Genomic DNA, 59,646 nt, shown 5'->3' on the forward strand with positions numbered 1-59,646 from the left:
CTAGGTTAGTTAATTGGGTTAACAATTCTAATTGTGTGGGCATCTTATTAGTTGAGCATTACCAAATCTATGTGCCGATTGGATAGTCATTAAGTATTAAGAGTCTTCATTCTACGGGGTACCGCGGGATGGTGGGTATTATCTGGGCTCAGCCAAGCTTTGTGGACAGTGTGGTGGATTGGCTGATCTAGCCACCATGATGGTGTCTCTTGGGTGACAGCACTGGTGCTTCTGGCTGACCTGAGCCTCTGTCTGAGCTGAGCAGCTCTTTGCCTCAGGCCTTTGTCTAGTCCGGAACATGGCAGATGCTTAAAGACAAGCCAGATTGGGTGCAGCCATTTTAAATATTCCCCTCAACAAAAAACATAGCTCCCCTCCCAACACTAAGCACATTCCAATAGTTTCTCCCTAGTATGAGTTCTCTCACATTCTATAAGCTGAGAACTCCCCATGAAGACTTTACTACAGTGAGTGGTTTTTTTTCATTTGTTTGTTTGTTTTTGTTTCTCTGTGTAGCCCTGGCTGTTCTGTTTCTCTGTAGACCAGGCTGGCCTTGATTTCACAGATACCCAACTGCTTCTACTTCTCCAGTGCTGGGATTAAAGGCATGCACCACCACTGCCTAGCCAGTGAGTGTATTGTCAAGACTGACTTCTTCCTTGTATGCTTTTACAAATGTCTACAGAGTTGAATGCTTCAGATGAAGGGCTTTCTATATTGGTTACTCTCATAGTCTTCCATTTGTGTGTCATTTTATATGCAGTGAAGTCAGAACTTTGACGTTTTTCTTAACTTTTATTTTTTATGAGTATGGTTGTTTTGCTTATATGTATGCCTGTGCACCATACGTGTACCTAGTGCACTCAGAAACCAGACAAGGACATCTGATCTCCGGGGTCTGGAGTTTCCTATGGCTGTCAGCTGCCATGTGGATGCTGGGTCCAGGTCCTCTGGAAAAGCAGACAGTGCTCTTAATCACTGAGCCATCTCTCCAGACCCAAAGGACTTTCTACAGTGAGCATCCTTATAAGGTTTCTTTGAAGTATGAACTCTCTGATGTACAATAAGGATAAAATTCCATTAAAGTGTTACCCAGAGCCATAACAATTATCCCACTTTTCTCCTATGTGAGTAGGGCGATGCCTAGTGAGGTTAGATATCTGAGTAAAGGATTTCCCACACTGATCACATTAATAGAACTTCTCTTCAGTATGACTCCTCTGATGTACATACAATAAGATCATAGCTCTGGCCAAAAGATTTCTAGCACCAAAGTATGCTCACAGGGCTCCCCCCAACCCTGTTGCTTGTTCTTTGGTGTACAATAAACTTAGAATGATGGCTGAACGATTTTCCACATTGGCTACACAACTGTGTTGGTGTGTTTTCCAGTTTGAATAGCCGTGGCAAAGACATCAGAGCTCTTGCTCACAGCCAGATAAAACCACTCCAGGGTCACTTCCTTCCATATGTACAAGGTGTGAGCTCTCAGAATGGGCTTCTCCACAAATTCTCTCAAAGGCCTCATTTCATGTTCTCGTAAGATCATCTTATGATTATTGAGGTTTCCATATTCCTCATGGTCATTATTAATCTCCATTGGAAAAATTCTGCCATGAAAAGGAAGGAGGCTTAAGAGTTATCACTGAGGGTGGGGTGGGGAGAGGGAATGGCTCAATGGTTAAGAGCCAGGATACTGTTCCAGAGGACCTGGGTTCAATTCCCAGAACCTATATCATGGCTCACAACAGTCCTAAATTTTTCTTTTGACTCACAACTGTTTTAACCTCAGTTTCAGGGGATTCAAAACTCTCTCTGACCTCCATGGGCACTGCACACACGTGGTTCACAGACATACATACAGGTAAGACACACATACACATAAAATAAAAAATAATTTTTTAAAAAGTCACTACTGGGCTGGGCACTGGTGGTACATGCCTTTAATCCCAGCACTTTGGAGGCTGAGGTAGGTGGATTTCTGTGGGTTCAAGGCCAGCCTGGTGTACAGAGTGAGTTCCAGGACAGCCAGGGCTACACAGAGAAATGCTGTCTTGAAAAACAAAACAAAAAGTCACTACTGATATATGTAGTATATTGATAAAAATAGAAAATTCTCAGCATTTGTAAGTTTATTCAAATGTTAAGGCACTTGGTTCTCACACAGTGGTACTTTTTCACAGGGCTTCAGACCTGTCCAGACTTTGTGATGGTCACTGAAAACAAAAATCTGTTTGGAGTTTTTAAACTTGTGAGTTGAGCTTATGATAATGTGTTTGTCAGGATGGCTTTATCCCAACTCCCCAAACAGGTTGTTACCCCCTGCAAACACACAGACCACTCCTGCCAGGGAAGCAGGTAGGCTGTCTGTAGATATTTCCCTGTCCTTCTGTTCCTCTCTCAACCCCAGCACTATAGTAGACCTTTCAGGATGTCTTTTCTTTACCATCTCTCTATTCCAAGGAGATGAAATAAGCAGACCCTGGTTAAAAACTGTGGTCTCAGCACTCCTGTGAACCCCCCTTCAGTCTCCTAGCCTATCCCTATTCCCACGTGTCAGCCCCAAAAACCCAGAAATACATTGTAGTTAGGACACTCAGTAAACGCAGATATCTGATCTAAAGAGTATTTTCTTCCAGGCAACACACAGACATCACTCTCTTCAAAATCTAGAGAGAAAACAGAAACCAAGGAAAAAATATTCACCCAACATAGACAAATCAAAATCAGCACCTGAACCTATAATCATCTCAATCCCTGATGCCTAGAAGCCAGTGTAAAAACATAATCAACAACAACCAGGTCAATGTATTTTCACTAGAGAGCCCCAGCTATCTCACAACAGCAGACCCTGAATATTTTAACATAGCTGAAGCACAAGAAAAAGACCTTAAACCTTCCCGTATGAAGATGGTAGAGGTCTTTAAAGAGGAAATGAATAAATATGAAATCTATGAGAACACAAACAAACTGTAAGAAAATGAATAAAACTCTCCAGAACCTGAAAATAGAAATAGAATCAATAAAGAAAACCCAAACTGAGGAACTCAGAAAATGAAAAATATAGGAACTTGGAGAGGAACTACAGAGGCAAGCTTCACCAGCAGACTAATGAAGAGAGAATCTCAGGCATTGAAGATATGGTAGGAAAAAATAGAGAATGTTAAATCTGAAATCCCTCTGTCACAAAATACCCAGGAAACCTGGGACACTATGAAAAGACAAAACCCAAGAATATTAGGAATAAAAGAAGGAGAAGAAGCCCAGAGCAAAGGCACAGAAAATGTTTTCAACAAAATCACAGAAGAAAGTTTCCCTAATCTAAAGAAGAAGATGCCTATCAAAGTACAAGAAGCATACAGAACACCAAACAGACTGGACCAGTAAAGAAAGTCTTCTTGGCACACAATTGTTGGGAGCCAAGTTTAAGCAGAAAGCGGCTAGAAAGCGGCTATCAACTCTGCAGCCATCTGGAGCCATATACCCTGATAGAGACTTGTTTTTCAACAGCCTACAACAGCTGAGCACACTCTGACAAACATCTTGTTTATCCCACAGAGCTTGTTTTGCTGTTTAGTGAACCCAGCTGCATGGTGCATGTGGTAAAATGTCTTCACCCGTGTTCTCCTGCTTGTGCTTATAAATACTCAGGATTTTCTTGCAATAGAGTCAATAGGAGACGTCAATAGGAGATGAATACTAGGAGGTGTGGGTATAGTGAATGGGAGACAGTAAACGAGACTTGACCACACACCCTGTCTTGTCTCCATTCTTTGCTTCGATTGCCCCTCCATCCCCACTCTCTCTCTCACTAGACCCTGACCTGCAGACTGAAGCCACACAGAGGTCCAGGACATTTTGGCCCCCAAGCGTGGAGCAGAGAGGGCCGCAACATTTTTGGCCCACAAAGCCAGGCAGAGTGGCCCTCAACATTTTGGCCACCCAAAGTGGGGCAGCTCAGGCCTCAACACACAATGACCAAAACACTAAATCATACAGAACAACAACAAAGAACATTAAATCTGCAAGGGAAAAAAGAACAAGTAACAAATAAAGGCAGATCTATTATAATTATACCTGACTTCTCAATGGAGACAGTAAAAGCCAGAAGGACCTGGACAGATGTACTGCAGACTCTAAGTACCACAGATGCCAGCCCAGACTACTATATCCAGCAAAACTTTCAGTCACCATAGATGGAAAACATATGTCCCAAGACAGAACAGTATTTAAACAATATCTATAAAACCAACCCTATAGAAGGTGATAGAAAAATCCAATCAAAGGAGGTTAATTACACTCCAGAAAACACAAAAAGAAGGGAAACATACACTCCCAACCACAACCATCAACAACAATAAAAACAGGAATCAACAATTATTGGTCAATGATATCTCTCAGTATCAATAGTTTCAATTTCTCAATAAAAAGGCACAAACTAGCTGGGTAGTAGTGGTGCACACCTTTATTCCCAGCACTAGGGAGGCAGAGGAAGGTGGATCTCTGTGAGTTCCAGGCCAGCTGGGTCTATAGAGTAAGTTCCAGGACAGCCATGGACACACAGAAGAACCTTGTTTCAAAAACAAGACAAACAAAAAAGACACAGACAAAATGGTTACAAAAACATCCAAGAAAAACACCTCAACATTAACTATAGACATTGCCTCAGGGTAAAGGGTTGGAAAAAGATATTCCAAGAAAATAGACCTAAGAAATAAGCTAGTGTAGCCATTTTAATATCTAAAAAATAGATTTCAAACCAAACTAATCAGAAGAGATGGGGAAGAACAGTATATATTATACTCATCAAAGGATAATGCACCAATGGGACACTTCAATTCTTAACATCTATTCCCAAACACAAGGGCCCCACTGTCATAAAAGAAATACGATTACAGCTTAAATTACATGATGAGCTTCATGCACTGATAGTGGGAGACTTCAGTGTAGCATTGTCTCCAATGGACAGGTCATCCAGACAAAAACCCAACAGAGAGATGCTGGAGCTAACTGATGTTATAAACCAAATGGACCTTACAAATTTACAGAACATTTCACATACAGACAAAAGAATACTTTCTTCTCTTCATCTCATGGAACTTTCTCCAAAACTGATGACACATACTCAATCACAAAGCAAGTCTCAACAGATACGATATATTGAGATAACTCTCTTCACCCTCTAAGGCCACTCTGGATTAAAACTGGACATCAACAACAGAAACAACACAAAGCTTACAAACTCACGGAAACTGAACAACTCTCTACTGAATGAAAAATGGTTCAAGAAAGAAATGAAAGACTTTTTAGAATTTGATGAAATGAATACCCAAACTTATGGGACACACTAAAGGCAGTTCTAAGAGGAAAGTTCATAGCACTAAGTGCCTATATGAAAAAATAAAACCAAACAAACCACCACCACCAACAAAATCTCCCTTATACTAGAAACTTAGTACACTTGAAAGCTCCGGGACAAAAAGAAGTAATTACACCTAAGAGGAGTAGATGGCAAGAAATAACCAAACTCAGGACTGACATCAGTAAGGTAGAAATGAAGAGAACAATAAAAAGAATCAATGAAACAAAGGTGGTTCTTTGAGAAAATCAAGATGGAGTAAGTAAAAGGTGAAGAGATACTATTCAAATTAACAAACTCAGAATTAAGGGGGGCTATAACGACCGATATGGAGGAAATCCAGAGGAACCCAAAGACTTACTTTAAAAACCTGTACTCCCCTTTCCCCCACACCCAGGAACCCCCTATCCCATAAAAAATAAACTGGGAGGGGGCTTAGGATATAATTCAGCTGGTAACATGCTCTCCAGAACTTGTGTTTACCTAATAGATTGTGGGACAGAGGTACTTACTGTCACAGAGAAGCCTACAAGGTTCCAATCAACAGTTCCAAACCCCGGGGTCACACAGATGATCCTGGTTAAACTCAGTGGGTCACATAATAAAACAAAAATACAAGAACATTGTAAGGAGCTTATAGGAAAGTGGAGGGAGGGATAGACTAGAGGGTAGATAAGAGTTGGGAATGGAATGGGGTAAGGGTAACCAGGATATGTTATATACTTGTATGAAGTTGTCTAAGAAAACACTTAACAAAAATCGTAATTAAGGATCTAGAGGACAGCTCAAAGGTTAAGAACACTTGCTGCTCATGCAGTGGACCTAGATTCTGTTTCCAGATGGCTCGAAACCATCTATAACTCCAGTTCCAGGAAAACCAATGCTCTTTTCTGTTCACCTCAAGTATCTGGCATGTACCAGTATACATACATATAAGCAAGCAAACACTTACATACATTATATTAAAAAACAACTAAATTTTCTTAATTATACTTAAAAAATAAAGCTAGGTGGCCAGACCACTATCTCAATAACAATGAGTGCAGAGTATTCCTGGTGCTCCAACCTAACCTGCTTCATGAATTTTATATCAATGAGAGTTCCTGTCTCAAGCCTTACCAACCTAAGATGGAAATGTATTGCTTTTGATAATGCATATTCCACAATGGGGAAGGAAGGAATTCTTGATAGAATGACCTAAGACAGGCTCAATCTTATTTATGAAATAAAAAAGGGTAGAGGCAGAGAGCTTTAGGGCTTGCTTGGCAAGAATCTGTCATTGGCCAAGGACAAGGAAGTGGGCTTCAGGCAGGAATCTGACATTAGGCTAGAACAAGGAAGTAGGCTTCAGACATGAAAATGACTTTGAGCTAGGACAGGGAAGTAGGCTCAAATATTTTGGTCATCCTGATAAATCCTTAGAAACAGTGATCATGGGAGTGTGCATGGAACTTTGTGTATTACCTTGATTGTTCTTTGACTATTTATATTTATTGTCTTGCTTGTTCCTTGATTATTTGCATCTATTGTATTGCTAGTTCCTCAACCTAGAACTGACCTTAATACTTGCATGTAGTTAAAATGGTATAAAAGCAAAAAAGGAGGAAGAGGGATGGGATAGGGGTTTTTTAAGGAGGGGAAATGGGGAAAAGGGATGGCAACTGAAATGTAAATAAATAAAATATCCCCTCCCCCCCAAAAAAGAAAGAAAGAAAAGAAGAGGAAAAAAAAAAAAACCCCTGTACTCCTAAGTTGGAAAATCTAAAATAAATGGATAATTTTCTTGGTACATGCTACTTACCAAAGTTAAATCTAGGTAAGATAAGCAATTCATATAGACTCGCACTATTCCATTTGTATTTATCTCTCATTATTACCTAAGTGTATACTCAAATTTAATATTAAAAATTTCAGGGGCTGGAGAGATGGCTCAGCGGTTAAGAGCACTGACTCATCTTCCAGAGGTCCTGAGTTCAAATCCCAGCAACCACATAGTGGCTCACAACCATCTGTAATGTGATTCGATGCCCTCTTCTGGTGTGTCTGAAGACAGAGAAAGTGTACTCATATACATAAAATAAATAAAATCTTAAAAAAATTCATAGCTGGCTGTGGTAGTGCAGGCTTTCAATCTAAGCACTTGGGAGGTACAGGCAGGTTGAACTCTGAGTATGAGGCAAGCCGAGTATATATAGTAAGTTCCAGGACAGCTAGAGCTACATAGTGAGACTTTGTCTCAAACAAGACCCACCCTGGACCAAAAAAAAAAAAATGTCTGGGCATGGTGGCTTATACCTTTAATCTCAGAACTTGGGAAGCTGAGGCAGGTTGTTACTCATCAACTCAAAGCCAGCCTGGTCAATATAGCTAGTTTGAGGTCAGCCAGGGCTACATAAGTGTCTCTTTTTTTCCAAATATATATTTTACATTCATCTTTCTCATCAGCTACTTTTGGTAGATTTTTCATTTTTCTCTGACCAATCTCTTCTATTTCTTGTAAAGTAAAACGCAAGATTTATCTTCCACTCTTCCATCTCTAAACATGACAAACGTGGTAAATCTCATACGTCCATAAAAAGTGCCTTCATTTTTATTGTCAGAGTTCCAGAAGTGGGATTCCATGTGTAAGTAAGAATATGCAGAGTTTAATTTCCACTGGTTCTTGCTACATTGCCCTTCCAAAATGGTGCTTAACAGTTTGAGGATGTAGACAGCATTATCACAACTGTTTTAAGTGTGGGACAGGCTCAATGAGAATTTTCTACTTGACATTACTTTCCACCTGAGAGCTTGAAAGGCAACCACACACACAAAGCCAAGTGTTCATATACATCCGACCTGTATTAAAACGGCTCCAGGTGTTCCACTTACAATTCTTTGTCGTCCTTGTTGATCCCAGAAACCAATGGTCAGGAACCATCTGTATGGTCTCCAAATTTACCCACAGGTCATCAAATAACAAAATGGCTGTTTTCTGCCAGTAATTTGTAATTGCTCATTATATACAATATATAGCCAAAACGTATTTCCAAAGCCGTAGGCTGCACCTTCTGGCCCAAAGTTTCCTATAGCCCTCCATTGCTGCGCTTAGCTCATATTACTGTTAGGGATCCAGAAAAAGAGATTCTTGAGTTTTGCTTTCTAGTCCAATCATTTGTTTCATACCTGATAGGCAATAATGTGGAGTAATTTACCAGCAAACACACATTTTGGGCCAACTTAAGTCCCATTTCAAAAATGATTAAAACAGCACTATGTCTGATATATGCCTCCTAGTGGCCCTTTTTCTACACATTTGACCTTATAACATGCAATGTACCCTCTGGTCCTGTCTCTAAGTCCTATTTGTTTCAGAGAAAGGTGAGGTATTCACCCAAGAGGGCATATTTACACCTGCTCTATAGGATAAATCCCAATGGATCTGGTGTGTATGCTGGAGTTGAACCCAGGGCTTCATATATGCAATGCGCATGCTCACCCACTGTGCCACACCCTCAGCTCTAGAATGTTTTCAAATGTTATAAAGAACATTGTGGGGTGTGTATGACCTGGGGATGAAAAACATTATGTGTGCCTGTGGGTATATATGAGTGCAGGTGCCAAGAGTCCAGAAGAAGGTGCTAGATCCCTTGGAGCTGGAGTTACAAGTGGTTTTTGAGCCGTCAAATGTGGATGCCACAAATCAAACTGGGTCCTCTACAAGAGCAGCAAGAATTCTTAACCATGGAGCCATCTCTTCAACTCCGAAGAATTCTAGTTTTATTTTGTGTGACTGCACACCATGGCACACATGCGGATGTCAGTGGACAACTTGCAAGAATCAGTTCTCTTCCCACTGTATTTGTCCTAGGGATTAAAATCAGGTCATCAAGTTTGGTGGCAGGCCCCTTTACCAGCTGAGCCATATTGCTAGTCCGTTGCTTTCCTTTTTTTTGTTGACCTGGATATCTATGTATGTATGTATGTATGTATGTATGTATGTAATGGAATTTGAAAGTGAGTATCAAACACATGCCCTGGCATTGCCAGTGTTTTGTTGCTTAACGGTGATGAACTTCTCCCGTAACTGGTCCTTTAGGGACGATGGTAATGTAAAGCCAGAGGATATTCTCATGTGACCCTGGATTCACTACAGACTTCTAGACCTCTGGGCCTCCAATGATTCCTGAAGATATCCTGCCCCCTGTACAATGATCTGCTAGTACTGGTCGAGATCACGACATAAAAGATAGTTAATTGCCAGGTGCCTCACACTTTTAATCCCAGAACTTAGGAGGCAGAGGCAGGTGGATCCCTGAGTTTGAGGTCAGCCTGGTCTATAGAGTGAATTGTAAGACAGCCAGTCCTACCCAGAAAAACCCTGTCTCAAAAATAAAAAAACAAACAAATGATGCTTAATTAAGCAGATATTATTCAAGGTACCCTAGTGTAGTGGGTCTGATAGTATGAATTTCTCTTCTCATGTGTATATATAAACATACATACACACATGCTAATTAGAATGACTTACAGGCTGTAGTTCAGGTAGTACAATGGCTGTTTATCAATGGAAGATGGAAGGTCTACGAATCCAGTAGTTTTTCAGTTCGTGAGGCAGGATGTCTCAGGTGGTACATGCCAGAACCTCTAAGTAAGCTCTAATGCCAGTGAGGGGATAGACTAGCTAGTGAGAGCAAGCAGGCAAAGATGGCAAGCTTCCTTCTTCTGTGTCCTTTATATAGGTTGCCAGTTGAAGGTGCAACTCAGATTAAAAGTGTGTTTGCCCATTTTAAATGATCTAGTTAAGAAAAAAAATTCCTCAATGGTATACTCAGCTGCTAGTGTTTAGGTTAATTCCAGATGTAGTCAAATTGATAATGAAAAACAGCTATTAGAGCAGAAAAAAAGTTCCACACAAATATAATAGTTTATCTGCATACGTTTAGTTTTTGTCATTCACACACTACCCTGTATGGAAATCAGTGCAATTGTTGGTCCTTGGCTTTTTAAACTTAAAAGCATTTTCAGATCTTTTATTTCCTTTTGAGGATAAATGAAGCAATTAAGAACTCCCAGATGCTTTCACTCAGTGCTTGCTGGGTGGTGTCCTTAGCTGTCCTTAAGGTGACAGCTTAAGGTATCCTTAAGGCTCTCCTTATTCAAATTCTATCTATCATACTAAGTGTTTACATAGCACATTTCATGGCTAAAAAAATAGTGCTTTGAAAGCTTTGAAAGGCACAAAGGCTACAATTTGGGCTGCTTCTTGAACTTTATCCCGTGTGTTTTCTGATGCCCAATAAGGTGTGAGCTCTGTGTGAAGGCCTTCCCACAACTGGTGCACACATATGGGCGCTCCCCAGTATGAGTTCTCTCATGCCTGGTAAGGTGGGAACTCTGACGGAAAGCTTTCCCACAGTGCTGACAGTGGTAGGGCTTAGCTCCTGTATGAGTTCTCAGGTGCTGAGAGATGGCTGAGCGGTCATTGAAGGTCCTCCCACACTCTGAACACTCAAATGGTCTCTCCCCACTATGAATTCTAATATGCTGTGTGAGGGAGGAGCTCTGAACAAATGCTTTCCCGCAGGCCATACACATGTAAGGCCGCTCTCCTGTGTGGATCTTCTTGTGGACAGAGAAATACCTAGCATTTCGGAACATTTTGCCACATTCACTGCATCGGCAAACTTGGCTTCCTTTGTGAATTTTTATAAAGAATATCTGCTGAGCATGCCGGTTGATGCCTTTCCCACAATTGTTTGCTCTCCTGAGCTTTCTCACTTCGGAACCCTTATAGTAAGTTTTTATATAGGGACCACAGTTTATGGAAGCATTGATTTCCCTGCCTTTTCCTCTTTCAGAGGTCTTGAGGTGATTTTTTATATAGGGAACATGTTTTTCAGAAGTGCTAACTTCCCTGACCTTTTGCCTTTTAGAACCCTTCTGGTGAGGTTTTCCATGTTTCAAGGAATTCCTATTTCCTTGGACTTTACCTCCTTCATAGCCTTTCTGGTGAAGTTTTACAGGTAAAGCATGTGTCAAGATACTGTTATCCCTGGCTGTTCCTGCCACAGACCCCATCTGGTGATTTTGTACAGATGAACCTTGTGACATGGAATTGTTACTTTTCCCAACTTTATGCAATTCAGGGCCTTTCTGGTCAATGTTTGTAGGTGCATCAGGTACCATGGCATTGCTACTGTCCTTGAATTTAATCTCTTCAGAGCCAGTGTTTTTCTGGTAAAAATTTGCAGGCACAGTAAGTGTAATGGGATCTCTGCTGGCTGCAGCTTCTCCCTGCTCAGAACCCTGTTGGTGTTTTGCTATAGAGGACTCATGTGTCACAGGATTGCTGCTACTCTTGTCTTGCCACTCCACAGAGTCCTTTTGCTTATTTCTTATGCGTAAACCTCGTGTCATGGAAATGGTGGTTTTCCTGCATTTCCCCTTTCTTGTGCCCTTCCGTTTAACTTTTACATGCTTGCTGGGAAGAACTTCATTGAGTGAGCCCTGGCTTTTGTTAAGAGTAGTTCCGTCCTGAGCCTTGGAGCTTTCAGAGAACTTCTCCTGAGGTTGGCCTTTTTCCTGTAGAAGCCCCACTTGATTTGATTCTATGGTGTGCATTTCTGGGACTCCATTTTGTGAGATAGTTTCAAAGACAGTGGACTGGGTACCATTCCTTGAGAGATCTTTTGGGGTTGGGTCATGAATTGGTTTTACCACAGGAATATGAGAGTCTAAAGTTAACTCTTTGTTTCCCAGTGTAGGCTCCCACCCTGAAAGAAATCAAAAGATATACATATTGTAGTTATAAGTGACAGTATTAAAAAATAAAGTTACATCTTCTTAAACAGTTATTCAGTCTAGGGAGTGACAAGCTGTGAAGCAGCAAAACCAGGAGCTTTCTCACTCCCCTAGACAAACCAGACATGAGGCTGCCTCTGTGCACTTAAGGCTCCTTACCAATGCAGGGTCACAGTTTTAGAAAAAGATCCTGGACAGACAAGAGATTCTTGAGAGCACAGCCAGTTCTGACACTGGGTAGAGAAAAACTGAGAGATCTGGGGGAATTTCTAAATGTAGGAATAGCCTTACCCACAGAGACCAAGTTGCCCAAGGTCTCTAGCATCACATCATGATACTCGGTCCTCTGCATCGGACCTAGTAGCCGCCACTCCTCCTGACTGAAGTCCACAGCCACATCCTGGAAAGTCACCGGCTCCTGTAATGTTATAAAAGCTCCATGTTTGCCAGTGTGGGCAGAAGAAAGGTCACTGGGACATGATACCACACAGAAGGACTTTTCTGCTTTGGTGGTTTACTTAGAGACAATTACTTTTCTGACCCCAAAAGAGATCCACAAGGTATTTCTCCAAACTAAAGCCTGGGTCCCAAGTTGGTAGGCAGAGCTCCTGATTGACAAAGAGCTACAAGTACAGTAAGCATGCTACACTGATCATACTAGCACCTGTATTAAGCCTGCATTGTAAGGACAACACCCTCCAAAGGACTGTCCCCCTCTGGAGACAGCCTTGTCCTGTAATATACAACCTACAATGAAGACCAATCCTTGCTGTTAATGGACAGGTCTGACCTATGTATAATAGTCACCTATGCCATGTCAGTTTCTTATGAGTGACTAAGGATTCGGAAAGGAAGACTCTTCCTTCTCATCACCTTGCCCGGATCTGGGAGGTATTCTGCCCAGATGCAGCAGAGCCTATCTTAGAAGGAACAGTATACACAGCAATGAGTCTGGGATCAGTTTCTTCCCATTCCCAGGGAGCAGCCTTGCCTGAAGCCTAACCCACATTGCCCATTACATGAGACCCAACAATTCCGTCACACACCCGAGCCAATATAAACCACTTGTAGGGAAGAGTCATATACACACTAATGTCACTAATACCATATACATAATACACACTAATGCCATATACATACCATTTTCCTGGCCGACAGGGCTAATCCTATTGCATGCCCATCACCTACTTCTGAGACTGATCTGAGCCCATGCTGTTTCATTTCTAATTCCCCAATTAAGTGTCTCCAAAGGACAAGGGCTCACTCATTTCTAATTCTCTAAAGGATAAGGGCTCACTCATTCTAACTAGGGTACAATGTAGTTCTTACAAACTACCTGTGATTCTTCTGGTTCTTATGTTTCTCAGTCTTGGTTCTTGAACACCTACTGTTTGCTTTCACTATGCCCATCACAACGTCAGGAGGGTTACTCTTCACACTTGGGTTTTTAAGAATTCCACTTAGGCCCAAGAACTCAGAAAGTTAAAATGGCTTCTATCTTCTGTGAAGTCTTGGCAAGGCTTAGTGTAGAAGGGACATTTTAGGGGTGGTCCCTTAAAGGAAGCTGTGACCAAAGGAACAAAAAATTCTTGCTTACCTCAGGTGGTACAGTAACCGGTAAGGTGGCCACATCCTCCCTTTTCTCCTTTAGTTGATCAGTGGCCTCACTAGAGCAGGCAAGCAGAGCTGGAGAAGATGCCATATGAAGAGTTAGTGAGGCGGTGGCCCTCAGGCCGAAAGAACCGCCAGGTCTGCAACCCATGGCCTATGCACACCTATGCCCCTTGATGGTCTATGTTGACCTCTTCACCACAGTAAACAATTCCTGTAACTGGATGGCCCAGTGTGTTACTCTGCATGAACCAGAGACTGGTATTTCTACTATAGAAACCTTTTATTTTCTCCCCATTCCAGCATCTGTCTCAGGCTCTGATTTCTGAAACAATGGCCTTTCCTTAGTGGTAAAGTCTGTTTCTAGTCTCCAAGCCCTTATGGTGCTTGTATGGTTCCCCCTTTGCTGCCTTGGAGAAGAGAAGGATCTTCCTTTGGTCACAGAATGTGTCCCCATTTTGTGCTACTGGTCATATTAAACATCCCTGGCCAGTACTAACAGCCCTTCCAAGGATTCTTCCAGGTCCAGTCTTCCTCATGTGTCTCCACATACTCTATGGGCTTTGACCATGCTGATTCTACTCCAGCTAGGATGGGGACAAATGACATCACCCAGCCTGCTCCACCATACCATCCCTTCACCTTCATGGACTCTGGGAGACACGGGAGACCATACACTTTTAAAGCAAATGAAGCTTTTGCTGGAACATTTAGGAAAGAGAAATTCTGTGTTTGGAAGCCTTAATGGCAATGACACCAGCTGAAAGCAGGCAAGTGTGATGGATGAGGGGATGAGTGGAGGCTCTTATTGAACCTCCTAGGTAGAGGTGTGCCTAGAGTTAGAGAGAGCATCCTGGAACTCTTCCAGTAAGGATTCCCTTCTTCCTAAAGCCACTTTACAGCTTTTTTGGTATTTGTAAGTACAGTTTATGTGCATGTGTGTTTGGGTGCATTCAGAGGATAGATGAGGATGTCTGGTGTCTTAATCTATCTTTCTTTACCATGTCCATTTGAGACAGAGTCTTTCACTGAACTTGTAACCAGGCTGGAGGACAGGAAACCCGAGTGACTTTCCTGTCTCCATCCACTGTAATAGTGTGGTTACGCATGCATGACCATACCCATGTTTTTTCAACATGTAGCTTCTGGGGGGAGTTGAACTCCAGTTAACTGTCATAAACTGCTTCACTTCCTAAATCCTGGGTATTAAAGCCAGAATGCTGTGCTACTCCTGGGTGATAGCCCCAGTCCTTTTCTATTTTGAGACAGGGTCATGATAAACTGGTCACACTGACTTGAACTCATTTGTAGCTCAGGCAGGCCTTGAACTGGCCTCTTGAGTATCTTAGATTATAAGCCTACATCATCAGGTCTGGTAAAATACATTAAGGTTTCAGAGACCAGAGCTCTGGCATCAGCCTCACTGGCTTAAAATCAACATGTTCTTCTTGGATATAGGGAAGAACTCATTCTTTGCCTTTTCACTTCTACAGGCTATACAAGATTCCTGGAAAATGTTTCATTGGGATACATTCTGGGATACTGTTTCTTTTCTTCACTGTTCTTGTCACAGCAGGTTTCAGCAACAGAAGCAGCCGCCACAAACTCCACCTGTATCCTGACCTCTTCACCATCTTAGTACTATCATATGTGTATTCACTTGTCACATCCCATCTTTTCTGAAGGCCCGCAGGCTCAGTCAACTCTCGAGTCTCCCCTTAGTTGGACTTCATTTATAGCCCCTTCAAAGAACTGGAAGGCTGGCTATGTATTAGGGACCACAACAGGATAAAGGAAAAAAAAAAAAAAAAAAAAAAAAAAAAAAAAAAAAAACATTGCATCTGTAAGCGTTCATGAAGCCCATGGAAGGTTTTTGTTTGGGAAAATAGGGATGAATACCAAACACTTCAGATTTCCATTAATTCTAACTGGGAACATGGGAGATCCGGATGTTTGTGGTCTGAAATGGGAACATCCTCAGTCACCTCAGCACTCCTCATTCCCTCACAAAGCCTTCACAGAGATGTTTGTCACATCACCCTTTCAGGACACTCACCATCATCCTTAGACACCGAGGCCATATTCTCCAACAAAGACACCGCTGCTTTGCAATCTTCTGGGTGATGGGATTCTACCCACACCCGCAACTTCTCAGGCAGTGCACTCAGGAACTGCTCGAGCACCAGCAACTCTAGGATCTGCTTCTTTGAACGTGTATTAGGCTGCAGCCACTGGTGACACAACTTATGAAGCCGGGACACAGCCTTCTGGGGACCAGCTGACTCTTCATACTGGAATTGTCGGAACTTCTTTCGAGAAGCTTCAGTGTCATTCAAACGCTTGCTTGGTTGTTTAGCTGGCTTGCGGTTACCTGGGTTCAAATCTTCTCCACTTTCTGGATAGAGAGATTGAATCAGGGCATTCCGGGGACCAGCCACATCCTTATTCAATGTAAGGACCTCAACAACCTTGATCTTCATCAGAGGACTCTCGGCAGGAAAGGAATTCATTCCAGGGTATGGAGAAGGCCCAGAACATTCTAAAAGTCAAAACCAGAGCAAACGCTAGGTAATGTGGCACATTCCTATAATCATTGTTCTTGGGAGGCAGGGGAAAGAGGGCAAGAGGGGATCACTGTTAAGAGTCTAGTCAGATCTACATATTGAGTTATAGGCCAACTAGAGTCACAAAGACAGACTCATCCAAAAAACATACACAAAAACAGGCTGAGTATGTAGCTCGGTTGTTAGAGAATGATGTAGCATATCCCCAGAAATTCATTAAAGCCACTCACAGTGATCCGTGCCTGTAACCCCAGCACAGAGAGACAAGAGGATCAGATGTTCAAGGTCCAGCCTGGCTACATAGTAAGGTTAAGGCTAACCTAAGATACAAGAAACCCAGTTTCATTTGCATGTTTTAAGAAACACAAATACTGGGGTTGGAGACATGGCCCAGCGGTTAAGAGCACTGACTTCTCTTCCAGAGGTCCTGAGTTCAATTCCCAGCAACCACATGATGGCTCACAACCATCTGTAATGGGATCTTAAGACAGCTATAGTGCACTCATATAAATAAAGTAAAAATAAAACAAACAAACACACAAAAAGAAACACAAACACTGTTTTGTTAAGTACATAAGGAACTGGCTCATTCTTTTATCAACAAGTACTATCATCAAGTTACGTGCATTATAGAGTATCTATCTGTATGGATTTCCTCCCTTACCCTCCTTCTTTTGTATAGTTTTTTAAAACTTGTCTTTTATTTTGCACATCATTGGTTGTTTGTATTTTGTCTAAAAAGAAATAAAATTCATGCAGATTTTTTTTCCTTTCCTTTTTGATTTTTCATTTTTTGCCTAGGTCCTAGCCCTAAGGGATTGCTCAATCACTGAGGTGTATCAACTAGGACACGCACTCTTTTGAGATAGGGGAGCTGACCCAGGTGGCCTTGAGCTCTACGTAGCAGAAGAAGACTTTTTGAGGTTCTTCTTAGCTACTGAGCACAGGAACCCATGATCATATGTGGTTTATGTGGTGCTGGGATTCAATTCAAGGCCTTGTGGATACTGGGCAAACACTTTGCCAACTATATCTGCAGCCCCTCTTTTTGCTTTTTATTTGAGGACAAGTAATTCCCCAGACTGGCCTTGAACCTGTCTTAGCTTTCCAAGTAGCTGGCATTTTTGGCCTATAACACCAGGCCTATTTGTTTCTTGCTTTAAAAAAATTTTTAAAACTTCTTCAGAGGGATGTCTCCCCTTCATCACCCATAATGTTTGCTTGAAAGCTCTGTTCATTGGTTTTAACAATGTATTGCAAGCCTTCCAGTGACCCTAGAATTTAAGTGTGGGTGCTAGAAAATGCTATCTATTTAAGAGAATCATGATACATATATCTGAGACAGACAGATGGACAGACAGACTGCACACAAAGATCCCAGAGAACAAACACATGAAAGAGAAAATGTATTCTTGAACACAAATCAACATACATGAAAATATGCTACTGGATTAGACTCTAGTAGAGCAGTCCTCAACCTGTGAGCCATGACCCCTTTGAGGGCTGAATGACCCTTTCACGGGAGTTCATAACAATAACAAAATTACAGTTATGAGGTAGCAACAAAAATAATTTTATGGTTGAGGGTCACCATAAAATGAGGAGCTGTATTAAAGGGTCACAGCATTAGGAAGGTTGAGATCCCCTGGTCTACCCAAAATACATGGCCATTCTATAGATGCTGGACTCTCAAACAAATCTGTAAATCTGAGCCCTCAGATGTCTCTGTAACACTGTCTGCCTCACGACTTCCTTTATTCTCTCAAAGTTTGGACCCATACTGAAATACCCTTTGAAGATACACTCTTGTTTCTTGGGGTTTCTTCAGGTATTCATTCAGTCTGTGGTACCTTCTTACTAAGGGCCAAGCAATTCAGTCATATTGCTAACCAATTGGAGTTTATAGAATAATTTGTTTTTTTTAAGGCTCGTGACATTTCACTTTTCCTATTCACTGTAATCCTTTATAACTGTGTATTTTCTCATTTTCAGACAATGTAGGAGTTAAAGCTGATGATTTCCCTAGAGAAACTTCCAAAGGGTCCTTGCCCATATGAGTCCTCTGATACAGGATCCAATGAGGACTCCTACTGAGGCCTTCCACATTGTCATATCCACAGGGATCCTGGTCAGGGATTTCTTTAATACTCAGTGGCTTCCTAATAGCAATTACATTCTTAAGACTATCCCTAGTACAACTGTGATACCAAATAAGAGAGCTACACATGAAAGTGCTTCTATATCATGCACGTTCTCATGGCTTTAGAGATCTCAGATGCTATTATTTATTTTTACTAAATTGTATTTTTATGGGGTGGGGGTGGGGCTCTAGTGCAAGTTCTCTCAAGATAAAACTAACTTAGGTCAGAAGTTGTTCCTGCTCAAATTATACTTCTGAGATTTCTTCCCTTGGAGGAGTTCTCAGATATTGAAAACTTCACAAAAGAGTCCTGTTTATGTCTTTACAGATTAATATCCTGTTTTAGTCATCCAACAGTTAAGGTGGTCCAAGCTGAGCTGAAACTGAGCTTTCTCACACTAAACATATTTACTGCACCCTGTTTTGATATCAGACCCCCCACCCTAAATATCTCAGAGAAAAATTTGTAAAAGACAAGAGAAAATGTGTTCTTGAACAAAAACCAACAGTAGTGGACTAGGCTCTATCCCAAACACATGATCACTCTAGATTCTAGACAGCCAACAAATTGATAAGGCCCTGAGCCCTCAGAGGTCTGTAGTGAAATTCCTTCATTTTCCATATATATGTATTCTAACATTTTGTATGAGTATTTCTTTCATTCTCTATATGTTTGCGTGAGCATGTGGACATCCTCAGGCTATATAAAGAATATCTGCCTCTCTTCCTCAAACAAAAGGGAAATGACTCCTATAAGGTTCATTTCCTGCTTCAGTTCTTACTTTGACAATTTTCAAATTTGGGGCTGGAGAGATGGCTCAGCTATTAATAGTTTTTTCCAGAGGACCTGGGTTCCATTCCCACCACACATATGATGACTCAAAACCATGTGTCACTCCAGTCCCAGGGACTTAGATGCCCTCCTTTGGCCTCAGAGGGAACTGCATGCAGAGAGTGCACAGAAAAACACACAGGCAAAACCACACATACACAAAGGGGCAAAAAAGCATTTTTTGGAGGTTCTCCTGTGATTACGACTTATTCATCTACTAGTTAATCTCTTTTTCCCTTATTTATTGACAGGGTCTCACTATGCTACCTTAGTATTCTAGAATTCCTAAGAGACCAGCCTTCTGCCTCTCAAGTGCTTTGATTTAGCTATGTGACACCCATGCCTGACCAACAGTGTCTTTTATGCATTGCTTCTAATGATTAAGTCTAGTTAGCTTTCAAGTGCCCCACTTTAGGAATATACATGTGGCTATGTTTTTTGAATGGCCACAGAATGACAAGTGAATACATGAGCACAACCTAATTTATTTTCCCATGTTGCCATCACAGGATCTTATTCAACTCAAAGCTTTCTTGAGGATGAATGACATTTGTCTTAGAATTTATCCATTTTCTCATATTATCTCACCAATCACATTCCATGCTGTCATTCTAGCTGGAGAGGCTTGTAAACTCAGTTGTAAGAAAGGATTTGAACTTTGGATTCAATCTCAATTTTGGGCATTAATAGTAATGTATGACATTCTAAAATCTCATATTTTTATTTGCTACCTGGACCTCTTGAACTTCAAAAAAGCAATTGGCGCAGGAAACCTCCTTGGATGTGTCACTGGTCCCTTTTCATCTATGATCGATTGACAGGATAAGTAGAGACTTGGCACAGTTTAAATCCAACTTTCAAGGTAAACACTACTAGGTAGTTCTTCATGATTAGTGTAAAGTTTTTACCTAACATTATGTCATTATGGAGAGAAAAAGAAAACCATAGTTCCACTCTTTAAAATAGTTTATGCCTTTAACACCTTTAAAACAAGTGAATTCCAAAAATTCAGGCTGTTTCCCTTGCAATCCACGTCTGGGGATGTACGGAGCTCAGTGGCAGGTGCTTGCATAGCACATACAAGGCCCTGGGATCAGTCTCCAGCACCACAAAGCGTTCTTGTAGTAAATATCCAAATTATGAACTATGGCCATAGAAAATCCCTTCAAGGCTTCCTTCACCCATAGGAATCCTCGGCATTGTTTTGGTCCAGTTTATCTAATGATGTGGATCCACTGAGTCTACCTGTGAGTCAAACTCTTTAATTCTCCCCAAACCTGATACTACTCTCCCAGAGCAGGCATTACCATTTCAACCCTGAACACTACTGGTGCTTGCTTCCTTTCTCCATCTGTGTCCTGCCACAGCTCTTTCTTTACAAACCAACCAGAGTGAGCTGTGAAAATCCATGTCACACCATTCCTCAACAATAAAAGTCAAGCTTTCCCCAAAGCTGATGCGGCCAGGTGCTTTCTGCTAACTTAACCGGCATGGTCTTGTATCTTGGTTTCCTACTCCCAGCTTCAAAAATTTCCCATTTCCATCATATAGGAATGATTTTTCATTCATTAGAAAACACTAGATGAATATCTACTCATTCAGATGAATGTTGATGTGAAACTAAACATCATCACCAAAGATGGCAGCAGGTAGAGATCTGACAGGTGAACAGGGTCAGAAAGTGTTCTGATGCTACTTCACCAGAGCATAAAAACACAAAGAGAAGCATCCGGTGGCACATGGTGTGCTTTATAGCCAAAATATAAATAAAAAAAATTTGAAGATAGCAAAAACAGTGAAAACTACTATGTCTTTCATGAATATTAAGACAAAGATACAACCTTACAGCAAGGCATTTCTTATATCTACTATGTTATCACTTTAACTGTTCAAAGGAAAAAAAATCACTATAACCACCTTGGAATATTCTGCAATGGAAATAGATATTTTCCTATTTATCATATAGTAATGATTTTCCATTCATTAGAAAGCACTAGATGAACATCGATGTGGAACAAAGCAGAATCTAGCGTCATCCTCATCAAAACCTACACATTTCCCTGTACGATAAGCCAGATACCCACTCTTTATTTTCAGAATCGTGTTTTGGATATGATGATGAAACTATTGTCCAAAGGAAAGAAAAAGTTAACAACACCCATAGACTCATGTTTGAATACTTGGTCCCAGTTGGTTGAACTCCTTGGTAGGATTAGAAGTTGTGGCCTTGCTGGACAAGGTGTGTCCACTGGGGGTGTTTCCAAAGCTCATGCCAGCCCCAGTTAGCTCTCTCCCTCTGCCTTCTGCTTGTGAGTCAGATGTATACTCTCAGTTACTGCTGCAGTGCCATGCTACCCACTATGATGGTCATGGACTAACCCTTTGAAACTGTAAGCCCTCCGTTACATGAACCTACAGGATTTGGAGTTTGCCTTGCTTAATTCTGACTAGGTCCAGTATTTCCTCACTTTCCCTCTTCTGGAATAGAAATATATATTCTGTGCCACTGTATGTTAGAAGAATGTAACTTGCTTTTTGCATTTTAATGAGGGGGGCTACAATTAAAAAGATTGCTTTGAGTCTCAGAAGAGACTTTGAACTTGTGTGAGTACAGTGCTCTCAGAGGACAGAACAGGGCATCATGGAACTTCTGAGACTGGAGTTACAGATGGTTCTGAGCTGCCATGTGACTGCCAGGGCTCTGCAAGCATAGCCAATGCTCTAACCACTGAGCAATCTCTCCAGCCCCTAGTCTATGAACTTTTAAAGTGTTGACACTGTGAAAGGCCATGGGGACTTTTGAAGTCGGACTAAATGCATACTGCCATGGGCCTATGGGGCCAGCAAGTAGACTGTGGTGATTTGAATGAAAATGGCCCTCTAGGCTAATATATTTGAATGTTTGGTTCCAGGTTGGTGGCACTGTTTAGAAAAGATTAGGTGTTGTCTTGTTGGAGGAGCTGTGTCACTGGGGTTGACTTTTGAGGTTTGAAAGTCCATGCCATTCCCAGTTGGCTTGAGCTCTCTAGCTGCTTCTGGTTTGTGAATTAGGAAGTGAGCTCTTAGCTATGCTTCAGCACCACGCCCGCCTGTCTGCCTGACACCATGTACCTCACCATGATGCTTCATGGACTTACCCAGTGAACCATGCCCGCCTGTCTGCCTGACACCATGCACCTCACCATGATGCTTCATGGACTTACCCAGTGAACCATGCCCGCCTGTCTGCCTGACACCATGCACCTCACCATGATGCTTCATGGACTTACCCAGTGAACCATGCCCGCCTGTCTGCCTGACACCATGCACCTCACCATGATGCTTCATGGACTTACCCAGTGAACTCCATGGGAACCCTCAATCAAATGTTTTTTCTCATATCCTGGTCATGGTATATCTTCACAGCAATAGAAAAGGAATTAAAACCTCAATGTTAAGAGGATGTAGCAGCATGCAGGCTCGTATGAACAACCATGCTGGGATTAACCAGAACAGGTAATAGCGACAATTAAGTCCAATCAAATTTCATGTATATTCTAATAGCTTTTCTCAACTAATCCAGGAAAACTGGAGTTTATCTGGAAGATTAAAAGACATCCAAGATTTCTTTGTTTTGTTTTTTTTTAAGATGGTTTCTCTTTGTAGGCCTGGCTGTCCTGGAACTTGCTCTGTACACCAGCTGGCCTTAAAATTACAGAGATCCAACTGCCTCTGTTTCCCAAGTGCTGGGATTAAAGGTGTGTGCTACCACTACCTAGCTAAGATTTTTTTTTTTTTAAACTACAAGGGGTATAGAAATTTATTAAAGTTCATCAATATACAATAAAATGTGTCACATTATGGCATGCACCCAGAAAGGGGAAAAAAGAAACCAACAAAGCACAAGAACACAGAAGAGGCTTCTGTACTATGACAGTAGTAATTTAGTCTACAGAAAGATGCTGTTTCCAACAAACAGAAGAAGAATGAATCTGAACTTTTGAGGGGCTCAAAGATTTTATGCCCATCATACATAAAGTGAAACCAGATAAACAGAACAACAACAAAAAAGGTTAAAAATGCTTGGGTTCAAAAAAAAAACTACTCAGACAATATGCCTATGTGCTTAAAAACAACAAGAAAAAAAAAAAAACTCAGAAAAGAAATAAAAACAGGAGCCAGTGTGGTAGCACATATTTGTAATTCCAGAACACCTAAGACAGAGGGATGGTCAGGAATTCATATCCTTAGTTAATTGATAGGTTGGAGGCTAGCCTCAACTACCTAAGACCTTATCTCAAAACAAAACAAAAATCCAAAACAACAAAACTCCCAACACAAACACCACCACCACTATACACAAACCCCAAATACCACAACCCCAAACCTAAATAAAGACTGAAGCTGGGGATGTTAGTTCAAATGGTAACATGTCAGCTCTGCTTATGTGAAAGGCCCTGGGCTTAGTCACCAGCATCAAGAAAAACTGACTGCATATTAGAAAATAACCTATACTTATTACAACATGCTACCTGAGTTCTCATACTGCTCAGAAGACGTCAGTCTCAGAATAACCAGAAGGTCCATCCCTTTTGGAAACCCCCACATGCCTGGCTCTTACCTGGAAGATTATCTTGAGGAGTCTGTCTCTGCATTGGCCAACAGTCCTCTGCTTCTTCTAACTGAGATATCACATGTGGCTTGGAAAAGTGACGCTCTGCTCAATTGAAAAGAGACAGGGCTTGGAGGTGGGCTTAGGGAAGATGCCAGCCTGCTGCAGCATCTATTCCCTCCTTCTCCCATGCTGTGACAAGATAACATCGGGTCTTGGGCAATGACAACTACATATCCATTCCTTTGGTTCAATTTCTTGGGTTTCCTTGGCAGCAAAGGTACCATAAAGGAAAAAGGGAGGTTGTTTAACTGAGGGACATTCAGGGAAAGCTTTTGTTTCCCTGCTAAATTTGACAGTTGAGAAAGAACTGGTCAGGACTATCAACTTTTGTTTCTGCTTTAACATAGACATAAAGCTTGGAGCTAAAGCTATGAAATAACTAGAGAGGCCAGAAGACTTCCTAAGAACAGCAAAGAAATCACAATCTTTGATGATACCTCTGAGCTGCTGGACACTGGCATCTCATATGTTTGATGTGCCATAAAAATTACAGGCAACTGTTACTAGAGCTACAAACATCCCTTATAGGCTCTGCCCAGTATTCAGGGGCTCTGATGTATTGATTGGATGAAACTTCTGAAGTCATACTGAAAAGCTGCCTTTTCCCTCTCTACCAGGTTCTACATTCCCTTAACACTTCTCCTCGGGTCCCTCTAGCCTAAGCCCAAGCACAAACAGTTCAGAGAGAGGTACCACACATTCAGAGTTGGGGGCAGGTAGAGTCAAGCAAGACTGGCATTGAACTTCCAATCCTCCTCCACCTCCGAAGTGCTGGAAATAAAAGCATGCTCCACCCACCCTAACAGGCTTTATTAAAGTGGAGGCTGCCTTACCCACTGAAATCACGTTACTGTAGTTCTCCATCATGATCTCCCTGTACAGGCACTTCTGTTGGAGGTCTAGCTGTGCCCACTCTTCCTTGGTAAATGTCAGTGATACATCTTCAAACTTCACAGATTCCTAAAAGCCACAAGACGGAGTTCAGCCACGGGTTTTTCTCTTCCACAGTGAGAGAAAAATAGAAAAGTTGGGCAAGATGACCCAGTTACATTTGACTTGTCTCCAGTTCCTTTGTCTAAATCCTTGAGCAAATCTGTCTGACACTAATCAGGGGACAAGTGAGACCTGTGGGCTATGAAAACCTGTTCTTTTCTCACTAACCAAGGGATAGGACTGTTGGTTCCCACCTGCACCTCTTTTCCTGGTTTTGAATTGTCATTTCCTTAAAGTAGCTGCTGCAAACTAACCGTGAGCCTCTTATTTTCTTACACCTGTCAGTTTCTTCACCAGACCCCCAGCTTAAAAAAAAAAAAAGTTGGAAAGGTCTGGTGAAATGGCTCAGTCGGTAAAGGTGCCTGCTACCAAGCCTGAGTTTGATTGATCTCCAGGACTCATATGTTGGAAGAAGGGTAACGATCCGGAAAGGTGTCCTCTGTCCTCCACAAGCAGGCAGTGGCACACACGTGCACACCCACACACAAAATAATTGTAATAGAAATGGTTTTTTGCTTTTAAATTGAAAAGCCTCAATCTGGCTTGCCAGTTCCCGGTTCAGAAATCAGTTTGTTTGTTTCTTCTATTCTAACCACCCTCTCCGGCAGTCTTTCAACTCCTCCCGGAACTCTAGGGTATCTGAGAACAAGATTCGCACCCCTAGCAGGCCCCTGGACGGGTTCACAAGCTGAAAAGAAGCCTTTACTCACCTGGGGCCAGGTTGTTGGAAGCGTGGAAGCCATACTGTCCTCAAAGGTCTCAGGAGAGTAGGCAGAACACTGGGGAAACTGAAGGCGGAAGAGGGGGGCACTAAGGAATGCGCTCCGTGGCTCCCCCACCTCTGCCCATATCCCACTCTTTAGCAGGACGTGAGCAGTCCTCCCCAAAATTGCAAAGTGCCCAATGAGTCCTCTCCCCGACTCACATAAGCCTACAAGACAGGTTCCCGTCTAACCGATAGGGGGAAGCTGATGTTCTGTAATCCAGAATGCGGTTGGTTTTCTTAAAATGTGTTCTCCATCTAGAACGCAAAGTTTTCCTCAGGATCCGGAGCCACGACTACACACCTTCTCCCGGGTCTGTAGAAGTGGAGCCACTAACGAAGCCTCCAGTGGGCTCCAGAGGTTGCAAATAAAACAGAAGATGGGCGCTGTCCCCGACGGGGTTTCCCGCGGTGTTTCGCTAGAAGTGCCTGCGAAACACACAATGGCGCTCGCCCGTCGGTCTGGTTCTGAAGTGCGTCAGCTCACTGGTCGGGACTACAACTCCCAGACGCCCCCGCGGGCGTCGAGCGGCAACAATTAGGCGGCGTCCGTCCTGTTGGCGGGTGAAGTCAAAGTCCGCAGGAGTGCGCTATTGGCTGCTAAAGAACTAGGACGAAGCCTTTGAAGGAGGATACTAAGACGCTGAGCACCAGCACCTCTATGGACAGAGACCGAGGCTAAGGAGAGTCGAACCCACTGACCGGAGCAAATGAACTTGGACAAGACGGAAGCTGAGGCTGGCAAGGGGTGGGCCGGAAGTGCTGGTGTTAGATCTGCTGCGGGTTGCAGGCTGTGTAGCCGAGTAAGGAAGGTGGGATGAGGGGACGGACGGAACGTACAGCGACCCTAGCGTAGAGGGGAGGGATCCGGATGCGGCTGGCTGTAGGTCGGAGGCAAGAGAAGACAAAGTCATTTAAGTGAGTTTCCTGAGGGGAAGGAGAACAAATGCAATCGTGCTGAGGTTTTACCGGTGCCCTTAAAGGGAGAGGAAGAAAGGACTAAACTGTAGAAACAGAAAGTCATTAGGCATTGGAATTAAACGTTTACTCAAGTTTCTATGAGAGGACAGGACTTTGCCTCCAGATTTGTAGAGTGGGCAGGGTTGTAGGTCTTACAACGTTTAGGTGGGAAGTGTGGAGACCTGGTGGACCTGAAGTATACGGTAGGATACGCTAAATGTCTTCTCCAGTTTTCCCCAGCAGAGGAAGCGGTGTAGTGAGAATTCTGGAAATTTGGTATATATATATATATATGAAGGTGCTTTTGTTTTGATTCCAGGCGTAGGGATGTGGGGCTGCTTCGGACTGCCTGCAGCAACTGACTATGATTTGTCTTGTGCTCTAGCAGAATCGTGGTTCTGTCTGCGGCAGATAGTTTTTGTGATTGTGTTATATTTGGAATTCTGGGGACTTTTCAGAGAGTGTATAAATGTTAGGGCCCGATAGGCTGGGAGCTGGGGTGGGCCAGTTGTTGGTTATATAGGTAGGAGGTTGTTTGTGGTTTGTTAGTAGCTGAGGTCAAAGGAGAAGCAACAGAAAAGAAATCAGATTCAGGAATTTTCCTGATTCCTCTCTCCACTCTATTCTTGTTTCTTTCCTGTCTAGTGTTAGGGGGTAAAAAGGAGGAAAGGACAGTGGTGGGAAGGAAAAGAGGACCCACAAAGTCGCAAAGACCAGCTACAAAGGGACATGGAGGACCAGAGATGTGTAAGGGGAACTAAAATTACCCTCAGTCCCAGGGACGCTAACTGTAAATATTCCTACATGTGGAGCGCTCTTGGGGCCGGTGCTAGGAATTTGGCAGGAATTTGACATTAGATTAGGACGCAGAGGTAGGCTCAAGCAAGAATTTGACTTTAGACTAGGACAAGAAAGTAGGCTCAGGTAGGAGTTTGACTTTGGGCCAGGACAAGAAAATAGGCTCAAGACCTTGATCATCTTGTAAGTCCATGAATACCATGGGACTTTGTTTATTGTCTTGTTTGTTCCTTGACCTAAAACTGACTAGTACTAGGTACTAGTACTAGTACTTTGCATGTCCTTAGAATGGCATAAAAACAGACTGGAGAAAAATAAGCCAGCTTCAGCCTCAGCACAGGCTTGAGTCATGTTATAATGTTGACTGATTGTCTTTTTCTTTTCAATCCTCGCTCCCTCCCTTGAGACCCTGTTGACTGACTGAGCTGGCTTGGTCACACACAGGGACTGATTTGTATGCTACACATCGAGAGGATGTGGGTTCTGGTAATCCCAATTATTAGGTAACCTGTGTTTAGGTTTGTTCCTAATGGCAGATTGGAGCAGGGAAAACCTGAAGTCTGCCCGACCATAATTTGGTATGTTTGTGATTCTCTAGACAGCTCAGAACAACAAAGAATTCTGTTGTGTTCCTTATACTGTCTAGTGTTCTATTCCTAGGGTCTGGTCCTTTATACTCTGTTCTGATTGGTGTAGGCTTGTCTTACTTGGAGTTCAGACATTCTGACATTCTCATAATGCCTAGAGCCTACTGACCCATCCTTCTCAACCCACCATTTGTGTATTCCTGTGAGGTTTCTAAATAGAGTCTCGGCAACACATGGTCATGCTTCTTATGGCTAAAATAGACTACATATTGTTCTCAATTTTTACTGCAATTAATTTTTATATTTAGCATTGACTCAGATTATTATGCTACTTTTAGACTGATAGGATTTCCTTGTAATTTTTTCACTCACTCACTCACTCACTCACTCACTCACTCATTCATTCCATTTCATCCTGGATCACATATATCCCAGACTATCCTTGAACTTTGTAGCTGAGGTTATCCTTGAATTTCTAATCTTCTTGCTTCCACCTCCCTAGTGCAAGGAATACAGACGAGGACCACAATGCCCATCTTTCTGTGGTGCTGGTGTTGGAGCTCAGAGCTTTGTGGCATATCAGGCAAACACTGATGATTGAGGTAAATCGGTAGCCGTCCTTGGAGTTTCTTAGCTTTCAAAAGGACCATCCTGTGAATAAGTAATTGATCCCTTTATTAATATTTTAAATTAAATAACCCTGGCTGTTTGTCAGACTATGATTGTGTGACGCAGCCGTGGAAACAAGCCACTGACTGATGGTTTTGTTTTAGATGTCAGCGTGTGTTTGTTTATGGGGCTCATCCAGTGGTTCAGTAGAGAGCTTTATTATCTTAAGGGAGCAAGTTCTCTTTCCAGCTAAAAGTTGGTTCTTATTTTTAAAAGTTAAAGTTGGGTTGTGGTGATGTACACCTTTAGTCCTAGGACTTTGGGAGGCAGAGGCAGGTGGATCTCTGTAAGTTTGAGACCAGCCTAGCCTACGGGGTGAGTTCCAGGACATCCAGGGCTGCACAGAGAAACTCTGTCTTGAAAAACAAACAAACCAAAAAAGTTAATTAATTTTTTGTTTGATTGTGTGCGTGTTTGTTTGTGCGTGGGTTCGTTCAGTGTACATGTGAAGTCAGAGGAAAGCTTTCAGGAATTGGTTCTGTCCTTTTTTCATGTAGGTTACAGGAATAGAACCTAGGTGGTCAGATTTAGTAGGAGATGGTTTTACTCAAAGAGCCATCTCAGTGGCCTGAAAATTGATTTTTTAGAAAGTTTACATTTATTTATTGTACGTGTTTGTATTTCTGTACCACAACATATCTATAGAGGTTAGGAAATAACTTGAGTTTGGTTCTGTCCTTTATCTGTGGGTTCTGGAGATTGTGTCCACGTTTCTAGAGTGTGCAGGGTTACTGGTCTACAAGGTTAAGGTGTGCTCTTAGTGGTGGTGGTGGACTGGATTGTATCCAGTAGGGCAAACCTAAAGACGGCCTTTCATGGATCAAACTTTGCGTTCTAGTTTCTGGATTTTTTTTCCTGTTTACTTACATATTACACACCTGTCAATAGTTATACATATCCAAAACAAAAGGAAACACTAGCAATTTTGATTTAAAAATTTTAGATGTTCTTGTTTTATAAATAGATTAAATAGATGTATGTGCTAAAACTATTGGGGAAAAGGTAAAAGAAATAAAATCTAATATGATTTCTTGGTTTTCTCTTTCTTTCTTTCTTTCTTTCTTTCTTTCTTTCTTTCTTTCTTGTCTCAGTATGTAGCCTTGGCTGGCCTGGAACTTACTCTATGTGTCAGGCTGGCTTTGAACTCACAGTGATCTATTCACCTCTGCCTCCGAATGCTGGAATAAAAGTTTTGTGCCACCATGTCCAGCCCAGTGGAAAACTTTTCAAAGTCAGTAAAATCCAAGTAAAGCAGGCATAATAAGAACAAAAGATTCATAAATTAATTTTCACATATGTATGCACAAACTGCAATAACAAACAATATTGGGGCAAAGGGTCCTTTAATAGTAGAATCATAAAAATAAAATGTTAATTTGTTAGGACATGCAGAGAACCTCTTGATCTATTGAGAATAACTTTTAAGATGCATGAGTAAACTTACATAGTTGAAAATGCTTGTGTTCCAGAGCTAGAAGCCAGTGTATGTCATTTATTCTCTTCCTCATTAAAGTCACTAAAATTTCAAGTATTAATACAATAGGGCTTTGGAGAGGCTGGGCATCTTGAGCTTTGTTTTGTCCTTCTAAAAATGTGAGGGAAAGAATCTATTCTTCTCTAGATGATATGGATTAGATCCAAACTAAGGAGAAATGTCCACAAAAATTACTTGTTGAAAAGTGTTCTTTTGTGGATATGTGAACTATCTTGACAGCCCCAGCACGGACTCTTTTGATGACTCTATTAGTCAGGGTTCTCTAGAGAAACAACTGAATGGACAAATGAATCTACCTATGTATCTATGCATCTATGTATCTATGTATCTATGTATCTATGTATCTATCTATCTATCTATCTATCTATCTATCTATCTATCTATCCATCCATCCTATCTATAATCCATCCACCCATTGATAGAGGGGATTTATTAAAATGGCTTACAGGCTATGGTTCAACTAGGCCAACAGTGGCTACCAATGGAAGGTCCAAAAACTTCAGTACTTGTTGAGTCTAGATGGCTAGATGTCCAAGGCTTTGATCCCTGGAACCTGTGACTCTTATTTTCATGAAGACTTTGCATGTGTATTAAATGGGTTTTTCTTGGGAAGATTATCCTGGATTACCCATGCAGCCATGTGCCTTTATAAGAGGCAAGCAGAGAAATTTGAATACACACATATACATACACAAAAGAAGGTCTTGTTACTACAGAGGTAAAGGTTGTAGTTATATATTCATAAACCAAGGAATGAGAGCAACCACCAGGAGCTGGTAGAGGCATGGAATTAGTTCTCTCCTGAAGCCTCTATGTGGAGCTTAACCCTGCCAACTCCTTAATTTCAGACAGTGATACTGATTTTATACTTATGGCTTCCAGAATATAAGAGAAAAAATCTTTATTAATCTTTATTAATCTCTTGTTTTAAGATACTAAGTTTGTAGTAATAAAGTTAAAGTAGTCATAGGAATGCAAAAGAAGTCCATTGTGCCTATGCTGGCAGCTATGATGTAATTGGGAGCTAATACAAGAACAGCTAATATGGGGCTAGAGAGATGTACTGGTGGCTAAGAACACTTGCTGCTCTTCCACTGGACCCAGGTTCAGTTCCCAGCACATACACTGTGGCTCGCACTTGTTTGTAACTCTAGTTCCAGGGTGATCGGACAACCTCGTTTGGTCTTCTTGGGGAGTCAAGTGTGAAAGTGGGCAAAACAGCCATACACATTAACAAAAAAAGATAACCGATATGAAGACAGCCTAAGGGAAAGATGGAAATTAGTGTTTGGAGTGATTGCTGGACTGCTAGATCATACTGATGTTATAGCTGTATTTTTGATCTAACTCTCCAAGCATATGAGTGACAAATTCTCTGATGGTGTTAGTCTGAGGTGAGCTAACTATTAATAGTTACAGAATCTCACTTATAAAACAAGATCCATGTTTGCATTTGCTTTTTGTTTGGGTTTGTTTAAAATTGAAGCATGAATCTCTGTGTCTCATCAATTGGCATTTAGTTTTAAGTATTTTATTATTTTAAAATCATGTGTATGTATGAGTGTGACTGCACAGATGAGTGCGGGTGCCTGCAGAGTCCAGAGGAGCATACCTTCTGGAAGTGGAGACACAGGTAATTGTAATGTTTCCTGATATGGGTGCTGGGAAGTGTACTTGAGTCCTTTACAAAAACAGTATGCACTGCTAACTATTGAGCCATCTCTCCAGCTCTTAAAGATTTATTTTTATGTGTATTTGTTTGTGTGTACGTGTGTGTGTGTGTGTGTGTGTGTGTGTGTGTGTGTGTGTGTAGGTGCCCTTCGAGTCCAGAAGCAGATGTTAGATCCCCTGGAACAGGAATTTGTGAACAGCACAAAGTAGGTGGTGGGATCTGCACTCCAGCTCTCTGATAGGGCAGTAAATGCTCTTAATTGTTCAGCCAACTGTTCCACCCTGGCACCTAGTTTTAAAATGGTAGTTCACTCTTGTAATGCCAGCATGTGGATCCTGAGGTAGAAGGGTGGCAAATTCAATGTCAGCCTGCGCTTTATATGGTATTTTAAGCTAGCCTGTGATACACAGTAAACCCTGATCTCAAAAAAAAAAAAAAAAAAAAAAAAAAACCAAAGCAAACTAAAACTGTTTTTAAATGAATATATGTGAATATATGTGGGCTTGAAGATTGCTCAGTGGTTAAGAGCTGGTCTTCCAGAGGACTTGGGTTCCATTTCCAGCACCCACATGGTGGCTCACAACTGTCTGTAATTCCAGTCTCAGGTTATCTGACATCCTGTTCTGGCTTCTGAGGGCACCAGGCATGCATGTGGTACACAGGCATACGTGCAGGCAAAATACAAATTTTTTTGGATATATGATACATATACATGCATACATATGATATGTCGATATATCAACAAATACAGAGTTCTCATCTTTGCAACTCAGTGATACTGTTTTTTTTGGGGGGGGGGCAGTGGGAACAATATTTCATGTAGCCTAAGTTGACTTCAAATTACTGTATAGCTCAGATGACCATGCCTTCATCCTTATCCCCTTTGTGCTGAGATTAGAAAACTCTACCATAATACCCGGCTTCAATGGATTTTCTAAAAAGCTATTTTTACTTATGTGTATGTGTCTGTGCCGGTGTGTGTTTGTGTGCGGTATGAGCAAATGGATATCCATGGAAGCCAGAAGAAGTTATCAGGTCCCCTGCAAGTGAAGTTACAGGGAGTCAGGAACCACCAAGCATGGGTGTTGAAAATTAACACAGATCATCTTGAAGAGTAGCAGGTGCTATTATGTGCTAAGTCATCCTTCCAAACTCCTCAGTGGATTTAGTATATAGAAATACGTATGTGTCCATCACATAGATCCCAACTGTGCAACTTTCAAAAACCCTGTACAGTAGAAAGGTAACCACTATGTTGATTATTCCCCATTAACTAGATCTTCATTTTCTTGCATCTGGCTTTTTTACTCAACAATGTTTTAAGTTTAGGCTAGTTACCGTATCAGTAGTTCACTAACTTCTGAGTACCTGTACCATATTTTGTCCCTTAGTATTGAAGGGCTGCTAACGTCCTTACAGTTTCCTCTTAGGACTAACATGTCTATAGAGAGCACCTCTGTTACGTGTCTTTTGGGACATGGCTCACATATCATTGTGAGTTATTACTGTTATGTCCTCTTGGGGAAGTTCTTCTTGAAAGAGATAGTTTTTGAAACTTTGCCAGTTTGAAAATGTTACTCTCATGTATGAATGCTGTATTTGATGAGGATAATATTCTACAGCTGCTGTCCTTTTGTTACTGGAAGGAATCTTTTCTTGTCCTCAAGTACTTAGGATTTCTGAACAGAAACCAATGCTGTGTCTACTCTCCATTTTTCTGTAAGGGCCTTTGGTTGAGCTTATCATTATTTTTGGCATCTGAACACACAGAACTAAAGACATTTAATTTAATTATTTAATGTCTTTAATTCTGCCTAGATATTGGTTTGCTATTAGAACTAAGAAATTACACTCTGAAGTAAATACTGTAATGCTACTTACAACAGACACATTGATAAGTTATTATACACGGTCTGATTTGTTTGTAATGAAAACAGAATATGCAGCAGAAATTGATGCTATATGCTTCAGCTTTCTTTGACTATGTTAAAATCACATACACACTGATCCTGAAGAGTATGCTAAGAGATGTGTGATCTCTGTGAATCTTCAAGGTTGATTGTGTTTTGATTATCTATGATGAAGAAAGATATGTTTTTGTTGCAATTGATAATGCAAATTGATTATCCATTGCAATGATTTTTATCAGACATTGATCATTAGACAATCATCAAACCCTGAGTCCCATTAGTTGAGGTTTTTTTTTTTTTTTTTTTTTTTTGAGGCAAAACCAAGGAGCTTATAGTAAAGAACTGCTTGTCTGTGACTGAAGGAAGCCGAGTTGACAGTCTTCATACATTTAGGTAATTTAGTTGTTTATGGCCCCCAAATCACTTCAACTTCCCCCACCTTTATAGTTTATCTCTAATGATAAATAAAATAGAATTTCAACTCTACTTTCATATTAATTATGTGTGACGATATTTCTCTAACATATCTGAATTTCCTGGTTTAAAAGAAAAAGCTATGTCTTTAAAGTACTCAGGAGGCAGAGGTAGCAAGGTGAGCAGTTCAGCTCTAGCCCCTGTTACATACTGAGTTTGAAGCCAGCTTGGGATACATGAGACCTTGTCTTAAAAAAAAAAAAGTAAAGCTGTTGTTGAAAGATTACTTTCCCCAAAGAAAGTTCTCCAGTATGAATTCTCTTACACTGAATACCCAGAGTGCAGCAAGTGTACCTAGAGGCTTTTGTACATTAGGTACACAGTACAGTTCTCTCAGTATGAGTTCTCTGATGTTGTCTCTGAAGGCTGAGTGTGGCAGAAAGCCTTTTCCCTCACTGCCCGCTGCCAGCATCTATTTTATGATAGGAAGAGAAGGTCAGCATATCAAGGATCCCACTTCTGTCATTTTTCTCCTATGTGATTTTTAAAATGCACTGAGAGAAACCTTTCCTGAGAAAGACTCTTATACTCTTGGCACACTTAGAAAGAATATCTCTTGAGAGTCTTGAGGTCTAAAGGGATGCTCCTTATATAAAGACCATTTTACATTTATGTGAACTCCATCCAGTAGAGTATGACTTCTGCCAAAGCAGACACTCTGAAGAGATGCAGGCTTGGCCTGGAGCTGAGAAGGGTTCAAAGCGTGCCCCAAATACTGTATTTTCTCATCCTGAGAGTGACAGGAGTTTGGCTGTTCCCCCACACCCTCCCTCTGGTACTAAGAGACCCCAGCAACTAGGCTTCCTAGGCCCAGATTGCCCTGGTGCTTGAGCAACCGATAAGTTCATTTGTCTCCAGGGTTACAAGGGCTAGTTGCCATTTATCTGAGTGCTGGACCTGAGACATTCAGAGCTTGACTTCTTCTGCATATGACCTTATAAGGTTCTTTCGCCTGGTCCCTGCTGTACTGAAGTATGCAAATGAAGTACCCTCTAATGTTCTTGCCCCTGCCAATAACATACCACAACATGGGCCCATCTGGCCATTAGGGTAAAAATATTCCTTTCACCCTTCTAACAAGTGAGCTATCCTCCAATAGTCTCCAGGGTATTCTTTCCTGTTGTACTCAGTGCTGCTCAGGATACCTGTCCCTGTGCCCCCACCCCCCGCCATTGGGCTAGTGCAATAGTCCGATCATGATCATACCAGGACAAAGTGTGACTTATACATGAGATGTCTATATTGTCTGCCACAGGCCCATTCTGTTGAGTCAAATACAGTAAGGAGACTTGCATAGCTGTTATTCATATTTTAGCCATAATTCATATGTTTAAAGGTGAAGGGTTACCAGATAGTTCAGCAGGTAAGAGCACTTCGTGCTTTTCTAGGAGACCCAACTTAGGGTCATCATATTATCATATTTCATTTCTTACATTTAAATGGGTTCCTCCTCCAGGAATTATTCTGCATATACTGAGCCTATGATTTCATTTGTTTTTTTTTTTTTTTTTCTTTTTGTTGTTTTGAGACAGGGTTTCTCTGTATAGCCTTGGCTGTCCTGGAACTGACTCTGTAGACCAGGCTGGCCTCGAACTCAAAAATCCACCTGCCTCTGCCTCCCAAGTGCTGGGATTAAAGGCTTGCGCCACCACCGCCCGGCCATGATTTCTAAAAAGAAAAAAAAAAAAAAAAAAAAAGACATTTGAGATGGAGCATACCAGCACTCAGGAGGGAGAGGCAGAGAGATCAGAAGTTGAAAGTCATCCTCTATAACTTATTTTTAAAAAATTCAATATATTAGTGATGAGTATTCCAGTATTCCCTACTCCCCTGCAGTATATGCAACACACAGTTATTCTGTATAAAATAAAATCTAGGATGCCACATTTTTCCTGTTGTAACATTCTGAAACTTGGAGAGTATATGGCATCTGGGTTGTTTTCTCCCCACTACCCACGCCTGATAGTGTTCTAATAGAATCTTGAATGTTTATACTCCAGTGGATTAACTTTTACAGCTAGTGGGCCTGGGAGAAGTGTGTGTGTAATTAAATTTTTTGTTGAAGATTTTTTTTTAGTTTTGTGTATGTATCTGTGAATAGCTACTTGCATGTGAGTCCAGGTGTCAGAAGAGGCCGAGAAAATATCAGATCCTCTGGAGCTGGAGCTGCCGGCAGTTGTGAGCTGGAAGATGTGGATGCTGGAAACCTAAGTTAGGTCTCCTAGTAAAGCAGCAAGTGCCCTTATCTGCTAAACTGTCTGCTGGCCCTAACCTTTTAAAGATATTGCCAGATTATACCTTTCTGAGGTAACCAATTTACTTTCCCATTAATAGGCATGAGAAAATTATGTTAGTTTTCCTTTTCATTTTGCTAGTCTGATGACTGAGAAAGTATTTATTTTTGTTATTTTAGATTAGATTTTTATTTGTTTTTATTTGTTTTCTCACCCTACCTATTTAATATAGTACTGGAAGTCCTAGCTAGAGCAATTAGACAACAAAAGGAAGTCAAAGGGATACAGATAGGAAAAGAAGAAATCAAAATTTCACTATTTACAGATGATATGATAGTATACTTAAGTGAACCTAAAACTTCCACCAGAGAACTCCTAAACCTGATAAACAACTTTAGCAATGTGGCTGGATATAAAATCAACTCAAACAAATCAGTAGCCTTCCTCTATTCAAAGGATAAACAGGCAGAGAAAGAAATCAGGGAAATGACACCCTTCACAATAGCCACGGATAAAATAAATTATCTTGGAGTGAATCTAACAAAGCAAGTGAAAGATCTGTATGACAAGAACTTCAAGTCTCTGAAGAAAGAAATTGAAGTAGATTTTTGTTAATGGTGTGTATGTGTGTGTATGCGGAAGTCAGTACAGTTTTACTTAATTTATTTTATTATTATTTTTATTTTTACTTATTCACTTTACATCCCACTCACTGGTCCCCCTCCTAGTCACCTCCTTCTACAATTCTTCCCCCTTCCCCTTCTCCTCTGAGCGAGTTGGGGCTCTACTGGGTATCTCCCACCTTCACATATCAAGTGTCTGTGAGGCTGAGGGCTTCCTCTCTCACTGAGGCCAGACAAGGCAGCCCAGCTAGATGAACCTATCCTGTGTACACGCAACAGCTTTTGGGATAGCCCCTGCTCCAGTTATTTGAGCACAGGGTTGGGGTGTATTTTAGTGGTAGAGTCATTAGTTCAAGGCCCTAGATTCAATCCCTAGCATGTGAGTGAAACAACTTCAACATTCACTGGAAGCAGTTAAAAAAAAAAAACTGCTTTTTTTTTTTTTTTACATTATTGATCTGTACATTTTTTTTATTGGTTGGTAGTAAAAAAATAACTATATTTGGATTTATTGTTTTTGTTGTGTTTATTCCTATTTATTATTTCAATATCAAATCAAATCTATGTTGAGGAGGATCCCTGCAGATATCCAAACAGGGAAGCAAACCTAAGGAGGGATGCAAATGGAAACTTGGTTCAGATTGATTTTAGCAACCTGGATCAGACTTCGGGGACTCTCATGCCAGGCAGTTCATTGTCATCATATTTAAAACAGTTTCCAGGCCATAATCAGTCTAGTGAATCTAGTTCCAGGTGCATAATAAAAGCTTAAGGTGTGACTACATAGAAACTCTTTTATAAAAACACATGACCATGAGGGTAGGTTCTATAGCCAAAAGGCTAGAATCTAGTGTGGTCTCTGACCAATAGCATAGAGGTCATCAGGCTATCAAGTAAGTGTGACATCTCCTCTAAGAATAGGTAATGGTCTAGGGAGGGAAGAGTCTGAAATAAGCATTCTGGGGAATTTGGTGAGGTATGCCTCAATAGCAAAAGGTCAGTGAGGTTTGCCTCCACAGATAGCAAAAGGTCATCAGGTCATTTCTAGAAGATTGGAGTTCAATTCACAGGGACCCACTTGGCAGCCTATAACCCTGTAACTCCAGCTCTCGAGGATATAACACCTTTTTCTGGTAATTTTCTGTTTTTTTTCTGGTCATTGTAGGTACGTGATACAGACATACATGCAGGCAAAACACTCATACAGATACGGGGGGTGTGTGTGGGGGGAATAAGCATAGCTTATTTCCACTAATTATTGTCAAGAAAAGAGGTGTATTTGGCTGAATATTAGTACTTTCACTTATAATCATATTTTTGTTAAATTATATAGTAAATAAAAATAAGGCTCTAGAACAAAATTATAACATCGGAAGAGTCCTGGAGATGCTGAGGTAGGAGACTCGTACCCAGAGCCAACCCTCTCAAAAGACAGAATCATGGTAGAAAATGAATATCCGTGAGTCATCAATAACTTAGTTATAACTCCGTAAATAAAGATGAGGAGACATTTCTTCCTGACCACAATGCCTTGCGCCTACCTCTGCAGCAATCAGGGACCAGTGCAAGAATCTCAGAGCGGCGCATACTGATCAGAGGTCCAGGACGCATGCGCATCGTAGGAGCTAGGGGAGGGAGGATCTGCGCATGCGTAGTCGCGGCGACTATGGCCACCGCCAGCTGCCTGCAGTGAGTCCCTCCGCGCCTCGGCGCCTTCTGTTCCTTAGCTTCCCCTCTGAGTGTCTTGCAGGAGGGAGTCGAGGGGTATTGGAGGGGGTGGCGTGCAGAGCGTCTGCGTCGGGTTTCACGCGGGCCGTGGGAGGGTGTGAGCGGGGTCGCCGGAGTCCTCGCAGTGTGCACGCCCCCGTGTCGGAGGGGTTCCTGGCTGCTGTGCTCGCTGCTCCGCGCTGCTACCGGGTGAGGCGTTACTTATGGCGTCCTCGTCTCGAGCCCCGCCGTTCTCGGAGCTTTTGCCGAGATCCTTTGGGCGCCTGGGCCCCTCGGATCTGCCGGTTTCGGGCTGAGTTGGCTGCCAGGCTCCAGCGAGCGGCGGGGCTGTTTTCTGTGGAAATCTATTAGGTGGTTCCCCTTTCACTCTGCTGGTACTGCAAAATCCATCCGTCCATGCGTCCATCCATCTATCCATTGTCTGTCTGTCTGTCTGTCTATCATCTGTCTATCCCTCTCTCCCCAGGGAGGTTCATATGTCTGTTCCTCCTCTGCTTTCTGCTCAGTTTGCTATTTCTTCCTTGGTTTTCAATGGTTTTATTTCCCCGGAAAAACATGCTTTTGTCCATCCTCCTCCAACAACTTTTCCCTCCATTCTCCCCCTGCCTTCTTCTCTTACTCTAATTTGAAAGATTTCACAGCAACAGCTAAATTGCAGGCATAATTTAATAGATAATGACAAAACCATCTAGATTATCACGTATTAACATTCTGCTACATTAGTTTTCCTTGTCTTTGAAACACGTGCCCACTATATTTCACACACATAATGAGTGTAGCACAGACACACGTGATAGTGTGTGTGGGGAGTGGATTACTAGAAGTAATACTGTGAATATTCTGACACTACACTTGGAAATGCTTTAGTGAATAATCTCTTTAAAATATGAATCTAGATTTTTTTTTTTCTTCTCCTTGAGCAAAGGAGAATGAGTAACTTACCAACCTCCCAGTAGCTACACCACTGAAAATGTTAATCTTGTGGGGTCGGGAGAGACTTGGTGATTAAGAGCACTCACTGCTCTTCAGAGGACTTGAGTTTGGTTTCCAGCACCCAAGCTTTGTGGCATATAACACCTGTAATTCCAGCTCCAAAGGATTCACCCAGGTATCCAATGCACTATTCTAGCTTCAGAGAGTGTCAAAACTAAGTGGCATTCACTCATATGGACACACATATACACAGAATAAAAATAAATCTTATATAAAAAAGAAATGTCTCTGCCTGTAACAACCTTAACTGCCTGCTTAATCCTCGAGGAGGCATGGAATTCGATACCCCCACCCTGATCTATGATAGAATGTTGTTGGGACCAATCATTGTATAATTTATATATAATTACAAGTTTTAAAAAAAATTTTAAAAAGTGGCTTGTTTGAAGGTTCATTCCAGGACCATGTGTGGCATTAAGTTTGTCTTTTCAGTCACTTTCAACTGTTAATTCTATTTCTCTTTGATAATTTTGTAATGTGTTGATGGATTTTTTTTTAAGATACAGGATGTTATCTTGTGGGGTGTGCCTTTGTTTAATTCATACTGACATTGACATCCTTTTTTTGCCTTGCAGATAATTACATAAGTAAAACACGTAAAGTTGGTAGTGGTTAGTTTTTGATCATGTGGTTAAAGTGCTTGCTGTTATTAGTAAATTATTCTTGGGGATGCTACTTTAAATTCTTTGTTATTTTTTGATTTTTAAATGAGCAACATTGTTTTTTCTTCATGGTAGTTTTTTTTTTTTGTTTTTTGTTTTTTTGTTTTTTTTGTTTTTTGTTTTTTGAGACAGGGTTTCTCTGTGTAGCCTTGGCTGTCCTGGAACTCACTCTGTAGACCAGGCTGGCCTTGAACTCAGAAATCCGCCTGCCTCCGCCTCCCAAGTGCTGGGATTAAAGGTGTGCACCACTACTGCCCAGCCCTCGTTTTTATATAGTTGGATCTTTCTTCCTTCCTTTTTTTCCTTCCTTCCTCCCTCCCTCCCTCCCTCCCTCCCTCCCTTCCTTCTTTCCTTCCTTCCTTTGTTTTTCCTTCTTTTCCTCCTCCTCCTTTTTCTTTTTTTGATATGTTTTATACCTTCTGTCTTTTAGAGAAGTTCTTTACCCTGGTATCTTAGATACTCCTTAGCTCTGTATTTTGTTTTAGATCTTTTCTTTTTTCATATTTTACCTTAAGATCTCTGTCTCCCTCTATCCCCTGACCCCTGCCACTGTGTGTGTGTGTGTGTGTGTGTGTGTGTGGTTGGTTTTGAACTAAGCAAGTTGTATATGCTAGGCTGTCACTGTCATCGAGCTACATTATTTTAGGCATCCTAAGGTTTATGGAGATCCCTGTCCCATAAGTCTTTTCTGCATCATTTTATAAATGTGAGTGTGAGAATGTGTGTGAACTAGGAATTAGAATATCTTTCTCATCTGAAAAAGCAGTAAGAGAAATATGCACCATGTCTTGTTAGACATGGTGACGGGTGCCTACAATCCCAGCACTTGGGAGATGAACAGTTTCTACACAAGCTCAGCACAGCCTTGTTAATTTATGAGTGTACCATCAGTGTCAGCTGGTGAGGAGGTAAATAGATCTGATCCTGGTGGGTCAACACTCATACAACGATAACAGAAACCTGGCTATGTGGGTATACCACATAGTTTATCTGAGCGTATATAGTTCAGTTTCTTTCTCTTTTTCTTGAGACAGGGTCTCGCCATTTAACCTTGGGTGGACTGGAACTTGCAATGTGGACCAGGCTGGCTTGAACTCAGAGATCCACCTATCTCTGCCTCCTGGGTGCTGGGATTTAAGGCCAATGTCACCATGCCTGTCAAGTTTAGAACCTTTTCATTAATCCCTTTAAAAGAAAACTCATTAACTATCATTTTTTTCTTCTCCTTTTTTGGTCTGTTTTGGACATTTTGTATACCTGGTTGTAGATTCTGTAGTTCTTTGTGTCTGGTTTCTTTGACTTAGAAAACATCTTCAAGATTCATCCATGTTATAGGATATATATGTATTTTATAGCTTTGTAATACTTTATTTTTAATACTTTTGTAATACTTTATTCAGTATATTTTCTTGTTTTAGATGTCACAATTTTTCTGTCTTGGAGAATAGCTACATGAACATGGAAGTGGTTACTGAATCTTCGTGGATGCTGCTTTAATTTGCATTTTTCTCATGACTAGTGATGTTGAGCTTTTTTTTTTTTTTTTTTTTGTAAGCTAGCAAGTGAGCCCTTACCCAAACCTGACCATCCTTTTGGACTTCTCAGACTCCAGGACTGTGAGGTATAAATTTCTGTAATTGAGGTCATGAGCATTTAAATTTAGAAAGCAATCTAAAGTAAGACAAGATCTTTGCTTTGTTTGTTTAAAAAAAAAAGAGAGGTTTGTTGTTGTCATACTCTGTTTGTCTGTCTGTCTATTAGGGTTGGGTAGGCAGACAAAAGGTCTCTTATAGCCCAGACTGACCTCTAATTCTTTTTGTTTGTTTGTTTGTTTTTTGTTATTGTTTTTGAGACAGGGTTTCTCTTATGTAGCTCTGGCTGTCCTGGAACTCACTCTGTAGACCAGGCTGGCCTCGAACTCGGAAATCCGCCTGCCTCTGCCTCCCAAGTGCTGGGATTAAAGGCGTGCGCCACCATTGCCAGGCTGGCCTCTAACTCTAGATTCACCTACCGGGATTATAAGTGTGCACCCACCGTGCCTATCTTCTGTTACTGGCTTCTAAGTTTTATATAGTCTAGATACATGTATATAGTATTGTCTCCCATCTGGTAGTGTCTTTTGACCCTGTTGGTTGTGTTACGTTTTAGGCTTTGATAAAATAAGTATCCGTTACAAGTGAAATGAACTTTTTTTTTAATTCTCAAGATTAGTTACCCATCCTATTCACAAGACAGTCGCTATCTGAGCTTAGGTAGAACTTGTCAAACCTTAAATTTTTTATTTTATTTTAATTTTATGTGTATGGGTGTTTTATTAGTGTGTATATATGTAAACCAGATGCAGTGCTCACTGAGACCAGAAGGAAATACATGGTTCTTTGGGACTGGAGTTAAGAGATGGTTCTGAGCCTTCATGAGGGTGCTTGGAATCGTACATGGATCCTCTGCAAGTCCTACAATATTTCTTAGGATTTTCTTTCCTTTTAAAAATACGTGTTTTTCGTTTAGTTGGCACATGGGACTGTGTATAAATGGAGTATAGTGTGAGAAGTGAACTTACTAGTGTTCTCTCTTGCTCTTATTTTAGTCAAGTTAAAAGTAGGTGGTAAAAGTACGATTACATAAAAAGCCTCACATTTTACATGTCCAAACATTTTTTCCCCCTCCCTTTGTCTTATAAGGTGGCAAAGGTAGTGCCCAAGCTTGAGTTCTTTTTAGTGGAAGAACAAAGTGCATATTATGTTGTTCTGGAGCACCACTCAATGGAAATTTATGGTTTATCCAAATGAATTTAGAAGTAGTAGATGATTGTGTTGTTGTAGCCAACAGAGGCATTCTGGGAACACCATGCTTTACCCACAGCTGCAGATGTGGCTTCGCTATTCACATTAATAGTATATATAATCCATCAGTTGTGACAACTCGGAGAAAAATCCATAGAGGTCATGGAGGTCCCCATGGCTATTAAGGAATTTGTCATTGTCACTGTGTTTGATGCTGGGGCCGGAACACAGGGTGTGAGACATACTAGCTTGGTAGGCACTCTTCCAAACTGCACTCCTAGCTCTGTGGTTGTCCTTTTTCACTGTAAGTGTTAAATGCTAATACTTTGTGTCCAAGAACTAAGTTTACTTCAGCCTGAGTTCTCATGTTTTGTGACACAACATTATTTTCATTCTTCCTTAACTTACAGGTATTTTCTGATTTTTATCAAGTTTTTGTTATGTCACTGAGAAATAGGTTATTACGTGTTTGCTTTTCCAAAGAAGTACAAGTTTGTTTTCCCTACTGCTTTTGTTTTCATTGTTATTTGCTTTGTATTTGGTATTCTTCTGTTGATTGGCTGTTAGCTTGACTGCACTGTATCCAGTAGCCTGGTCTCTTCTGTTGTTGTCTGGCCTTTGTTCAGTGTGTTCTTTGGTCTGGCTTATGGTCATGTTAAGGGAATGTTTCACACGTGCTTAGAAAACACTTGGCTTTCAATATACATGGATTTTCATCTGGCTCATAAGGCTGGTTGCTGAATATTTTTGCTGTTTGTCTCTGTCCAGCAGTTTTTGTTGAATTTCCATTTCAGAAAGGAACTAAGCCTTCCGTTCTGTTTGTCCATACTGATTTCTTCTTCCAGCTGTAGAAGCCTTTCCTCTGTTTGGATGCACAGTACTGCTGTTGTAGTGCACTGTTTTCTTATCTGGTCAGCACTGGTGTTTTTCTTTTCAGCATTGCATTGGATGTATCCATTTATCATTTTTTTTCTTCCTGTTCCCTCCTTTCTTCAGTCCTCCCTCCTTTGAGGAATTGTTTTTGCTTTTTCTGAATTTGTTTTTATTTTATTCTCACTTCCAAATCTTGACAAACCTGTTAGGTTTTCTCTTCAGTATGCGGAAAGAAACTTTCCATCATTCTTGGCTTTCTACTTTGGTATTCAGTAATCATGACCAGTTGTGTTAAATTTCATCTTTACCTATTACTGGTCTGTTTTTTTTCCTTCCTTTTTAAATTTTAAGATCATTCATAAGGGGTTAGAGAGATGGCTCAGTGGTTAAGAGCACTGGCTGCTCTTCCAGAGGTCCTGGGTTCAATTCCCAGTCCTTACATGGTGGCTCACAACCATCTGTAACTCTAGTTTCAGGGATCCCACAGGTTCTGGTTCTTCTGGCCTCTGCAGGCACCATACATGCATGTGGTACACAGACATACATGCAGAAAAAACACCTATACACATAAAATAAAAAAAAATAGGAAACAAAAAAGGTCATTTCATAGGTGTGTATTGATTATTCACTTGTCCTGATTAAGACTTATGTTTCTGAGGTAACCATGATTATATTTTCATGATAGAAGGGAAACAGTTTTATGTTTTAACAGCTGCTACCAAATTATCCAACCATGCGCATTGAATAGACACAGCTTTAGCTGACATTGTGTGCCAGCTGAGCTTTAAGTATGTTTTCAAACTTGAATTTATTCATTTAATTAGTTTATTTATAGACAGGTGTTTACTCTGTAACCTTGGTTGATCCAGGACTGCTATGTAGAATAGACTAGCCACATACTTGTGGTGATCCTCCTGCGTCTGCCTCCCAAGTGCTGCATGTACAGCACGAGTTTATAATTTTGGATTTCCTTTTTCATTTTATTCATATCATACATACACATCTGGTACTGGGTTTTTTGTGTGTTTGCCTGTATGTTTGGTTGTTTGTGACAGGGTTCATGTAGCTTAGGTTGCCTCAAACTTACTTTGTGGCACAGGGTGATTCCCTGACTATTCCCCAGTCATCCAGATTCAGCTTTGCACATGCTGGGAGGATAAGCAGAGGCCACTCCACCCATTTTGTTTTTAGAGTTACAGTGTATGAGTCATATGATGGGGAAGATGGGACAGAAAGATCACTTGATCCCAGGACATTTGAGATGAATCTGGGCAACATAGTGAGACCCTGTTTCAAAAACTAAAACAGAACAAGGATCAAACCAAGCCAAAGGAAAATAAAACACAAAACAACAAAATGATGTAATTGAATGACTGATAGAACGAGAAGATGGTTGTTTTCAGGATTTCTGTTTTCTTATTAGGATAAAATGCATTTTTTGTCTTTTTGTGCATTTCTATATGAGTTCTTTGTTGATATCGGGTGATAATCTTTATCACTATTTAGTATTTGTCTCCACCTTCCACTTATATATTATTTTTTATTGTATTTTGTTTTATTGAAAATTTTAGTGTTGATGTTGAATTTGTTAGTCTGTCTATATGGCTCTTGCTTCTTAAGCTTTGTTGCTCAAGGTCTGTCCTATCTGTGAAAGCATCTTTTGTACTTTAATCTTTGGTTTTATGTGAAAAACTTTAATCATCTTAAGATACATGTTCTGAGTTAAGTGTCTAATTTTACTTTAAAGAGAGCCAGTTGTCTTTCTTTTAATTTTGTCTCATATTGATTGATTGGTTGATTGAGGGCCTGGGCATGTGTGCCATGGCACATGTGGAGGTCAGAGAACAACTTTGCAGGTTTGTTCTTTCCTTTCACTGTGTGTGACCTGGAGATTGAACTCAGGTTGTCAGTTTGACAAGTGACTTTACCCACTGAGCCATCTCATTGGACCCCAGTTGTTTTAATATTATGAAGTATAAAGAGTAAGAAAGGTAGTATGAAAAAGATGAACAGTGGTGCAGAGCTCTGGAGCCACTTTCCAAATATTTTTCATTCTGTATTCCTGGACCTTGCCTTAGACATGATCGAAGTTTTACAGCTTTGCAGGATAGTCTATAATGAATTTAGATCATAGACCCAGATCTTTCAGGTTTGCTAGCCTATGCTGTCTTCTCATCCGTGAAAGCAAAACTCTGATCATAGATGTGGGGCAAGAACTCCTCATTCTATGTTTTTGTAGATAACTCTGTGAAGTTGGGGTTGGGAGAATGTGTGTTGACTTCTGGTGAGGGGCATTGGTGATGGGGACAAGAAAGCAGTGGCCAAGATGGTATTTCAGAGTGAGCAGAGATGGCTGACTCCTCGTCTCCCATGTACCTTACACAGTATTCCTTTGACCTATTCTCTGAGACTATTACAATGTAATGTCACTTCTTTTGAATCTGTTCTTGGCATTGAACTCACTTGAACTCGCTATTTTATAGATACCAGTTTGAAAAAGAAAACAAGTGAAATATACTCACCCCATTATTATTTTCTGCCTGATATATCTGTATTTATTTAATGCATCTTTTTCTTTCTTTTCAGTATGGAACATGAGACTGAAAATAATAACTCAGAATGTTCCTGAAGAAGAAAGTGTTTCCTTTGAGGTAGAAATGGAAGGATTTACAAGAGAGGGTCCCTGCTTCCCCACTGTAGGTGACAATTGGGACTGTGAGAACCAGGAAAGAAATGTGAGGCAATCTCCTTTAATTGATGAAAAAACAGAGGCTCAGGAAGCAAATTGTGACCATCTTAATTTGGGGGAACATTTGAGTACAAACTCAGCCCTTCTACCATCTCAGAGGGTTCCTTCGACAAATGGCTTCCATGTTCATAACTCAGATATTAAAACTTTTGATCGTGACCAAAGCTTGCAATGTCCTCAGAGTTATACAGTTAAGGGAACTGGTGATACCGACGCTTGTGAAAAAGCTGCCCAACCTTCTGTGGAAGTCACTCAACTTGTAAGAAACCAAACGAGAGATAAGCCCTATAAATATGCAGAAAGTATTAAATCTTTAAACCACTTTACCACTGCCCTTTGTGATAAGAAAATTAGGAAAAGAAGCAAGAAATTTTACAAAGGTAAGGACTTTGGGGACATCTTAGCCCTAAGCTCATCTCTTAATGAAAAAAGAAGTCACTCTACTGAGAAACCCTATAAATGTGCTGACTGTGGCAAATGCTTCAAACGGAACTCTTCTCTTGTTTTACACCACCGAACTCACACTGGTGAGAAACCTTATACCTGTAATGATTGTGGAAAATCATTCTCCAAAAACTATAACTTGATTGTACATCGAAGGATTCATACAGGAGAGAAGCCCTATAAATGCAGTAAGTGTGGGAAAGCTTTCAGTGATGGATCAGCTCTGACGCAACACCAGAGGATTCACACAGGTGAGAAGCCTTATGCATGTCTAGATTGTGGAAAAACTTTCAACAGAAATTCATCCCTGATTTTGCATCAAAGAACTCATACAGGGGAAAAACCATATAGATGTAATGAATGTGGGAAACCCTTCACTGACATCTCTCACCTTACTGTGCATCTCAGAATCCACACCGGTGAGAAGCCCTACGAGTGTAGCAGATGTGGAAAGGCTTTCCGAGATGGCTCATACCTCACTCAGCATGAGAGGACACACACTGGAGAGAAGCCTTTTGAATGTGTAGAGTGTGGGAAATCCTTCAGTCGCAACTCTCACCTCATTGTGCATCAGAAAATTCATTCTGGGGAGAAACCCTATGAATGTAAAGAGTGTGGGAAAACTTTCATTGAAAGTGCCTATCTTATCAGGCATCAGAGGATTCACACTGGTGAGAAGCCTTATGGTTGTAACCAGTGTCGTAAACTCTTCAGGAACATTGCTGGACTTATCCGGCACCAGAGAATTCATACTGGTGAAAGGCCTTATGAGTGTAATCAGTGTGGTAAAGCTTTTAGGGATAGCTCCTGTCTGACCAAGCACCAGAGGATTCACACTAAGGAGACTCCGTACCAGTGCCTGAAGTGTGGAAAGTCCTTCAGGCAGAACACTCACCTGGTAGTACATCAGAGACTTCATAACAGAGAGGGTCCCAGCCAGTGTCCTCACTGTGGGAAAGTATTTAGAAGGAGCTGGTGTCTTGCCCGACATCAGAGAACACACCTTGAAGAGCAGCCCGTGGAAACATAATGGACATGGGCCCTACGTTTCCTGAGTGAACAAAGGATTTGTCTTCAGATGTGACTTCCCTTGCTAACAGAAAAGAATTCTTTATAAAAAAAAAAATTGAATACGAGATATTCTAGAATTGTGTTTATACTGTTATTAGGGAACTCCTGAAGAGAGGATTGAATGGTAATCAGTGTAGTAAAGGCTTCAGGGATGATTCAGCCTATACCAAACATGTAGTGCATACACTGAGGTAAAGCACCTGTCAGTAAGGAAGGCATTTTCCAGAGATACCTATTTACCTTTACGTCAGGCTCCTGAAATTGGAAAGAACCTGTGAATTCATTCAGTGGGTAGTCAGTAGGAGACATCTTTAATAGTATTACCTTATTATATACAAGCAAATGCTTATTAGAGTCAGAGCTTGTAAATGTTATTTGGAAGCGATACTTTTGTCAGGAGTTTTTACTGTCCTGCTTCTGCAAAGGCACAGTGGTGGGATGTCTCACACAGAGCCCTACAAACTACCACAGGACATGACTGGGTTTGCTGTTTGAATGCAGATCTGTTTTATGGTCCGGCCAGAACACAGATGACTCATTTAATGAGGTGAAACTGGATATAGGAGTTGCTTGTGATTGAAATGAAGTTGCCCCTCTTAAGACTAAAATACTCTCCATGATGGAAAGGGCTGCTTCTATTGAAATAGAATCCATTGCTTTAGGTGTTGAACAAGAAAATACTGAATTGTATTTCAGTTATCACCTGCCTTCACCATTGTTGATCATTTCTGATATTAATTTGTGTAGAGTTCAGGTCCTTTGAAGCAAAATCCAAAGGTTTCATTACCATCCTAAAAATACGTAGATCATTGAAATAGAAGGCATAAAAGTAGGTTTATCGTTATTACAATCGTGTAAGCATGTTCATCTTTGGTTATAGGATAGCATTGGATGATGGAATTAAGTGGCTTCTTAGGAGACTACAATTGTTCTTTTCCTTTTTATTTATACATTTTTATATAATAATTTGTTAATGTATATAAAAGTGAAGCTAAAAGGAAACAGATGTGGAGTTTTCTTGGATCTTTGCCAGTGGCTAGAGGCCAAAGATACTGGTAGACACTCTACGAAGGCTAGGTATGGCTACAGGAAGCCATACGCATCTCCAGGTGTATACTGACAGATGCTTCTTTGGAATCAGAGCATCTCGAAGCCCAGAATCATTTCTTTAGGAATTTTGGATATAAAGATTATGGTATTGTGGAGGGAGAGGTGTAAGAGTCTAAGGATAGGTTACAGAAAGTTACAGAAAAATCTGGAATAATCTTAGCATGTCCTTTCTCAGTACAGTGTTAGGACTGAAAGCTAGACAGTTTGGTTGAGAGCTTCTAAGCTCTCTGATTCCTCCTGGAAATTTTATCTTTTGGTTCCTGTGGAGAGAGAATCATAAGTCTACTTTGAGATGATTAAGGCTGTTGAGTAGATTCATAAGGAAGTTAGACAGCTCAGTCTTCTGTATGCATGCCCTTGACAGCAAGATGGTTCTCATATGACGGGGATGGGGAGATAGTGGCAGAGAGCGCTTGTTATTCTTCCAGAGGACCTGGGTTCAGTTCCCAGCACCTGGTGCTTAGTGTCTAGAGGCCAAAGATATTGTCAGACATCCTACAAAAATTGCCCTTGGAATAGTTATCTCAGAATAGTAAGAGTACTGTGATTGGGATCCACACACACACACACACACACACACACCCTGCACACAATCATTTGTAACTTACAGATTGCCTCTATAAAGTTATGTGTATGAATAAGGCATTAGGAAACACCTAGTGGACCGTCTATACCACTCAAGGGTGGAACACTTTAGTGTTTGTTACTCTCAAGTAAAACATGCGAGTACCATTAGTGTTAGTAGTGTCCCTGCTTCTTGATACATTTCAGAACAGGAAATCGTCACTGGGCAGCTACGGCCTGAGGGAAGCACCTCAAGGAAGAGGTGTCAACTCTGAAATTGTAGTGAGTCCACATGGGGTTTGTGTGAATGTGAATTTTTTCCCCTTGCTCTTCTCTAAAATTAGTTTTCTCAGATGATCAGGAAAAACTGCTGTAGTGAAAATAACTACTGTATAGAAGATGGACACTTTTGACTAAAGAGGGAACGATGCGGTTTGATTGGGAGAGTTTCAGATGACTTCCAGTGCAACCTGGGCAATTTTCGGTGGTAGGCCTGAATGATTTGGGAATAAGACAGGAGAGTATACTGTAATATCAGGATGAAAACAATGTAATCACACAGCCCTTAAATAGGTAGAGAACTTGGTCTAGAATCAGATGGAGATATTGAAGGTAGAGTATTTCAAAGGAACATCTATTTTACTTTTCCTGACTTTGAGGAGCATTTGACTTACTGTTCCTGGCTTTAAGACTGGAGAATCCACAATATGAGTGGCTTCTGAAAGCCGGAGAGGCAAGAAAATGGATTCTCCCCAGTCTCCCCAAAAGGAACTATCCCTGTTCTTATTAGTCTATTGAGATTGAGTGGATTCAAGTCCTAAACTGTGGTAACTGATGTGTGGTTTGTGGTTTTAAGCCACTTTTTTTTTTGTGGTAATTTGTTATAGTATCTATAGGTGATAGACTTCCCTTAATAGTTCTTTTTAGGCTTCTGCCTGAAGTGTGTTCTCTTACTGAGCAAGTTAAGTAAACCAACCCTTTCTACTCCATACCTGTAAAAACATTTTTAAGGAAAAAAAGACTTCTCTTGGCTCTTTTGGCCTCTATGCACTCCCCATTCTAACAGCCCTGAATTCTATTACTAGTTTAGAGATTTAAATACTGTGGGTGTTCATGGCCGTGCTGGCATATACCAGTAATGCCAGAACTCAGGAGGCAGAAGCAGGTGGATCTCTTAAGTTTGAGGTCAGCCTGGTCAACAAAGTGAATCCCAGGACAGCTAGGGGCTACCCAAACAATAAGAAATAATAGTAAAATAAGTTCTGTTAGTAAGTAGCCATTTGTGAAAAGAAGTCTCTGAAAAGATAGAGTAACTTTCTCATAACTTTAATCCCCTCCCCTCCCAGTTGGTTGGCGTATTTCAGCATCATAAAGCCTGTCCAGAGCCCAAGGATGTGACAGTGCCAGAGCAGGGTTTCACATCCAACATGAAGGTAGGGAACATTTATAACTACGGTCAGTGTCTAAACTAGTTACCGTTAACCCACATCCTTTTGATTTTCAAGTTATCAGTACTCAAGTATGCCTGCCTGCAGATTGTTCACTGGACTGGTCCACTTTCATGTCTTTCTTTGTTCAGCAACTGTATAGAATACTTGGAGTAAGAGTTGGTGCTGTAGCAGAAGGCAGAAACAAGGTGTTTACAGTTCAGCAGGGGAGAAAGAACTGCACAGCCTGTACCAGATGACGGTTGATGCCTGGGAGAAAAATAAAGCCAAGAAAGGGGATGGGTTGTCTATGTTGGATAGATGTGATTATAGTTTTAAAAAGCTTGATCATTCATTTCCTTTCCCAATGAAAGGCAATTACATGTGTGACATTCGAGGGGTGTAATGTCATGCAACAAAGGTTAGGATTTAGGGAGGAGAAACCTAACCATGTGAGTTACAGAGTGGAGTAATTAAGTTCATAGATGGAGCTTCTTCATGAGTAGCAGTTAAAGAAATGGCTTCATTGCAGAGGCAGGTGTGGAGAACAAAACTTTGCAGAAGGGTAAGTTCATTAATAGGACAACATCTATGATTCTGAAGATAAATGATTTCAGAATATGAACAGTGAAAGTCCTATCAGAAGAAAACAAGTACATAAGTATATGCTTATATGTAGACTTGATAACCAAAGGTATTTAGCATTTCTAGTCATTTCTGATAAAAATAGACTAGTGTTCAGGTTTTAAAAGTTAAGGGGACTATGCAGTAGTTGGTGTTCTCACCAGGTTGTTGAGTCACTTCCATTCTGTAATTTCAGGACATTTTTCATTATCCATACAAAGGCCCTTTATACCTATTAGCATCCTCCATTCCTCTGACCCTGGCAGTCGCCATCTCTTTTCACTTTGTATTTGCCAACAAATTCTTTACATTGCACATCCAAGGAAAAATAAGACATGTGGCTCTTTGTAACTTCATTTAGCATAATGTTTTCAAGGTTCATGTTGTATGTTCAAGGGCCTTTTTGTGGCTGAAAAATATTTTGCACATATGATTAAAGCCGTATTTTGCTTATTGGTTGATGGACATTTCAGCTTCCACTTTTTTTTTTGGCTACTAAGAATTATGTTCTGAACACATACAAACCCATGTGCCAATAAATTTTCAGTGCTCTTCGGTGGGTACTTAGTGGAATTGCTGAGTCTTTGTTTACTTTTTGAGGAACTGATGTCCATTTTACACTTGACTGATGTATGACTACTTTGACTTCTTCATGTCCTTATATATATATATATATATATATATATATATATATATATACACATATATATGTGTGTGTGATATATATATGCCCTAGTGGTATGAAGTGTTATCTTGTGGTTTGGGGAAAATAATTTATATAGTTGAAAATCTATACCTTATCCCTTTTTTTTTTTTTTTTTTTTGTCAAGGGATAGTATTTTAAACTGTACCATATCATTTCTGCTGCAACTACTCAGCTCAGATGACTGTAATGTGGAGGTAGCTGTAGATGATTCATAAGCAACTGTGTTTGGATGTGTCCAATAAAATTTTACATATGGACTCTGATTTTTTAAAATTATATTTCACAGTAAAAAATTACAGAAAATTCAAGTTTTATTTAGCAGAGTAAGCCAGGCCTGGTGGTGCTCACTTGTAAATCTCAGCACTTAGAGGCAGTAACAGAATGATTGCCACAAGTTCCAGGCCAGCATGGACTACATAGACTCAGTCTAACAAACCAAAAGACAGAACTATAATGAAATATTCTTTGTCCAGACTAAGTTGTAGGCAAACGATTTAAATGGAAAGACGATTTGAAGCTTGTTTTTTTTTTTTTTTTTTTGTCATTTGGCCTAAGCAAACATTTTAAAGTGAAATGAGTATCAAGAGAAAAGGTTATAGTAAATTTAAGAATTCATGTGCATCAGAAAATCCATATTATATAAGTGAAAAAAACAAGCAATAGAAAAAAAAAGACCATTGTAGCTCATAGAGTGGATATAGGAATGTTATTTAAATATGTTAAGGATCCAGCATCTCAAAGATAAAATTCATTGAAAATGGCGGCAAACGCTGTGGTTCTGTGCCATTTTGAATGAGGAAATCCAAATATCCAATAAATTCACGGTAGTGTCAATTCATTACATGTTATAGGATAGGATACTGTATCTGGATGAATAATATGGTAAGTGTTGACAGGTAACTAGTTGACAAGCATCTCTGCATTTTGCTTTTGACTCGGGACGAAGTCTTGTATATTTCTCAGGAACAGTTACAGTTCTAGGCACTGCCTGGCCAAGAAACCGTGGATAGGCACAGTAGTTCTAGTTAAAAAGAGGTTGGGTAGGGTGGGGGTCTTACTGTATCTCAGGCAGAAGTGCAACTATTTGCCGGGCTGGCAGAGAGCTCACTTGAGATCCTCCTCTCTGAGTCTCCCAAGTAGGGAGGTTGAGAATGCTGGTGTTTCAGGTGTGAGCCATTAAGCCTGACAACCATTCCCTCCAACAATTCTGGAAACAGTAGTAATGTCCTTTTATGTGCCATGGAAAAGTATACCACTACATAAAAGTGAAGCTGGCGACCCTCAGAGGAAACAGCTGTAAACAGATTGCCTTAGGCAGTTCCTTCCTGTACTTTTTGTTTTTGAGACAGGGTTTCTCTGTATAGCCTGGGCTGTCCTGGAACTCACTCTGTAGACCAGGCTGGCCTACGAACTCAGAAATCCACCTGCCTCAGCCTCCCAAGTGCTGGGATTAAAGGCCACCACTGCCCAGCGCTGTCCTGTACTCTTGAGCACTGGTAATCCATAGTTTGAGGGGCTGACCAGGAGGAGACATGGTTTTAAAGTACCAAGTACTGCACATGTAGTTGATGTCGGGGACTAGAAGTCACTTCCTGTTGGGAGCCGACTTTTAGCAGAAAGCGGCTATCAGCTTTGCAGCCATCTTGAGCCATATACCCTGACATGAGACTTGGATTACAGTAGCCTACAAATCACACTCTGTCTGGTCTCCATTCTTTGAGTCCATCCTCACTCTCTCTCTCGCTGAACCCTGACCCGCGGACCAGAGAGGCAGCTTGGGCGGGAAACAGTGGCCGCCAAGTGTGGGGCAGCTCGGGCCTCAACAACTTCCTGATAGGCAGGCAGCTAGGGAGAGGGGATTCGAACTGTAAACTTGGCTGCCATTTTCCTCTCCTTTCTTACCTGAGACAAAAGCCTGGCAGCTTAAACAAAGGCCTTGTGGGTTTTTTCTCTGACAGCAGGGTCTTTGCTGATGGACTGGCTGAACAAGTTCAAGGCCGGATGTTTAAACAGGTTTAAACAACAGATGTAGGTCAATCACCTATCCTGTCTGTGTTCAAACAGAACTCTCCAAAATTAGGGGAAGAAGACCCTTCGAAAGACAAAAAACTGTCTTGGAGGAGAAGCTGGGTTGCTTTGTAGAGGGTCTTTTCTGTGTTCTTCCTCACCCCCTAATAAAAGCCATTCTTGATGGGTTGATTTCTGTCTACTCCTGCGTGCTGCATTTCAGTTTCCTTGCTGCTGTCACTTTAGAGATTTTCCCTGCTTTTTAATTCTTTAATTAGGCAACCCCCTAGGGATTACCTAGGGGTAACAAATGGAAGGGCACTGGGTGTCCAGGGTCATATCCCGCAGAGGGTGGGAGGGGGCGTCCACAGGAGTAGGTAGGTACTACTGCAAAAGTTTGACCTCACGTAGGAGGTTTGTGCAGTCTAGACAGGTGGCTCTAGGTTTCTGTTTCATTAAGCCTCAGCAGTCTGCCGGGACTAAAAGCCTCAGACAGAGCTCGAGACCGCCACGGAAAAGGAAGCGTCCGCTCTTGGGGGTTTGGATCTGGTTCTCTAGGACATCCACGCTCAGCTTTTGGTGACGTGTAAGGCAACTCAGGAACACCTCATCCGGTAGCCTAGGGCGCACACGTGCAGACCTCTAGCATCCCACGTGGGGGTTGTGCCCTTGGAGGTGAGTGAGCGTCTCCCTGGGTCTTAGGTGAGGTCTTTGTCCTTTGTTGTCCTCCCGTCCCCTCTTCCTTCCCCCCCGCCCCTCCTCCCCGACTTCCACAGAGGCGGAGCAGAGCCCTAGACCTGCCTGTCTGGACATCTTGGGATCTGAAGCTAGGCTGGTGGCCATTTGCTGTGCGTACTGTCACGAGTGCTTGAAACCCGCAGGACATGGAGAATAGTTCTTCCTTCCTTTGGGTCAGACTCCCTGAGGTTAGCACTCCCCCGCTAGTATGGATCTTGCTGCTTTCCTTCCAAGTGCACATGCAGACTCAGCTCCTCCTCCCTTCCTCCTCTCCATCTCAGGGTTAAGGACTGAAATACCTACTGTTTTCTGTGTCCACTCCCAAGCTTTCTTTGTGCTTTTCTGTCCACCAGCCCTTTTTCTGCCTCCCCTCAATCCGTGTCCTCATAGAGACAGCGTCCCTGCCCTGCACCTGTGTGTTTGGTTTCTCTTCCTAGAGGCTGTGAAGTCTCCCAACCTTCCTTCTCTCCCTGAGAGTTGCCTTTCCCTTATCCACTATTCCAGGCATGGACTGGGTTGCCTTTACCCATAAGCCCCTGATGTCCACTCCTTTCTGAGGTCAGACATCCCAGACTTAAGTGAGTTCTCAACTCAGCATCTAGTGTAGTCTCTGTAAATGGCTTCTTTCTCTCCATTCCTCAGTGTTCACCTCGATGTTTTGTTTTCCTTTTTCTATTAGCCACACCCTTCCCCGCCCATTGTGTCTTCAAAACCCCATTGCCTTTACCTCCAAGAAATTCCCAGAATCTAACCACCTCCTGGCTTGTGTTCTCACCAGACACCAGGGGAACTCTCGTGACCTTCCATCACTTAAACTATGACTCCTTTAGCTCAGTAACTGCCTAGAGCCCTAGATGTAGATCAAAACGAAGTCAGAGCGCAAGCCTGCCCTACTGGGCAGTGCAGTCTCTGAGTTATGCTTGGCTTTATGAGCAGTGGTAAGAGAATGGAACAGGTATCCCTAACCCAGAAAACAAATACAGATCCGACCCTAAGTTTGTAGAGTGGGTATTTGATGGTAAGAGTGGTGTATTTTGTTCTTCGATTTCTCTTCCATTACAGTGCAAATCAGATCCCCTCCTTAAATATCGTTGCCCAGAAGAGAATCTGGCATACAGTAGTTGTTCAGTAGACTTTTTTGTGAATGACAAAAGGCTGGCTCTGTAACTACAAGATCACAGAGTGGGTGTGCAATACATCCAGCATTTTTTTTTCCAGCGTCCCCTGGCCACTGTAGAGCTTTCTCTTTTAGAATACATGTTGCTTCGAGCAGCATGGCGTGTGGTTTGTGAGGGTTTGGAGGTGATATGCTTGATGTAGTTTGAACTTTGCCACTTGCTTTTCTCACCAATTGTGTGGTACTCGGCGCTTTCAGCACGACTGTTTTCCCTGCCGGGAAGTAGTCACTGTTAGGTTGTTTCTTTGCCCTCCCCCGTAAAATGAGCCAATTCAAGCCATATTAAATTATATTAAAGATAGGCTTCTTACGAGGCTGCTCTTGGGCAAGTCCACTTGCCCCAAAGATTAAAGCCAGGGGAGTCGCTATGGGGAGAAAGGGGGGAGGGGGGAGAGGGAAGAAAAAGAGAGAAAGGGCACCGAAGAGACAAGGGAAGGAGGAGAAGAGGAGGAGGAGAGCGGGGGGGGGGGAGGGTGGTGGGCAAAATGCAAAATGTCTGGAATATATAGGGAGGAGGCTCTGGGGGAAGGGCAGGCCCAGCCCCTGGGCTGTAAAGCTCAAGGTTGGTGGCAGGATATGCCAGGTAGGGACAAGGGATGCTGGGGGAAACTTGGAGGCCAGGTCTGCTTTGATATGTAAAATAAGCATCTTAGTCCCTTGTCTAGGGTCTGAAACCAGTCACCTTATGGAGATGTTGAGTTGACATGGTTTTTTTTTTTTTTTTTGTTCTCCTCTCCCTATTGTGAACATACAAGTTTTCAGGTTTTGTTTTTCTCTGAAATGAGTTTGTTGTGTAGCACAGGTTAGCATACAACTGTTTGTGTAGCTTAGGCTAGCCTTGAGCTCATAGTCCTGCCTCAGCCTTCTGAGTACCAGGACTATAATTTACATCATCACAACACACACACACGCTTTAGTGTTTTTCCCTCATTTGTAGCAGTTCTTTTGGAGACACTTGACCGTTGTTCTTGTGAAACACATTTTTATTGCCTGACGGTTTTCCGACCTGCTTGACCCCTTGCCCATCATCTAAGTTCACCACATGTAATATGTAACAGTTATGTACTAGGTTGTTACATGTATGCTTAAGTCTGTATTTGTGTATATGACATATATTTTATTTGTGGGTCTATATGGAATTTTGTGTGTACATGTGTGTATCACACACATATTTACATGAATGTTCACACATATATATGTATGAGTGTGGAATCTTTATGCATCTGTATATCATGTTATATATATAATTTATGCATTTGAAGCAAACACAATTACATAGTGAGCTGAATAGCTGCATAATAGAGTTAATGTGTGATGAGATTGTATTTACTAGATAGAAGCTCCTTTGATGGTACTTTCGAATTTCATTTTGTGTCATTGTAAAATGAAGGCTGTTAACCCATCACATAACCTTTCATTTAGGCTTTTTTTTTTTTTTTTTTTTTTTTTTAACTTCATCATAGTACTTTGGAATCATGTGAATCAGTTTCTAAAGAGAATTCTCCATTTTTTATGCTAAGCAAAAGATGTTAATGATATAGGAACTACTTGTACTGTGATGTGGAGTGTGGTACACATCCAAATTGAATAAGTAATTTGACTCAAACTGTGTTAAATGACCCTCTGGGAAGGGGATCAGAATTTAATGTAATGTACATGATACTGACATTATGGATGGTTTTTGTGCTTTCTAACATTTTGTATATTTTTCAGATTCCCTGCAACGAGTACATAGTACGTTATTTTACAGTGAGGTGGTGTTTTGTTTTTATTTTATTTTTTTTAGTATTGGGGATTGCACACTGGGCCTCCCATTTGTTAAACAAGTGCTTTTACCATTGATATACTGTGAGAGCCAAACCTGGCAAGTTATTGGGAGCCCAAAACAGGAACGATGTGCCTTGCAGGCTAAGAGGTTAGAACTATTAACAGTTAACACAGTTAAAAAGAATTTCCTTGCAAGTTAAGATTTCTAATTGCACTTAAGTTTCTGTTTGTCCTGTGTTATGTGTTTGCAAAATAAGGTTTCTATTTATAATTAAGAAGAAGTTTCTGTTAATCTATGTTAAAAGTCCTAGTTTAGGGATAAGTCCCTGTTTGCTCTATGTTACTTCCTCACTAAATAAGGTTTCTTTTTGTAATTCTGAGTAAGATCCTGTTTCTTAGGTCTGATGTAAACTGCTTATAACCCCGTTCCCTGGATCTATATTCTCGCCTTCCCCTCTTCCATTTTTCTTGTATCCTTCTAACAATGTGTAACAGCCAACCCTCTCATTGCTGAGAACTCCTTATCTCTCCTGTAAGAGGGACTTCAAGAGGCCAGCAGGGGCTGCTGTCTCAAATCCCAACTTAGGGTGAGACAGCCTGCTGACCAGTCTGGGGTGCACCCCTAAATGCAGCTTGCTTTAATTGTTGAGTTGTACACTTGGTCTTTTCTCCTCCAAAATCTCAGGTTTAGCAATACCCCTGAAGCCTGTAATAAATTTTAATAGTAAAATATTGGATAGATGCCCTTTAAAAAAATTTTGCTTGGAACTTTTAGAAGTATATTTAGCTTATGTAGTAAAGAGATCAAACGGTCTTGAGCATGGGTTACTTGTCAGCTGTTGGTGGCAGCTGGAAGCCCAACAGATTCCACACTTGGCCAGCATAGCCTGTGGTTTGAACCCTCTGCTGAACCCTAGTCTCACGTTTTAGAGGCCAGAATTCTTGGCGTTCCTGTGTTCTGCTGCTTCAAAACATGTCTGTAAGATTTTGCAAGTTAATAGTTTTCCCAGGCAAGGTAAACTGATGAATTTCTTTTTTGTTTAGTTTTTTTTTTTTTTTTTCAAGACAGTTTTTGTTTTTTTTTTTTCTTTGTTTTTTCTCT

The 59,646-nt window shown here is 41.2% G+C and overlaps 2 protein-coding genes across 12 annotated transcripts; one reads left to right on the forward strand and one right to left on the reverse strand.

Moving 5' to 3' along the window:
* Positions 1-7,639: 7,639 nt before the first annotated feature.
* LOC143440729 (neurotrophin receptor-interacting factor 1-like) lies at positions 7,640-26,173 on the reverse strand. Of its 3 annotated transcripts, none has more exons than XM_076927486.1 (8): positions 26,004-26,173; positions 25,647-25,724; positions 24,777-24,903; positions 23,890-23,985; positions 15,810-16,292; positions 13,740-13,828; positions 12,434-12,560; positions 7,640-12,114 (listed from the first exon to the last, which is right to left on the reverse strand). In XM_076927486.1, the coding sequence occupies exons 2-8, from the start codon at positions 25,677-25,679 to the stop codon at positions 10,586-10,588; spliced, it is 2,484 nt and encodes an 827-aa protein (XP_076783601.1). In that variant the 5' UTR covers positions 25,680-25,724; positions 26,004-26,173; the 3' UTR covers positions 7,640-10,585. The 3 variants fall into 3 exon arrangements, with proteins under 3 accessions (XP_076783601.1, XP_076783600.1, XP_076783599.1); XM_076927485.1 differs by having other exon boundaries at positions 25,892-26,173; XM_076927484.1 differs by having other exon boundaries at positions 25,862-26,173.
* Positions 26,174-26,221: 48 nt separating this feature from the next.
* On the forward strand, positions 26,222-55,044 carry Znf329 (zinc finger protein 329). Of its 9 annotated transcripts, XM_076927512.1 has the most exons (3): positions 26,254-26,511; positions 28,547-28,646; positions 46,747-55,044. In XM_076927512.1, the coding sequence occupies exon 3, from the start codon at positions 46,755-46,757 to the stop codon at positions 48,381-48,383; it is 1,629 nt and encodes a 542-aa protein (XP_076783627.1). In that variant the 5' UTR covers positions 26,254-26,511; positions 28,547-28,646; positions 46,747-46,754; the 3' UTR covers positions 48,384-55,044. The 9 variants fall into 9 exon arrangements, with proteins under 9 accessions (XP_076783625.1, XP_076783623.1, XP_076783627.1 ...); XM_076927510.1 differs by lacking the exon at positions 28,547-28,646 and having other exon boundaries at positions 26,222-26,511; XM_076927508.1 differs by lacking the exon at positions 28,547-28,646 and having other exon boundaries at positions 26,224-26,617.
* The last annotated feature ends 4,602 nt before the right edge of the window (positions 55,045-59,646 follow it).

This window comes from Arvicanthis niloticus, chromosome 30 (genome assembly GCF_011762505.2).
Source record: "Arvicanthis niloticus isolate mArvNil1 chromosome 30, mArvNil1.pat.X, whole genome shotgun sequence".
NCBI lineage: Eukaryota > Metazoa > Chordata > Mammalia > Rodentia > Muridae > Arvicanthis > Arvicanthis niloticus.

Bases quoted from the DNA above. Each gene is read 5' to 3' on its own strand.
- Znf329 (XM_076927510.1), top strand. From the start codon at position 46,755: ATGAGACTGAAAATAATAACTCAGAATGTTCCTGAAGAAGAAAGTGTT.
- LOC143440729 (XM_076927486.1), bottom strand. From the start codon at position 25,679: ATGGCTTCCACGCTTCCAACAACCTGGCCCCAG. The intron at 23,986-24,776 runs GTAAGGCAGCCT...TCAATTGAGCAG, and splicing joins CAGTAACGTGATTTCAGTGG to AGCGTCACTTTTCCAAGCCA. The intron at 12,561-13,739 runs GTAAGCAAGAAT...ATAACATTACAG, and splicing joins CGGTTACTGTACCACCTGAG to GAGCCGGTGACTTTCCAGGA.